We start from the raw sequence: 67,336 nt of genomic DNA, 5'->3' as shown, positions 1-67,336 counted from the left end.
TAACTTCAGTAGGGAGAGAGCCCCTAACCCCCGAAAGAGCTGAAAATGAGATGTGTGAAAGTGGCAAAGTGGAGTGACATCAACAGTGGTGAGAGAGGACCACGTCTGGGCCCCTCCCCTCACCATGGAGAGTCAGGAAGTAGAAAAGACAAGGTAATGAGGCTTCCACAGATGTAAGGTGTAAAGGTCACCGTTGATGGCCACAGCAGGACAACTTTAATGGCTACCAAGGAGAACACATCAGCCCTTCAGGTCCCTGTTAGAGGAAAAGGGGGTCTTTGGGGCTGGGGGCTGGTGCTGATTCTGCTGTGAGGGGGCGTGGAGCCCAGACTAGCTGTGGCTTCCACTGCTCCTCTTGCCCACTTTGGCCACTGGGCTCTGTAGGCATGACCTGGGGAGGAAGAGGCCACCTACCAGTGAAGAACTGGGTCTGAATGCACTGTGGGCAGTAGAGAGTTAGCTCAGGGGGCTTGGGGTGCTCAAGCCTGCACATTGCAAAGAAAGGACTAGGCCTTCACCTGCTTCTGGGAAATAACCTCTGAGCCCTTGGAATATCCTGCTTCATAAAGATGCTGAGAACTTGAGCCACACTAGACAGTTTGTGCTAACACTGTCATTCATGGCGAGTACCTGTCTGTTCACCTGCGGCCCTGGGCGATGTTCTATCAGTTTGACCTCTGGAGGGGCTGAAGAATGAGTAGCTAAGGTCAGTCAGGTGGGTGCTCCAAGCATAGTGTCTGATCCCCAGTAAAAACCCCAGACACCAAGGCTCGAGGGAGCTTCCCTTGCTGGCAGTACTTCATCCGTGTCATCACACATCAACACTGGGAGAATGAAGTGCTGGCCGTGTGACTCCACTGGGAGAAGACAGCTGGGTGGGGCCTGGCCCTGACATGGGCTCTGGAGCAGATGGGGTTGGGGGGTTGAGGATGGAGAAGCGGGGAGTAAAGAGATTTTATACTCAACAATTGTACTGTTTCCAAACTTTATCTCTTTTAATTCTCATAAAAATTGTATGAGGTAGGTGCTAACAGTTTTAACTCTACTTTGTAGGTGAGAAAAGGAATCCCATGAAGGATGTGACTTGTCGAAGTAAATGGTAAAAGGGAAGACCTGGCCCTTGTTCTTGGGGAGATTGTGAGCTCCTGGAAGGCGTGGGGGATCGACACACTCAGAAACCATGGCGAGAGCAACTATACAGCAGCAGATGAACAAGTGTGTACCAGTCAAGACAAGCAAGACTAAGCTGCAGTAACAAATAATCCCCTAATCTCAGTTGCTTAACGTCACACAAGTTTACTTCTTGTTCATACAAAGTCTACTGTGGACCTGGATGACCCTCCAGGCAACTGTCTGGGGGACTCTCCAGGGGGGCTGGTCGCCTGGGGTTAGACCTTGAAGGTTCTGAAGTGATAATGGAGAAGAAATGTTAGAAGAGAGGGAACCCGCAAGCAGTGGGAGTGTAGCATCTCCTTGGGGGTAGGGCTCAAGGCCATGTTCTCCTTGGCTATGGCTTGGTGTGGTGGAAAAAGCAGAGGGTCCCAGCCAGTGGTGCCAGCAGATCTGCTTTTAGTCTAGGCTTTTCCCACGTATAACCAGGAGGCCTGGCAACTTGCTTCTCTTCTCTGCCCAGTCTGCTCATCTGTAACAGGGCAGGGACAGACTAAACCGTGCCTAGGGGTTGCTTGTGCAGGCTTCTGTAGTTCCGGGAGATTTCTCACATCTCCCTTCCAGGAGAGAGGTGGCTGACCCAGGCTGGGATCTGGCCTTGTCCACAGGCTGCTTTCCCATGTGGCTCTAAGCAGCTTCCCTGGTACGCAGTGGGTGGGTTAGGGCAGGAAATGAAATGCCATTGATGTTTGGCTGGCTCCTTCTGTGGCCAGATGGCTTATTTTGCCACTGCCTGTAAGGGGCACTAGGATCTGGTGGCAGGTCTCTCTGGCTGTTCTGCAGCAGGAGGGAAGCTCCTAAAGCGTGGTGGAGCAGCCAGGCATGAGCCCAGCCTGGAGTCCACATGAAGCCCCACGGTCATGGTGCTGAGGACAGGGGCACTCACTGTGCACAAGGCTGTGGGAGGAGCGAGGAGGCCCTGATGCCTTTAGGGAAACAGGCTGAGTGAACCGCAGATTCCAGGAAAAGCTGCACCCTAAGACGTCTCTGGGTCAGAAAGCTTGATTCTGCCTCCACGGCTTTTGCATCATTCTCGTTAACTTGTTTACAATGAATAAAATAGCCAGAATAATAATTTTTTCCCGTGTTTATTATTTTGAGTTTTAACCAATGGAAAAGGAAATTCCTTATTAGGGAGGGTGGGGTGAGGATAAGTGGCCTGGGGAGGGGCAAACAGGCCAAGTTTCTAGATCCGAGATGCTCTCTGGCTCTCTAGCCAGTAGCAATCTCCCTCCCACCCTCTTGTCCTGGGCTCTGGATGCTCAGAAGAGAATCTAGGGAAGTTGGAACACTGAAGAGGGAGACAGATTGAGAGACTCCTGTGAATGTTGGGGTGTTTGGTTAATCGTATTATAAGCTAGGCTGGCAGAGACCCTGTCACATAAAAATTAAGTCAACACTGGAGCCTGAGCATTTGCTAGACATGTAACAGGGGATGGCTGGAAATTTATTTCTGAAGGAAAGGAATATTAGGGCTTCCATTAGGTCTCAGCTCTTGGAAGCCAGAAGTCAGCAAGGCTGATCCATGATGCCCTTGAATGGCCTTTTCTGTGGCCTTTATCCAACTGGTAAGATTCCCATCTCCATCTGCTAGGAGCTAAGGCTTTCCCTTCCCTCTGGTCCATCAGAAAGTGGTCTCGAGAGAGGCTCCACTGTCAGTCATTTACACTTGAGTGTGAATATGTTATTGTACTGTCTCTCCCAAGACTACATTCCAAGGTGTCTGCATTCCAAGCCTGAACTTTCCCTTGAAAGTTGTTATTGCTGTAAAAGGCATTTGAGCCCTCAAGGAGCAAGAAAGGAGTTGATTTGGGGTAAAGGGACAGTGTTAGCCCCAATCTTTTCAGTGGCAAGGTAACCTAGGTATCTCAGCCCATAGGCAAAGGGGAAAATTACCGGCTCACACTGGTGGGAAGAAAGCTGAGGAGGCTCCCAGACTTGGAGGAAGAACTGCAGACACCAGGCCTCAGCGAGTAGGGCTGGGCTCAGGCAGGCAGCAAGGCCTGCTTCTGCTTCCCTTTGCACACTGGCCTCCTTATCCCCTCCTGTAGGCAGACTCCCCACCTGGCAGAGGAGGGGGGATGGCTGCTGACTGACACCTCCTGCAGGGAGGATGTGGCAGACAGGCACTCAGCATCTGCTCCACTCTCCTTCCACAGGGCTGTCCTGTACTGCAGAGGCTAGAAGGTTGAAAACTACATTTCCCAGACTCCCTTGCAGCTACTAATCTGGATGCGATTTAGGTTCTGCATGTCAGACGCACTTGCACAAGACTTGACAGGCAGGTCAGAGGTGGAGCCCAAGCTTCTGCTGTTTTCTGCTGGCCAGTGGGGGTGTCCGGTTTTCCCAGAGTGACTTCTTTATCATGGTGGCCTGCTGAAAAGGGCCGCTTCCTGATCACAGGAGAGATGGCAGCCCCCTTTGTCACCTGGTGCTGTGGATGTGTCTCTCCTGAGAGTTAGTCCTGAGAGACGAAGGTAGAGTCTTTTCAGCTTTCCCAGGGATGTATAGGCCATTTAACAGCCCAGGTTAAATAAATAAAATAAAGCCTGGCAAAGACCAAAAATAGAGTGTTGAGTGGAAAAGTGTTACGGCCCAGCAGGAAACCTGATCCAGGACAGTGTCTAGGGAGGCTGTTTGGGATGAAGTTTGGGGAGGAGAAATGGGGCGGGTTTTTTAAAATCAAAAGATTTGCAAATTCTCTCTCTGTCTCACAGTGGGAAAGCAAAATCTGAGTGATGCTGACTAGATTTGTCGGTTGTAGGAGCATTGGCTGGCTGGTGGTGACTGTGTCAGGATTATGGTGTCCAGGTGTCTCTCCTAAGCACATAAGACCTGGCCTGGGGACTATGGCATCCAGTGCTTTGTGACAAGCCTGAGTTGCATCACCTCACCCAATTAGGTTGTCAGTGTCAGTGGACTAGGTGGCTGGGTCACAATTTATCACCTGTAATAAATCTTTTCTGCTTAAACCAGCTGCGCTGGATTCTATTGCCTTAACTCTACCCTGAGTGGGGCACCAGGCCTAACTTGTAATCCGAGAGAAGAAAGGGCCACTCCATGGCCTCCCATCCTTGCAAAGCCAGGGAACTGCTCCTGGCCCGGGGCATGTGCCCTCCCTTAGACCAATGGCCGTCTTTGAAGATGTGGAGCCATGACGGATCCAGCCTAGAAGGAGGGGTGGCAGATGCTGTAGATGGTCTCACTCCACACCATCTCAGTCCTCTCACCCTTGCTGTCCTCTTGTACAGAGGACTGAAAGCAAAATGCTTCATCTCCCAGCCTTTCTTATAGGCAGTGGTGACCATGTGGCACTTTTCTAGTCAATGAGATGCCAGCAGAAAGTCCCCAGGGAGGCCTGGGAAAAGGCTTACCAGGAAGACTTCCTTCCTACTTTTTGCTGCTGGTAACATGAACGTGAGACTCGGAGGCGTGGCGACTTCTGGCACCTGAAGTGATGAGAGTGAGGACCAAAGCCAACATGCAGAGGATGGCAGAGCATGAAGAGAAGAGGAGGTGGCCTTACTGCAGGCATCACCCAGTCTCAGCACCAGCCCCGCACCCCCTACCTCCAGGCTTCTGGTTATGTTAATCAAATAAACCCCTGTTTCTGTTTCTTTAAGCTCCCCTCAGTTGGGTTTTCTGTTAGTTGCAACTGAACTCTTTCCTAACTAACACAGGAGGGACCCTGTGATTGACAGGCCCACTAGACCACATAGAGATGGGGTGGAGTATTCCAAAAGGACAGGAAGACAGGGGTATTGTTCCCAGAAGAAGGAGACTAGAGAGCCTCCTGGGCAGACAGAAGCAAAGTTTCCACAATCTACTTTGATGGGCCTTCTCAACACCCCTAAACTCTTACCTGCAGGCAGCTATGATGCCAACTATGGCTATGACCAACCCTTGTGGTTTGTGCTTACTGAGTGAACTTCAGCAGTATTGTGACCTGGCTGAGAGAAGGACTTTAAGAACCTGATCCGGAGCAATTTTAGGTGGAGGAGCAGAGAGGATGGGATGTGGGTGAGAGAGGTCTATAAGCTCTGGTGTTAACTGGCTGCTGAGATTTTAATAAACAAAGAATGTATTCTATTCTTTGCAGGTAGAAGATAGATTAGCACTGGGGAGCCAAAGGGATAGAGCTGGGGTGAAGTATAGAGACACTCAGTGCTCGCCATGTGGCTCAAGCCCTGAAGTAACCTTTCCAGGACCTCTCTGAACCCTGGATGTACCTGCTTCTATGGTCACCTGCTGCCAAGTCCCAGCTCCTAGACACAGAGGTCTAATTCACTTTTTGTAGTATTGAGTGCAACTTCCATGGGGCCTAGCACAGAGCGTGCACACAGTAAGTGCTCACATGTGTTTGTTGAATGAATGAATACAAGACCAAACAAATGGACTAGATAGAGCTGTGGGCCAGCAGGAAGGATGTCTGGCTTCTGCTAGAGGTTGGCTAGTGAATTGCCACGTGACCTTCTCCTTGCCGGTTCTCATTTACCTCCATCTGCAGAGTCAAGCAAATGCTCCTTCCTTTTGTCTCCCCACTGCCAGGGCATTCCATATGAATATCTGAGTCAAAGGGGCAGCTCCATGAAGTTTTGCTTCATGTCTTACTTGCAGCAATTGCTAGAACAAGGCTTTTAATATAAACGTGTGCCTGTGCATATTAAATATAAGTTCCTTTTTCTCATCTTCTTGTTAGGAAAATAGATATACTTACAGAAAGGTAACTGATTGTAGAAGGGAGAGGGTTGGCAGTCCATCCAGGAATGGCTGGCTAGGGGCCGGGCCTAATGGCCAGGCTGGCCCCTTTCAATTACCTCTTATCTCCAGGGCAACCTGAAGGAAAAGGATGACCTGGGCAGGGGGCTGTGGAGGGGAGAGGAAGCATCAGTGGAGTTTGCATTATTAGGATGGTGATTAAGGTAGTGCCAAAAAGGAGAGGTTTGCAGAGGCATCATGGGCAGAAGCAAACATCTGGACGCAGCCTTCTTCCCCAGCTGGTCCAGTAGAAAGGGGCCCCTGCAGAAGCAATAGGGGCCACATGGTCCCTTGTCATGAAATGGCTCTTATAATGGTGACACTTTGCATTTGTGGAGCACTTTATGCTTTTCAGAGTTCCCAGCCTCTCAGTTACTTTTCATACAGATCCTGGGAGATAGAGGGAATAATAGCATTATCCCATTTTAGAGATGGGGAAACAGAGGATCTGAGCAAGCAGAGTGACTGCCAGATCCAGAACTAGAACTCAGACCTCCTAGTTTCTAAATGGGTGCTCTTTCCATACAGCAAGGTGAGTGCTCTGGGGTGAGTGTGGGTTCAAGAACCTGGCTGCTCATTAGAATCACCTGGGGCAAAAAAAAAAATTCCAATGCCCACCTGAGCTCCTTGGACCACTGCAATCAGAATCTGGGGAATCTTGTGGGGTGGAGTGGGCTTCGGCATCAGTATCTGTTAAAGCTCCCTTGGGAGATTCTAGTGTGCAGCCAGAGTTGGGAACCACGGTCACAGTTAGGACTGTCTCCTAACTCCCCCAGCACTGGTTTCCTCTGCACCCCAGCCTTCCTTCTGCCCTGGCTGTCAGAAAGCGGCCTTGACCCAGTCTGGTCAACCTGCCTACAAGGTCCATTGGTGTCCCGGGATCAGAAGGATGTCACTGTTTTGCAGAGTACCTCCCCAGCGGACCTGCCACCTGGACCCAATCCTGGAAGCTGAAGTCTCCTGGGGCCCCCTGACAGGAGGTGTGAGCAGAGAGCTGGGGAGGCAGGTGGCTCTGACGGACAGAAAGCAAACAGCTCAAAGGGGTGGCAGGCTGCATTTTATTCATCGTTTATTTAAACACCCTTCAAGCCCTCTCTTGAAGTGCTACTCAGAAAAATAAATATATTGTTTACGAAACCCTGCAGGCTTGCCCCGCATGCTCAAAACCCGCTCCTGAGAGAACATGTAGCATAGAAAATGATTTGTAAAGCAAGGGGGAGCTTCCCTAGGGAGGAGGAGGAGAGGGAAGAGGCAGAAAGAAAAGGGGAGAGGGTCTTGGGCTCGGTTAGTGCAGAAATCCCATCGCTCCTCAGCACAAAATGAGCCTGGCTGGGCACGGGGCCTGAGGTGCCAGAGCTGCTCCAGGGGCGAGAGTCCAGGCCCCGAGTCCATGTTATGAGCCGTCCCGGGGTCGGGGTGGTTTCAGCGTCCCTTCCCCACTTGCCTCCTCACAGAGTGTGGAGCCTGCAGCACCACATGCTGGAACAAAGAAGCCAGCCCCCGCGCCCCTTCTGCACTCAGAAGTGCCCTAAGCAGTTTGCCTGGACGTGCTCTCCAGACAGGACGCAGGAGAAATTGTGCTTTTTGTTTGTTAAGAATGTAAAAAGTTACAGTAGGATGGAACCACCTGGCCCACAGCTCCTGTGGTCTGTGCCTCTGTGGCTGCCGTCTGCCTCAGCTCCCCAGAAGCTTCTCCTTTGGCCATGAGGGCTCAGTCCCCGCTTCCCTCAGAGCACTCAGGAAGAAGGCATCTGCCAGGAGGCCTGCCTGAGGGACGGAGCAGCTGGGTAAATTTAGCAGCTATTTCCCAGGGATTGGCTTGGGTTTGGACGCTGGCTTCTGTGTAAAACACAAATTCATGCAAAGTGTACACGAAACTCCCCCAAGGCAGAGAGGAATTTTCCAGGCCCTAGTAGATCTCCAGGGAGTTAAAAATGGGAAGTCTTTCTTCTTAAAGTGGCCCCGACTGGGATTTTTCCTTGGAGAAAGGGGCTGGTAGCTCTTTGTAAGGCTGATGTGTGTGTGTGTGTGTGTGTGTGTGTGTGTGCATATGTGTGTATGATGCGGATATGTGGTGCTCCTAGGCAAATACCCAGGACTGTCTGGCATTGTCCACAAGCTGAGGGCATGAGACTGCCTGAGCCTTCTGACTCCTTCTCCAGGCTTGGAGGCTCTGGCCTCTGTCAGAGGTCATAGATGCCTGACCACTGGGCCTTATTAGCAAACAAGGACACCGAGCATGGCTTCTTTACCTGCTTGCTCAGCTCTGAGAAGGCTTGGCTGCTGCCAAGACCTTGGCTTCTGTGTGGCCACAGCTGAGTGGCAAGGGCTTCTTAGAGCCTGTGCCGTCTTTATGGGAGCCCCACGGCCCCAGCATGGGCGGGATGAGTGGCGGCCTAAGGTTAGGAAGCAACTCCAGGAGCCTGGGGGAGCTGGAGCCTGCAGTCAGCTATGAGCTGTGGGTCAAACTGGAGACCTCCACATGATGGGAGAGGCCACAACATTTAAGAGAGTGGAGCCCTTTCTTAGCCTGAGGTTCAGAAGAACCTGCACCAAAGAAAGGGGTCGCTATCAATGTCATTGTTCCAGAAGTGATGAGAGGACCCCACCCCTGCTCGCCAAGCTGTCCTATTCTCAGTGCTCACCTGCAAGCAGGATGTCAAACAAGTCCTGTAGGCCTGGGTCCAGGCTCCACCAATCCCCCTGACCTCAGGAGCCCGGCTTTTCCTGGGAAGCAGCCCCTGGCCTCTGGGGCACTGAGTCCTTTGGCCTGAGGTGAAGGATGATAATGTGCTGAGATTTGGGGTGGGAGAGGGACCTGGGGAACACGGGCAAAAATACACGTGTGCCACTGGATCCTACACTACCATTGTACATTGGAGGACTGGTGTTTCTCTGGGAGGTTGGGGAGAGGGAAGGGTCCCTTCCCTGCCCCCTCAAAACATGCTTATGATTCCTTCAGAGGCTCCTTCAAGCTGCCTGCAGTTGCTTCCTTCCAAAGGCAAAGAATAGGAAAAGAAGTGAAAACAGCTAAGGCTGTAGCATGAGCAACTCAGGATAGACTTTAGGAAGCACTGCTGACAGAGAAGACTGCCAAGGAAGGTTTGAGCTTTTCTTCTCTGGAGGCAGGTCCCGTTCCCTCCTGCAGGGCTGGGATTCTGCGCAGTCCTGTGCACTGGTCAGTGGGATCGCCTGGACACCTCTTTGGCCTGTCTAGCTCAGGGAGCCTCCATGGCTGGGCCTTAAGCCTCCCGTGCTGTTCCTGGGGCTCGCTTCCTCTGGGCTGGCTGCTCGTTTGCCTGCTGTTGAGTCCTCACAGTCCAGATGCCTCTATCATGGGGATCTCTACTTCCCCCTCTGTATGGCTCAGATCCCTAAGTTATTTCCCGTTGCCTAGGTGACACCTCTAATTGGATGCCTTTTAATCTTTCCTTCTTTTAAAGGGAGAAAACTGACACTTTTTCTCTAGATCCTGTGAGAGGACCCTGCCCCAGGGAACATGTGCCTCTCAAAGTGTGCGGTCCCTTCCATGTGACTCCCTCCGTGACTGCAGCCATCGCCCAGACGGGAGCCCAGGTGATCCCGGAGCTGGCCTCACTGAGTCCCAGTGGATCCTGGAAGTGTGGCTCTCTGGAAGTCTGCCCTTCAGGATCCAGCAAGACTGACCTCTCTCCTGGCCAGTTCTGCCTCACTGGCTTTACCCCCAGATTAGGGCCTGTTTTTAAAATCCAATCCCAACCCAAATTAGAAATTACCCCCCACCGGCCAAAAAAGAAATGATCCAAATTAGCTGGAGAGTCACCCCGATCCCAACTTAGTTTTTCCTTCCTGCCATGAACTGGAAGGGGAAAGAGGAGGCTGACATTCAAGCCAGACTCTTAATGCTCTGTGTGTGTGTGTCTGTTCATTCCAGGCACAGTGTCCTTCCCTGCAAGGGAGGGGAATTTCATGGCTCTCTATGCGTCTGGGGCAGACGGTGTGAGGTGTCTGGTGCTTTTCTAGACTTCCTGTCAGAGGCTGTATATATCGGTGGGTCACATAGTGTATGACTAGACTCTGGCATTTGTCCTTGGGATTGTCATCTTTTCAGAAGAGAAAAAGGGGCCCAAAGGGTGTTCCTTTACAGTCCGAGAGCCACATCCTTTGAATAAAGGCGGCATCTGGCCTTCCTCCAGGTCAGTGACCCCTACGCCCTCAGAGGGCGACTCTGGGATAACCTGTCCCCTCAGCCTGAGGACCATCCAGAGCAAAGCTTTAATCCTAAAATTGCTTCCATCCACCGCTTCCCCCAGCTCCCTCCCTCCGGCCTTCCTCCACCTGCAATACAGACTGCGAGTAGCAGAAACAAATTCACTAGACCCTCAGCGGGGGCCAAACTGGGTTTAGAATGGGATGTGTCCCAAACACATCACGGGCCCTGCAGCCAAATTCTCTGACATTTGCAGGAAGGTTGCTTTGGGTTCCTATCGACCCAGGGCGCTGACACAGAGGAGGAGGAGGAGGAGGCGGAGCGGCAGTGGGGGAGGGGGCTCTGCGCTCAGGTGCTCTAAACCGGGAAAAAGTTGAACTGATCAAAGGAAGTTAAGAAAAAAAGTCCTCACCACCACAAGCAAAAACTCTTGTCTGAGAAGATTCGGACGTTCCTAATAATGAAAAGCCTTCCCGTGGATGACGCTGGTGAAAGAAAGGAGGTTTGGGGGACTCAGAGATGTGCCCCAGCCTCAGAGATCAGCCGGCTGAAGCAGCGCAGGGCTCCGGAGCCGAGCGCTCCCCGGCCTGCAGGTCACCCTGGGCTTTCCCTCATTAAAAGTAGCTGCCCTGTGTGCTGTGCTCAGTGGACTGACTCCAGGCTGAGAACGGCCAGCTAAGCCCCTTACCATTGCAATTTCCAAGTCTCGGGGAAATGCCACAGTGCGCAAGTTGGTGCTGTTTCATCTCATTGCATAATACTACACCATTCTCAGTGTGTAGCGGCTGTTCTATATATACGCATCGGGAGGCAACATATGGCTCTCCCCACCCCCACCTGTCAAAACTGTGACTATATCACTTCTGACGACCAGAAGGAAGCTGCTAGGCTGGGCCAGGATTCTAAATGCTGCGGAGGTAATTCAGAGCCATGAAAAGTTGCACCATATGCTTTGGGGTCGCCGGCTGCTTATGTGCATGGAGACAGGGTTTAGTGCCAGTCTGCAAAACCCAGGGGTGGCACTCTCCTCGCTGCGGTATGCACCGGGTGAGGGTCTGGGGTGCCACTTTTTCTCTCCCTGGAGGAGAATCTGCTGGGGCCACGGTTCTCCTAGAGGGGACCCACAAGGAAAACAGGCTCCCCCAAAACCTGCCCTTGATAACATCAGGCCTGGCCAAATAGTGTTTCTTTAAAAAAATTTTTTTTTGGTTTCATTTTATTGGATAGAGATTAAGAAAGCGCCAGGGTCTGAGAGATGGAAAGCAAACCACGCCCAGCGGCACGCCAGCCTGGTGAGGGTCCTTGGCGCTGCCGGGCGGGTGGGCGCGCGGTCTACCTGGAGGCGCTGGTCTCGGCCAGACGGTTGTTCATGATGCCCAGCGCGCCCACGCCGCCGGAGAAGCCGTTCTGGCGCGTGTTGACGCACACGCTGCGCGGGTAGCCGTTGGCCGTCTCCGACAGCTGCTTCTGCAGCAGCGCCAGCGACACCTTGTTGGAGGCCGTGAGGTCGCGCATGGAGATAAGCTCGCCCGACAGGCGGCGGCCCTCGGCGTCGCTGTCGCGGGCCCCGGGTTCGGCGCCGAGCGCGGCCAGGCGGCGGCGCAGCCGGGAGCCCGGGGTGATGGCGTTGCGCCGGGCCAGGGGCGCGCCGGGCGCCGGGCAGCAGCGCGCGCAGCAGCGGCAGCTCAGCTTGCGCAGCATCCAGTTGAGCACCTGCTTGATGAGGATGGAGATGACGTTGAAGAGCGAGTAGATGCAGCACACGCCGAGCAGGATGAAGAGGAAGTTGCCCAGGCGGTAGAGCCCCTGGTTCCGGTAGGCGGCGTGCTGGCTGCTCACCAGGTCCCCGAAGCCGATAGTGCTGAAGGTGACGAAGCAGAAGTAGAGCGAGTCCATGTAGTCCCAGCCCTCCACGCTGGTGTACATGGCCGAGGCGCAGCACGACAGCAGCACGGCGAACAGGCCCAGAATCAGCAGCACGTGGTACACCGAGGGCTTCCAGCCCGCCAGGCAGTCGGCCTCCGAGAGCGCCGAGCCGCGGCGGAAAGTGGCGGGCAGCAGGCCGCTGCGGCGCAGCTGGCGCTCCCGGCAGGCGCGCATGACGAAGGCCAGTAGCGAGATGATGCGCTCCAGGAAGAGGTTGAAGAACAGGATGGTCCCGGCACAGCCGAACAGCCCATAGGCGATGAGGAAGGCCTTCCCGCCCACCGTCGCGGGGGTGGTCATGCCAAAACCTGCGGAGACAGGGCAAGGGTCAGCGAGGTCCTGGCAGGGCAGGTGGTCCCTGCCGGGCCCGGGGGTGGGGAGGGCAGGCGAATGCCAATGCTGACATGGCTCATATCCCGAGCGGCATCACTCAGTGAAATGGTAGACATGTCTCTCCCTTGGTGTACTAGACACAGTTCCTGATCTTGGCAACTCCTAACTGACAGAGTTTAGGAGTTGGGGACAGGTCCCTGTCTTGGGGATCTAGAAATCACCCTTGCTCAGACAGTGGCCTAGGGAAAGGTTTGGGCCCACCTGGGTCCTGTGCTGCCGTGTGTCTGGGTTGCTTTTATCCTGGGAGGTCTGCTCTGTGCCTGGGCAGCAGATTATTGCTTTGAACTCATAATTAAGTCTTAACTTACCACTTGCTCAAAGCACAGTCTTTTTTTTTTTTTTAAAGATTTTATTTTTTCCTTTTTCTCCCCAAAGCCCCCCAGTACATAGTTGTATATTCTTCGTTGTGGGTCCTTCTAGTTGTGGCATGTGGGACGCTGCCTCAGCGTGGTTTGATGAGCAGTGCCATGTCCGCGCCCAGGATTCGAACCAAGGAAACACTGGGCCACTTGCAGCGGAGCGCGCGAACTTAACCACTCGACCACGGGGCCAGCCCCTCAAAGCACAGTCTTTAAGGGAGATTCTTTATCAACTGATTTCTGCAGAAGGCTTGGCTTCCTGCCAGCATGCTCGACCCATGCCATCCAGGGCAGCGCAGCTCCGGCCCTCCAACCTGAGCTCTCAGCCTGTTGCTGGCTGTGGTGTCTTTGTGGGACCACGGTTGCCTGACTCTGGTTATGGGAGGGGATTTCACATCTTGGAGAAAGATTCTCTGCCGCTTGGAGTCTGAGCTGAAAATGGGTCACGTGTCTGAGCAGCACCACGGCACCTTTCAACCCGTCTGCAGCAAAAGTTCAGGGCATCTCTGTTTAATTCATGCCCAGTATCAGGAGGGTCACCTGTGTGCTGCCAGCGGGGTGGGTCCAGCCCTGGGAAAGGAGTGGCTATTTCCCTAAAAACTCCAGAGGAAATACTCTTTCAGAGTAATTCCTTAAATTTGCATGCGAATCATTTTCTGGATCCCCTGGAGGGAATGCCCAATTGCCTGACATGGTCTTCATCTTATGCTTAATGACTCAAGTTAGGAGAAAATCTTATGATGATGATGCGGGGTCACTGAGCCCAGGAGTCAAAAGAAAGATTTCTTGGACTCTCAAGATCTGGCAGTAGTGCTCTTTTATTTAGAGAATAGTGTGGAATAGCATGGGGACAGGACCCATGGGCAGGCAGAGCTGCTGCTGCTGCCCCGAGTTGAGGGTTAGGGCTAATTTTATAAGGCATGGGTATGTGAGTCATCTCTTTACAAGACAAAGGAAAGAACATGGAAAAAAAGTTAAAATGGTATCAGTCCAGGTGGGGTCTGGTCATTGGGTGATCCCATGACTTTTAGACAAGAATCAAATCGGATTAAGTAAAGGTCAGATGCCACCACCCTAAATCAGTTACATAAGATTGCCAGACAGCAACCAACTTAAGTTCTTGCCTTCCCCATTAAGAGTTTCTAGGGACAAGGTCATCTCTCTTCTTCCTGGTACAGAGAGGGAGGCACCTTTTACAGATAGAGATTTACCTTACAAATGTAAATGTGTCCCAACAGAGGCAAGTTCCATTCCCCAGAGCCTCCCTCCCTGTCCCAGTTTATCAAAAGCAATCAGCCCCAAACAATCGCAATGCCAAAGAGGCATATCCTGGGGTGGCCAATTTCAGGTCCCTACAAGGTCATCCCCCCTTCCTTCACAAGTGCAAATATCTCTCGAAGAGCAAGCAAATTCCAGTCCTCGGAGCCTGCTGCTCATCTGCAGTTTTAAAAGTAACCAGCCTAAAATCCTCATCAATGATGTTGAGGAAGATGGATTATGCCCCTAGATTCAGAATTTGGCCACAAAAGTGTGAAAAAACCAAACAGTGTAACCAGGAATGGAATAAAGGGATTTTGCTATACTTTAAAGCCAAACTCAAGTTCTTGAATTCATAAAGAAATCAGCTCTGAATCTACGTGGCTACCTGTGGAGTGTGTGTGTGTGTATTTATAGAAAGTCCTGGACTGATAACCCAAGTGTCCAGCAACTTAAGTCATGGTCTTTTCATACAAAAAATACTATACAACAAGGAAAGCACGAACCACTGCCACTTGCAACAACAGGGATGAAGCTCACAAAAAGAATGTTAAACAAAGGAAGCTGGACACAAAAGAATATACTCTGGGGGCCAGCCCCGTGGCTGAGTGGTTAAGTTCGAGTGCTCTGCTGCGGCAGCCCAGGGTTTCACTGGTTCGAATCCTGGGTGTGGACATGGCACCACTCATCAGGCCATGCTGAGGCGGCATCCCACATGCCACAACTAGAAGGACCCACAACTAAGAATATACAACTATGTACCAGGTGGCTCTGGGGAGAAAAAGGGAAAAAATAAAAATAAAAAATAAAATCTTAAAAAGAAAGAGAAGTTGATATTAGAATTATAAAAAAAATAGAATATACTCTGTACGATTGCATTTATATAAAACTCAAAACCAGGTAAAACCAAACTATGGTAATTTTTTTAGGGATGCATACTTGGTAAAATTATAAGGAAAAGCGAGGAAGCGATTTCAATAAAAGTCAGTTGGGATCTCCTCGGGGAGTGGCAGGAGGTAGTGACTGGGAAGGGACACTGGGGTGCTGGAAATGTTCTGTTGACCTGGGTGGTGGTTTCATGGGTGTTAGTTGTATAATAATTTGTCAAACTGTGTTTTATGAGGTTTTCTTTGTACTCTCACGATAAGGCAAATTTTAGATAATTCCTACACTGTTAGGACTGTAAGGACTTTAATTCTGACCGACCCCTCACTGTGAAGGTGAGGGAGCAGGGGCATGACCTCCAGCTTGTTGGGGACAGACACAATACATGTGTCCTGGCTTCTAGCCGGTGCTTAGACCGTTATACACAACACTGCTTCTCCTCACATAGGGAAACAAAACTGCTAGTAGGGGGATCATTTTGCTAAATTCCTGAAGAAATGGAAAATCCTGAGCCTGGAAAATTAATACTTCGCCTAAGACAGTATTGAATGGGATTTCCCTATTCTTTAGGATTCTCAGCTAAAGTGTCAAAACTAAGAGTGACATGTGGTACGTTAGCCCCCATTCTAGAGAGAAGTTCTAGATACATCTATGCTGGATTACCAAAACAGCAAAACAGGTCTGGCACCTAGCAATCCCCACTATCCACTTCCAGGGGGTTCTGAAAGGCTAGAAATTGTCCAGGGATAACGGAGGATGGTCCTGAAGTCGGAGAGCTGTTGTAGTAGAGGGCGCTGTGCATCCTCCACCCGCCCCCAGGCCACGTGGTGGGGGAGGCGGTCAAGAGAACCTCGGGCTGCAGCAAGAGGAGAGGTGGCGGCTCACTTCTCGGCTGGATGCTGGCTGAGCTGCAGACACTGGCAGGCCCAGCCAGGGCCACTGGCGTAGAATATGTTGCGAGTTCCCGGAGAGCCAGCGGTGTCTCCTGGAGTCTGAAGCTGAGTGGGAGAGTTGTCTGAGTGGGAGGCCGACTGGGGCAGCCCACACAGGCAGGATAGGGAAGAGGACAGCAATGGGAGCAGCCTGTACTTCCAGGGCTTGCTGTGTCAAGGGTGTGTGAAAGTGACATGGGTCAAGTGGACACTGCAGAAGGCAGCCAGATCTGAAGGGACTCTGCCCAAGAGGGCTGCCTGCTGGATCAAGGGTGCCCTCACAATAAGAGGCTGAGGAGCAGATGGCTGGGGACAGAATGCGAGGTGGTCACAGGGGGTACCGTGGAGAGGACACCACCCACTCAGGGAATGGTGCAGGACAGTGGTCCCTGAGGAGGGGTCTCCAAAGACCCATAAATGGGCCCCACAAAAAGGCATGTCTGTCCTAACAGTGGGCATTGCAGCCCCACCAGCAAAACCTAAGAAAAGATTATAGTGGGGCCAGTGATGTAAGACCAAGAGCGAACAAACAGACTCCCCCTCCGGCACCGCAGGTCCCCGAGCTGTGGGCCAGGCTCCAGCTGGAGGGAGAGGCTGAGCTTTGATTAGAAGTGAATTTGATTAGATTTTGATTTAGATTGGATTGGACATTTGAGAATGAGTCTCAAGTTTAAAACTGCTGGTACTTTCTTTTTGTTAGAAAAAAAAAACCTATTTGGAAAACTACAAAAGATGTCGTTAAGGGATCCAAAGGGGAGTTCTTTAAGAAAATAGAAGACAAGACTATTTCCTGTGTTGGTGCATTTAATAAACTGGTTGCACCTGGATTTACTCTCCACAGTGGCGAAGGCCCACACCTGAGCGTGCCAGCCCCCATGTGCCATCTCACTTCATCTCCACAGCAACCTGAGAGGGGAGGCACACCCCCATTCAGCAGATGAGGAAACTCCGGGCCAAGGGGTTAAGTAGTTGTCAAGGCCCCACCAGCCTAGAAATGGTGGAGCTGAGGCTGAAACCCAGGTCTGCTAGTGTCTAACATCCATGTTCTGTCCACCACCCCAGACTGTCTTCTGAAAGCATCACAGGGCCTCCATTGCTCTTAGAAAACCAAATTGCAGTCCTCCAGGGTGGGCAGGCAGGAGAGCACGTACATGTGGGGAGGGTGGCTGACCCTTAGTCACCACCCCTGTCCCCGAGAGTCCTCTGCCCACTTGCGGCTCTCTTTCCGCTGACCATTGCTGGGAGAGGGGCCACCGCTCCTCCCTGAATGTTCTCACCAAGGTGGACTCATGCCCCTCCCACAGCACAGCTAAGACAAGCAGGGCTATTAAACCAGACTTGAGCCAGAGCTTGGGGACAGCAGGAGGAATGAGACACAGGGGGAACCACTGCTTCTGGCTAACAGTCTGGCTGGCTGCCCACAGGCAGGGTACTCATTTGCCCCTTGGGGTCCCCACAGAACTGCCCCTGCCTGGCCTACCCCCCTGAGGCAATGGCCACGTCTTCCACTCTCTGAGAGCATCCTCCGATTCCTCCAAACTCCTCTGTCCGAACTCCTGGCTTCTGCCCGAGGCTCCCCTTTGGAGTCTGGGTTTCTTGTTGAGGATCTGCCTCTTCCCTTGCTGATGGAACCCAGAATGAGACCTGTGTCCCACCCACCGTTCTCCTTCCCCACAGGGGCACGGCCTCATCCCACGGCCTCTATAAGGCAGCACCACCAGGTCTGCAGCCAGAAACCCAACGTCCACCCATTCATTCCCTCAGCAAACATTCACCGAGGACCTCATTTGGCATGCCTCGTGCTAGGCTCAGGGATACGGTGGGAAACCAGACAGTCACAGTCCCTGTCCTCAGAGAGTATCGGGGCTGCCTTCTTAGAGGTTTTGTATGGACCCCACCTCTCTGCCGCCCACAGGCCAGGGCACAGCTTTTCCCTGCTGCCCCCACATGGAGGCTGGGCCAGAACTTGTCCTGGGGCCTCTTAATGGCTGTGACTGCAGGCCCCAAATGACACCGAATGCTTGACTGGCTGTGGCACTATCTGTGCAGAACAAAGGGGACAGGCAGATCAGCAGGTTCTCTGACAGCACAGTGGGCACTCAATGCAAGGGTCCCTCTCACTGCCCCAGTGCCTGAGGTCTGGCTCCTGTGCCTGCTTCACGTCCCTGTGCTTTCCTAGGATCGCACTGTCAGCTCAGCTCGGGAGGCGACACGGTCTACCCTCCTTCTCCACCAACACCAACAGGCTCAGGGCTCTGGGGGTTGCGAGGCCCTAGGCTCAGGCTTCTTGCTGAGGGCAGTGGGGGCCGAGCCTGGTGCCGCTGCCTAGCCAGATGCTTCCCAGAGTGGAGGAGCAGTCCCCCAAGCTCCGGCAATCTGTGGGGAGCCAGGCTGGCTCTGGAGAGGGGCCTTGAAGCTTCAGCCAGAGAAAAGGCAAACCCAGCCACCCTGAGAACCCTCTCCTCCCCCAGTTGCACCCTGCAGAGGCGTAATCTGTCCTCGGGTTCGCACCCAGCCTGTTATTTTGTTTATGCCACAATTGATCTGCCATCCCAGTTTGCAAAGAGCAGACACTGGGGCTTTATTGTGCTTCTCTGACAAAAGCTGTGAAGCTTGTTCCCACAGCCTGTCTGGTGCCGCCTTCGCAATCGGGGCTCTGGTGACAGGCCCTCTGGAGTTCAGCTCAAAGAGCCTGGAAGTGAGATGGGGCAGCCAGCACTGATCTGTATCAGGTACCTCTGGGTGCAGCCTCTGTGCCAGACACTGGACTCGTCCAATCCCCCACCACCCTGGGACAGAGGCACATCAACCCCAACAATGCAGGCAAGGGCACGGGCAAGGGAGAGGAAGGTACCGGGCTGAGTGACAGTTTGTAAGTGGCCGAGCTGACCCTGAAGCCCTTTCTACTGTGCCAGACAGTTGGAAAGTCTTGGCTCATCACCTCTGGGAGCTTTTCCTGCCGGCTCTGCAGTGTCAACTTGGAGGAGGGGAATATAATTTATAGTACATATATCAGGATATATTTATCAGTATATCAGGGATACTTTTGAGAGTAAAAGGGGCAAGTCTAATAATCACCCCAGGACAGCATGTATAAACCAGGGTTGAACCAAGCCACTGGGATGTATGATTAAAATGCAGATTCTAAGACAGGTGCCGCTCCAGAGTTTATTTAGTGGGTCAGGAGAGGGGTCCAGGAGTCTGCGTTTTAACTAATGTCCCTGATGATTCTGACACAAATAGGCTAAAACCCTTCCTTTAAGAGACAATGTTATGGGGCTGACCCCGTGGCTGAGTGGTTAAGTTCGCGCGCTCTGCTTTGGCGGCCCAGGGTTTCACTGGTTCGGATCCTGGGCACGGACATGACACCACTCATCAGGCCATGCTGAGGTGGTGTCCCACATGGCACAACCAGAAGGACCCACAACTAGAATATACAGCTATGTACTGGGGATTTTGGGGAGAAGAAGAAGAAGAAGAAAAAGAAAACAAGACTGGCAACAGATGATAGCTCAAGTGCCAATATTTAAAAAAAAAAAAAAGAAACAATGTTATAAGGTATCCCTGATGACTCTACTGGTTGGAATCTGCCCAGTTTCAAATATTTTGACTTAAGTATCAAGAAACCTAAAACCCTGGTGGTAGACTTTGTACCTGTCCCCTGTCTCCTTAACCACCCCTGCCACCCTCTAAGTGTAGCAGCCAGGCCACTTGAAGAGCTGACCCAACTCCAGGGGTGGGGTCCATTAGTCCAGGCCAGTCAGGATAATCCAGTCCCTTACCATGATTGGCTCAAGGATGGGTAAGCCTAAACCAATCAGTGCAAGACATTTCCATGGCTACAGAGATTGGCTCAGGGATGGGCATGTGACGCCATTCAGGCCAATCAGAAGAGAGAAGAGTTTCTGGCATAGTTTTTGGGTTAAACGGTTCTCACTCTTTTAAGAGAGCTGCCCTGGATGTGGAGGGAGCAGGAGGTGGTGTCACAGGTGGCTGGCAGCCTTCTGCGGCTGTGAGGAAGCTGACACTACAGAAGGCTGAGTGGAGGTGGCCTGAAAGCAATGAGGCGGTGATGGCCCTAATGAGCTGTCACATCGGACTGGCGCTGCTACCCGACCTACTGCTGGACTTCCAGGCGCGTAAGCCCATAAATCCCTTTCCCTGCTATGCCTTGAGCGACATGCAACCGAACACACTCCAGCCAGTGCCGAGGGTGAAGGGCCTGGTTAAGCACCCCAGTGTCCAGGAAACTGTACCAGACTTGAACTCAAAGGTTTGACTTCTGCTGTGGCCTCCATCAGCCAAGGGAGTGGAGCAAGTCACGAACTTCTCTGAGCCTTGGTTTCTTCATCTGTAAACTGTAAACCTCCCCATGTGAGCGCTCTTTGTAAACTCTAACCCCCGTGCTAGAATGTGCTCCTCAAGATGAGAAAATAGACTCAGTGGGGGGTGAGGGGGAGAGAATTTCCAAGATTAAAAAAAAAAAAGATGGATTAAAGTGAACCAAGTTGATTTACTGTGAGACTTTTGAGAGCGCTTACTGTGTTAATGTGATTTATGAATCCAAGGGGGCAATGTCAACACTGTCCAGTGTTCCCCAAACTAACTTGACCACAGACTGTATTTAATGACCTCGGGTGACTTGAGTGTTTCAAATAATCATCTTTGGGAAACGCTGCACTCTACCCTCATGAAGAATTACGGATGAGACACTTTAAAAGATTGGCACCTGAGCTAACATCTGTTGCTGATCTTTTTTTTTGTTTTTTTGCTTTTTCTTCCCAAATCCCCCCAGTACATAGTTGCATATTTTAGTTGTGGGTCCTTCTGGTTGTGACATGTGGGACACTGCCTCAGCATGGCCTGATGAGTGGTGCCATGTCTGCACCCAGGATCTGAACCGGGGAAACCCTGGGCCGCCGAAGCAGAGTGCACGAACTTAACCACTCGACCACGGGGCCGGCCCAGGATGAGACACTTCGAGAAATGCTTGAGGATGTCCCACATCTTTCAGTCGGCACCCTGATGCCGCAATGCCTAGAACACTGCCTGCTGTGAAGAACGTGCTTGGGCAAGCTTGCTGAGTGAATGAGGAGACTCTCACTCTACTTGTTTGGAGAGGAGATTCTCAAATGAGATTGCCTAGGACCCCCCTGGGGATCTTGTTAGATTCTGGGGTGGGCCTTCCAATTCTACATATCTAACCTGCTCCCAGGTGATGCCACTGCAGCTGGTCAGTGAACCTTAATTTGAATAGCAAGCACAGATGACTTCCAGTATGAATTACCTTTCAGGGCTGGTCTCTACAATGAGATCAGGAATCCCTTGCAAGTAGAAACCACATCATATTGGCTATTTGGAACTAGGCTGCTCAGGTTTGAATCTTAGGTCTACCACTCACTAGCTGTGTGTCTTTGAGCAAATGTTTTAACCTCTCTGTGCCTCAATTTCCTCATCTGTAAAATGGAAATATTTTCCACCTCAATAATTTTTTGTACTAAATTGAGTTAATATATGCAAAATACTTAGAACAGTACTTAGCACATTAATAAGCCCTTAATAAAGGTTTATTATTATTAATCTTTCTATTCTCTACAGGTAACAAGGAAATCTTGTATAAAGTAGGCACTAATCGTTATTTGTTGACTGAATGACTGAAAGTAAAAATGTCAAGAACTTCTCAAGGGCGAGAGTTAAATATCAGAGAGAGTGGGAGCACTGCGGTGCGGGGCCAGCAGGCAGGGACTGGGAAAGGAGTCAGGACTCCTCAGGGAAATACAGGATGCCCAGTAAACATGAATTTCAGATAAAACACAAGTCATTTTTCAGTATGAGTACATCCCAAACATTGCACGGAACATCCCTACACTAAAAAATGATGCCTCATTTATCTGACTTCCAAATTTAACTGGGCGGCCTGTATTTTTATTTGCTACATCTGGCCACCCTGCCCTGGGCCTCACCTGTCTGCTCGGCATGCTCCTCTGGGAAGCCTTTCCCAACGTCCCCATCTCATCTGATCCTTCCTGACTGGCGGGAGGAGGGAATGACAGCCTTGCTTTAATAATCAAGGAGCTTGAAGCTCACACGAGGCTGGGCCTTGCCCAAGGCCAGGCCAGCAAGGCCTTCCAGTGCCCCTCCATCTCCAAACAGGGAACAGTGGGAGATGTGGAGTGTGCTGCGGAGTGGAGGGTGGGGCTGCCATGAGGCTGCTGTGTGGCTGGAGCTGAGACACTGACTCTTGGGGAGAAGGACGGAGGCTCCTGACCACACTCTATGAAGGAGGGCTGGCCACGTGAGAGAGCATCTGGCCAGAGAGACTTCCCTGGGACGTGAGCCTAACCCTGAAACCTCACCATGTCATCCTTCTCCAAATCACTCCCCTGGGGAGAACATCCAACCAGCCTGGATAAACCCCAAACCTTTTGGGAGAGCTCGGGCTGAAAGGATGGCTGGGAAAAGTCATTAAAGCATTCGGTGACAAGTGAAAACGTGGAGGGGGATAATAATAGCTGACATGGACTGAGCCCTCACTGCTCCAGGCTCTGCACCAAGGCTCCATGTGCATCGATGCATTTCAGCCTCACGACAACTCTATGAGGCACTGGGTCTCATTCATTCTAAGTCACAGCTTCTTTCATTGAATTTTAACATCCCTGAAATCAGGATGCATCTTACAATCAATGGCCTGACATAATTTATTTGGCAGCATTTAAAATTCTTAATGGTATACAATAGTGGTGCATTTATAATTGATGGTGTCTTGGATTTGATGAATTACAGTGGGAATGATCATCCTCATTTGTGAGATTAATAAAGGTAGTCACATTTAATAGATAAAGACACTGAGGTTAAATAACTTGCCCAGATCACAGACAAGCAAGGGGCAGAGCTCAGATGTGAAGACAGAGGAAGCTGCTTGCAACGTAATAAAGGAGACAATCATTTGCACACGGGTTCAGAAGAAGGGGAGGTTGGTTGCTTTCAGCTGGAGCAGCAGTTCTTCACTCTGGCTGCGCAACAGAATCACCTGGGAAACTTAAAACCATCCCCCAGGCCCAGGCACACCCAGACCAGCTTAGGGCAGAATCAGGACCGAGGTCCTCCCGGTGGAGTGACTGGGGAAGACTTATGAAGGAAGAGGTGTTTGTGTTCAGTCTTGAAGGGTGGGTGGGTGGGATTTCGAGAGGGAGGCAGTAGAGGCCTGGGTTTGAGAAAGGCCTGCCCCACTGGGAGAGTGCTGTGCACAGGGCCGCGTGTGTGAGGGCTCAGTCTGGCTGGGTCCCACACGCAGCTCCGTGCCTGGGCCAAGACACAGTGTTCAGTAACTCTTGCCTATGGAGGGGGTGAACCTGTGGAAGAAGGAAAGGACAAGGCTGGGAGAATTTCCCATCCACCTTGTACTTGGGCTGAACTTACAGGAGCTTTGTGAGAGGGAGAGTATCACTGGCACCTCTAGAAGCTTCTGCAGCAGCCGGCTGCATGCCCTGCCTTGTAGAAACTTACACACTCTGGAAACCTCAAGCTGCAGCAGATAGACTCAGTGAGTCTCCATTCCTGCAGGCCTGGGAAGGGCCAACATCACTTTCCTCTCCAAGGAGAGAGCAGAGGCTGGGAGCAGGGGCTGTAGCGTCAGGCTCTGGGGCCTCCACTTGCTAACAGGCAACTGGGCAACGCAGACCGGTTACTTCTCCCTCTAAGTTGGCCTGATGAGTGCCTACCTCGGAAGCGTGCTGTGAGGAGTAAATGAGGAGGTGGTTCCTACATGCCTCCCACAGTGCCTGGGGCATGTAAGTGCTCAAAGAGGAACGAGCTGGAAAACACCATGGCGAGGCCTGGTCCTCGCAGCACAGCTGAAACGCGTTGTCAGGTGACCAAGCCAGGAATGGGCACGCCATGACTAAGAATTTTGGCGGCAAGGAACAGCTGCCATGCACACAGCCAAGACCGACTCTACCCTTGACTTGCTGCCCTTTCACCTCACTGAGCCTCAGTTTCCACAGCGGGTCCAGGGGAGGGGCAGCCTCCCCTCTGGGCTCACTTCGGGCTCTGTTCCCTGAGCGGGGTGGGAGGCAACACCTTCTCCAGTCCCCAAATGCAGTGTGGCCGCCAGGGGGACACTGGGAGATGGCGCTGTGGTGGAAAAGCTGAGACCGTGGTTGCGGTATTTGTGGCGCTCGTGGATTTGTCTAAATCACTGTGGGGACCGTTCTCTGGGGCGGCAGCTCTTGGTTTCCTCCTCTCCACAGCCGGGCGGGGCTGGGCTCACGCTCTGTCCTCGATGACCCGGGTCAAAGAGGCGCTGGCCAGCAGGACGCGTGGAGAAAGCGGGCCCCTGCCCTGCTCCGGTTGGCCTTTGGCTGGTTCTGTGGGGCCTTTGGGATGGTCTTCTTTGTTTGATGAGGGCAGGAGGGCAGGTGGGGGTGGCTGAGAGCACAGAGGGGCTAGAAAAAGTAGACTGAACCTCACCAGCTGCAGGCTGGCGATTTTTAACATTGGAAAAGTCTGGATAGACTCTGAGCAAGTGGCCCCGAGAACGGGCTCTGAACCTCCACGCTGCTCCCCTTGCAGCGGGGCTGGTTGATCCTCCCCCCGACTCTGCGCTTCATCTGTGGGATGAAGGTTTTCTCTCCTCAACAGAAATCATTCAGCAAAATGAGTTATTAAAAGCCGGTTAACTACTCCTGCCTCCGGGTAGCTCCCGCTTAACAACCTCTCCTGGGGAGCAGCTGTCAAGCTCAGGCCCCGCGAGCTGGAGGGAAGATGACTCATTTACATAGAGCCCGTCCTCGTCCTGCCCCCCCAGATCTGTCCCGGTCTCTCTGATGACTAATCCTTTTCAGGGATGAGATCACCGCCCCTTCTGCCCCCCACAGAAGAGCCGAGCCCTAGCCTCAGCCCTGCATTGTGGGAGAAGACTCAATCCAAGGCCAGGGAAGGCAGGAGCAGTCCCTCATGGGACAAAGGCCTGGCCAAGAAGAGCTGGGGTCGGGGCAGTGAGATGAGGAAAGCCCCTTGCCTGCCCTGGCCCTGTTCTTTGCTGTCCCCACCTCAGGGTCCCCACACAGGGCTGTGGTGAGGCACATGCCACCTCTCAGAAGGGCAAGCAGACCTTGAAAGTGTCAATAAATGTCAACTGAATCAATTTTACCTTAAATCCTATATCATAGAGAAGCAGGGTTTTGTTTTTTTTGTTTTTTGCTTTTTTTTGGTGAGGAAGATTGGCCCTGAGCTAACATCTGTGCCAATCTTCCTCTATTCTGTATGTGGGACACTGCCACAGTGTGTGGCTTGATGAGCAATGTGTAGGTCCACGCCTGAGATCTGGACCTGTGAATCCAGGGCCACCGAAGCAGAGTGCACACACTTAACCACTATGCCACCGGGCCAGCGCAGGAGCAGAGTTTTTAAAGGAAATCTATGGTGGTTCTTATAAAGCAACGACTCCTCCTGCTCTCTCCTGGACAGTTCCAACTCCTCTCCCTCGATTCAGTTTTTACACACCTGGAGAAGCACGCCCTCATCCTGGCCCACATAGCTACAAGCCACATTTAAAGGAGGGCCTCTGAGCCCAGGCAGGGAGAAGACAGAGAGGGAAAGGGGCTGAGGCTCTGAGAAGCTAGATTCCGAGCCCTCAGGGGCAACTCACTGATGCACAGAGGCCATTCCTCAAGGATCTAGGTGTATCCAAGGAGCTGTCCCCATGTCCCCAGCACTTGGCCTCCTCCCCCCACCTCTTCTCACAGAAGGCAGCCTGGTTGGCTGCTCCAGAGGAGTGATGAGATGAGAAGCCATGATGAAAACAAACCCACTGTGTAAACTGCACCCAGGGAAGTACTCTAAAGGGTCCCCACAGAACCCACAGGGTGGGCCCTGCTGGCCCACTGACATGCCCCCTGCCCTATAAGCTGGTAAACGAGCACAAGGGTCTCTGTCAAGGCCTGTCTGGGTCAGGAGAGACTGGACTTGTGGCCCCTGGACTGAGACTAAGGGGTCAGGAGGGGACCCCTCCTCCAAACGGGGCGGGGGCTGGTTCCTACTGCCATGGAGCTCTCAGCTGCATGCAGGGAAGGGAGGCTGATCACCAGCCACAGGAAGTGAGGGATGGAGGGGCTGGACTTGTGGAGCCCCCACCCCCTGCCTGGCACTCTGCTGGTGCTTTCACAGATGTAGCTCCAGGGCAATTTCTGGAGGAGGTGCTTCTGGTCCTCATTCAGGTGAGGAAGCCCAGGCTCAGAGAGGTAAGAGAAAGAGTGAAAGACCACCACCAGCACACAGGTCCAATCCCCACACCCACGGCTCCTTCCATCCCACTCTTCAGGCCTGACTCAGCCTTCAGTTCAGAGAATGTAACTGTGATTTCGCTTGGAAACATGCAAACGATGGTACCATGCCCGGGGACTTGCTGTGGCCAAAATGCCTGCCCCAGGTCTGTGGTGTGAGTCTGCACCAGACCCCAAGTGACAAGGGGATGAAAGCTGGGACTCAGCGGTGTTAAGGACCTTGTCCAGCATCACAGAAAATGGCACAACCAGGATTCGAACTCGGGTCTGCTCGACTGCAAATCCCTCATTCTTCCACCTCACAGCCTTGCCTTTGGCCCCCTCACCCCACTCAAGAGAGGCCCCGATGACTTGGGACCCTCCTTCTGGTCTGTTCTGCCCATTGTCCCAGATCAACTGTATCAGCTCTGCCAAGATCACCCTCCTGCTCAAGCCACACCAAGCTTCCAATTGACAGGAGGTTCGGGCATTTCTTAGACTGGTGTTCAAGGCCCTGACCCACTTTTCTAGGGGCATCTCCCCTCCTGGAACCTTCATCTTCAGGTCCTCAGGTCCCTGACTTTTCACACACACATGTTCATTCGCCAAGTGTTTACTGAAAGCCTGCTCTGTGTCAGGCGTGGTGGGGAGATGGCGAGAGCAGATGGACACAGTCCCAGCCTGACAGAACCTGGTGTCCAGCAGACGCACCACGAACATTCTCTCTTCCATGCCTCTGCACCCGCCGCTCCCCCGCCTTCCAAGGTCTGCGACAATCACCTCCTTTTCTCTTCACCCAGCTGAATCCCGTCAGCACCTGGCAGCACTTCTAGCTCATCAGGCATTTAGTTATGAGCTGGTTTTGATGCTACTGTCCCAGAGCATCACTTACCCCTTTGTGTCCTTCAGTGTTGCCTGGTCAGTGGGGACACAGCCATGCCTTAGCTTTCCTCGTCCCCTCTATAAAGCAGGTGCGCAGAGAACAGCTGCTAAATTCCTGATGGAAATGGCAGTTTGCTTGGTGATCCCAGCAGGGACCATTCCAGAAACACGGTTTCCATGGTAGTTTTAGTTAATTCATCTAACATGTTTCTGAGACCTGCTGTGTGCCAGGCCTGGGGCAGGGGAGGCAACACTGTGATGTATAATATTGTCCATGCGCCCCCCCCCCCCCCCCCAGCCCAACAGCCAACAGGAACATATCTGCAGCCAAACAAAATTGAGTTTATTGACTCGTTGTGACAAGGGAGACTACACGCCATGGGGCGCTGTGGGCATCTCAGCCAGCGGGGACCACAGAAGACTCACCGAGGACTCGGGCTTGAGTTAGGTGGCTGGGAGGCGGCGCTCCAGGAAGCAGAGCCTGGCTCTGGATTGGATGCTGCCAGGGAGCAGGGATGATTCCAGGATTGCGGATTGTAATAACTCTTGCTAGAAGGTGGGATAATGAAGCAGGGCCAAAGCTGGGATTGGTAAAGCAGCAGCAGTGGCTCACGTGAACCAGATGGGGGAATCGGGTCATTTTTGTGGTCTGGACGATGCTCTTATTTGGTCTGTGCTAAGACATGACTACAGGTGAGGGGTCCTACTTGTCTCTCACTCCATCGTGGTCATAAACTGGCCTCGTTGGATGCAGGTGTCCTGCGGAACTGCTTCTGTTCAACATCAGGACACCCTAGTCTAGCTGTGAGGGCAGGGCCAGCTCCCGGCTCTCAGGGGCTGCTTCTGTCTTTCTCAAAATGGTTGTGGACTCGCTGGTCCATGCCAGCATTTTATTGGATGCCATTCATCTTTTTTTTTTTTTTTTAAAAGAAATTCCCTCCAAGTCTTCCCATTTATTTGGCTATATATATCTCCGTGTGTGTGTTTGTACACACATATATTCAATTCTATAAGTAAACCGTACCTCTAAGTTGTGGAAATATGGGTGATTTTTATTTTATTTTTCTTCTGTATCCTTTTATAAATATTTCACATTTCCTATGTTATAAATCTGGTAGTTACTACTCTTGAAACCATAACTTTTCTCCCAAAAAGCATTGTTTTAAAATTTATAAATAAATGAATAAGATACAGCCCCTATACTCAAGAGAATGACTATAAAACCCTATGAAAGTGACAGCATGGGTGATGTCATAGGAAGCCAGGAAATGAGAGAAGAGGCCTGGGAGGGCTTCCCAGAGGAGGTGCCACTGGCTGAGAAGTAAAGATGCATTAGCCAAACAGGCAGAGGTGGTGGGGGGAGTCAGGGAGGGCTGGGCAGGGACACGGGTTCAGCGGCCCTGTGGATAAGACTCCTCAGGGAGCATGTACAGTACAGGAGCGAGGGCCCCTGGGGAAACCCAGCATTTAAAGGGCAGAGAATAGGAGCCTGTGAAGGAGACTTTCATTCACTCAACAAACATTTACTGAGGGCCTACGACGTGCCAGGCATTGTGCTAGGCCCTTGGGAGTCATCAATGATACAAACAGACAAAGTTCCCAGCTCTCACAAGGAGACAGACAATAAACTACAAACATCATACACAAGTCAACTATCTGGGATGTTAGAAAGTGATGAGGGCTATGGAAAGAAAAAGAGAAAAAGAGCTGGCTAACGGGGTGGGGAGTGCCATGGGGTGGGAGGAGGCAGGTTGCAGTACTGAGTGGGGTGGGTCAGGGCGGGCCTCGTTAAGGAAGTAACGTTTGATGAAGGACTGCAAAGAGGTCTTGTGTGGGGTAAGAGTGTTGCAGGCCAGTCACCGCCAGAGCAAAGGCCCTGAGGCAGGGGAGCTGGAGGTGGAGGAGAAGAGAAGAGGGAAAATGAAAGAAAACATGGAACAAAGAGATTAGACAGCAAATCTCTCCTGGGCACTCTCAGGGAAGAGTTCAAGTTACACAGATGGCCCATCATTTGATTTTATCGCTCCCATCTGATATTAGCATGAGAGATAAACAGATAAGCCAGTGGTTTTATAAAAAGAGGAAGAAATATAATAAATATTCAAGTAGATTCAAGGGACAATGGAGACACTGAATATAACTGATAACTGTCTTTTTCCCTGTCAGCAGAATCTTACGTCATTTTAGAAGGAATTAGGATTACAAGAACAACCATCAACATTTTAAATAGTTCTGGACAGTGTGTAGAAAAAATTTTTTATGTCTTATCATATTTAGTCTTCATTGTAAAACAAGAAAGAGAATGTCATCATTGTCCCCATCTTATTGGCAAGGAAATTGAATCCACGGGGGATAACGTGACATATGTGGCATCTGACTTCCTGAATTCTCAGCCAGAATGTGTACTCCTCTAGCTCAATCTCCTCTCTCAAGCCTACAATCTTTTAATTATAACAAGGGAAATATTTGAGGGCATACCAGTTTGTATTTTGCGCTTAGTGTTTACATGCGCTCGATCAATGTTTACATGACAGTAACAACAAAAAAAGTGTCTGTCTGGCTGCTGTGTTGAGGACAGGCGGAAGGGGCAGGATCAGGGAGTCAGGCTGTGGCATCAAACAGGTTGGGGGTGCCCAGAGCAGGGAGGTAGCGGAAGGGAACTAAGAAAGGGAGGCCAAAGGAGGGTGCAAAGGCAGGAGAGAATGAAGTCACTGAAGCCAGAGGAGGCAAGTGGTCTGAGAAGCAGGAATGAGGTGGCAACAGGTCAGAAACTTCAAGAAGGGTCTAGTAAGATGGAAACCTAACAGTTCCCCTGGGATTTGGCAACTGGGAGGAAGATGGCTCTAGGCATCAAAGGAGGGGACACAGCCTCTGGGATGCCCGACTGCAGCGGGCTGTAGAGGGTGCTGAAAGGGGAAGGAATGGACACAAGTTGAGGAGACTGCCTTTGAAGCAGTGTGAGTGGGGAAGGCGAGGACCCCCACACCTGTCAAGGCTCAGGGCCAGGAGAGGTGCTTCACTTATGCTACCTCAGGGGGTGCTATGGACTGAACGTTTGTGTTCCCCCAAAATTCGTATGTTGAAATCCTCACCCCCAAGGCGACGGCATTAGGAGGTGGGGCCTTTGGGAGGTGATTAGGTCAGGAGGGTGGGGCCCTCATGAATGGGATTAGTGCCCTTATGAAAGGGACCTCAGAGAGCTCTCTTGCTCTCTCTCTGCCGTGTGAGGACACACTGAGAAGGCAGCTGTCTGGAGACCAGGAAGAGGGCTCTGACCAGACACCGAATCTGCTGGCACCTTGATCCTGGACTTCCCAGCCTCCAGAACCGTGAGAAATAAATGCTATTTAAGTCACTCAGTCTGTGGTACATTTGCTACAGCAGCCCTAATGGGCGGGGGCAGGGAAGTCAAGTAACTTGTCCAAGAATCAGAGTGTAGAGTTAAAATCCCAGGCCCTGGGGTCAGAGATTGGGGCTGTATCCAGCCCCGCACTCACCCAGAGCTCCCTGCCATGCCTGTGGGTCCTCATCTGTCAAACGGAGACACTGCCTCACAGGGTGGCTGCGAGGATTAGATGGGATGGCCCCTGTACTCAACGGAGCGCTTGGCAGTGTGAACACTCAATAAATATGCTCGTGATTAAGGTTACACACCCTGCAAAGGGCAGAGAAGGGAGAAGGTCTAGCTGGGCAGACCTCTATCTAGGACAAAATACAAATGAGGGTCCTAAATTTTTTTTTTTTTTGAGGAAGATTAGTCCTGAGCTAACTGCTGCCAATCCTCCTCTTTTTGCTGAGGAAGGCTGGCCCTGAGCTAACATCCAAGCCCATCTTCCTCTACTTTATATGTGGGACGCCTACCACAGCATGGTTTTTGCCAAGCGGTGCCATGTCTGCACCCGGGATCTGAACCAGTGAACCCCGGGCCGCTGAGAAGTGGAACATGTGAACTTTGCTGCGCCACCGGCCCGGCCGTGACTGTCCTAAAATTTCATAGCAGCATGTCAAGTGTCAGATCTTGCTTTTAGGGCATCCACACACAGTCTTAGTCTGCTCAGGCTGCCATAACACAATATCATAGACTGGATGGTTTAGAAACAACAAATTGATTCCTCGCAGTCCTGGAGACTGGGAAGTCCAGGATCAAGTTGCAGGCAGATTTGGTGTTTGTTGAGAGCTCCCTTCCTGGTTCAGAGATGGTGCGTTTTTGCTGTGTCCTCGCATGGTGGAAGAGACAAGGGAGCTCTCTGAGGCTTCGATAAAAAGGGCACCAAGCCCATTCACGAGGGCTCTGCCCTCATGACTTAATCACCTCCCAAAGGCCCTACTTCTAAATACCATCACCTTGGTGGTCAGGTCTCAGCATATGAATTTTGGGGGGACACACACATTCAGATCACAGCACTCCTTCACTCACAGGTGTGCTCACTTCGTCAGTCACTTTTACAACATCATGAAGTGCCCACTGTGTGCCAGCCATGAGGTGTGTCTGCTGTGCCAAACGGCTTAGAGTCTGGAAGTGGGAGGGCACAGGCTCACCCCATTAGGGGTTTGAACGAGAACCTGGAGACCCTAAATGGAGAGTCCCCTCTTGTGGGAGCTCCAAATGCCATCTCTATTTAAAGTCAGGTCATCAGAAAATAGCAACTGTGGACCATATTATCCTCGCTCCCCACAGAAATGTCTTCACTGTGGTTTAATGTTTTACCTCTTGCCTTAAGGAAAGGATGGTGGAAACACCCATTTGAAAATCACGTCTTAGTCTTCTGCAAAGCCAAAGAGAAAATATCATTGCCCACTTCCCTTACTTAGAGATCTGTGAGATTGTTTCTCCTTGAATGCAGGATCTGAAGGACTGGTTTCCTAGGCGGACTTATTCCCTTTTCTTGAACGCTGAGTGCCCAGCTTGCCCACTCAATGAGAGCTCAGAGCCAATGCAGTCATCAACTGCTGTAGCACTTGGTACATTGCTCTCCTCTTTCAACTATGTTTTGTTTTGGTTTTCTTTTTTGGTGAGGGAGATTGGCCCTAAGCTAACGTCTGTGCCAGTCTTTCCTCTATTTTGCATGTGGGGCACCGCCACAGCATGGCTTGATGAGTGGTGTAGGTCTGCGTCCAGGATCCAAACCCATGAACCTGGGCCACCAAAGTGGAGCACACTGAACTTAACCACTAAGTCACCAGGCTGGCCCCATCTTTCATCTATTTTTTAGCTTCCTTCATCCCTCTCTTCCTTGTCTTCCTCCTCCTGTCCATGAGGTCTGCTGAGTACCAGCTATGAGCAAGCGCCGAGTTAGGACACAGCCCTGCCCTCTTAGAGCTTAGGTTTAACTTATTCTAGTTTTATCACTTCAAGTTGTTCAAATCCTTTGTGGAAGCGAGCTGACTTTTAGTCATATATAATAAACAACAGCCATTTCCAGAAATCTTCAAGTCACAGCAGTCCCACCAAATACATGGAATCTCTTTCTCTCACGTGGTCTCTAAAAAGCAGGTGGCTCTCCTTCACCTAGGAGGGTCCTGCCGTGTTTCAGTCTGAAGGCAGGCAGGGGGATGGCCTCAATGACCTCCTGTCCCCCTCAAGTTCATATGCTGAAGTCCTAACCCTCCAGTCCCTCAGAGTATGACTGTATTTGTTGATGGGGCCTTTACAGAGGTAATTAAGATAAAATGAGGTCCTATAAGTAGGTCCTAAATATGACTGGTGTCCTAGTCAGAAGAGGGGACTAGGACACAGACACTCACTGAGGGAAGACCACGTGAAGACACAGAGAAGACAGCCACCTCATGTCAAGGAGAGAGGCCTCAAAAGAAACCAACTCTGCTGACACCTTCATCATGGACTTCCAGCCTCCAGAATTGTGAGAAAATGAGCCGCCCAGTCTGTGGGACGCTGTTACGGCAGCCCCAGCAAGCTCCGAGAGGCCCCGCCCGGGCTGCAGCAGCCCTGCAGCGCTGCATCTATCCTCATTCGGCTTCTGCAGCAGCAGCAGCAGGGAGCTCAGACGCAAAGCTGGTTTCTGAGCGCTGATCAGGAGGCTGTGTTTATATTTATCCTGCTAACTGCAGGGGACTGTTTATACCAGAGCAATAACCTCCCAGGCGGGATGCGGGCCTCAGGGGACCAGCTGCTTCCGTCAGACCTGCTGGGTTCCTCCAGCCAGGCCCGCACTCCAGCCCCATGCTTCTCATGGGCCACAGCTGTCAGGCTCTCTCTGAGGGGCTCTCCCCACCCCTGCTCCGGCCTGGCCTCCAGGGGTGGAGTGTAGCTTTTCTGGAGCACCTGCAGATTATGAGGAGGCTCAGCCCCCTCCCGAGCTCTCCAGAACGTGCACAGCCCAAGGACTGGTGCCTCTGCAAACGAGTCACCATTCTAGTCCCACTCAGATGTGACACAATACCAGGTATTCAGTAGGTGCTCAATAAACAGACTAAGAAGGGGTTTTTGGTTTTAAAAAATTAGTCTAACCTCATACCTTCATAAACTGTAAAGTGCCTCCGCCACCCATCATCCCTTCTCGCTCCCCTTCCTGCGAGCTCTGAGGGGAGGGTCTCCTGGGAGTGGGTCCCAGCCACCCTGGGCTTGTTCTGGGGTCTTGCAGCCTTGCTGTGCTTTCAGGAGCCTCTGAGAGTTTTCAGCAGGACCCTGGCCACATTGCAAAGATTCTTGTTTTATCAAAGAAATCGCTGCTGCACTGTGACCCTTGAGGTGCTTAGCAGCGAAAGCATGTGACATGGGAGTATGAAAGCCAGGTGCAGGTGCCCAGGCTTCCGCTGCCTACAAAGAACCCGTGGGTGGGCAGCCGGCACATGCCACAGAGACAAGCAAGAAACACACAGAGAAGCTGACAGGTTTGCAGCGCTGGCTAGTGGAAACACTTTTTTCTCCCAGGGGATGGAAACACGGGTTGGTCTACACACTGATATGTGATGTGTTCTCTGCCAGGAATTATTTGAGGTGGGAACTTTAATTTACTTGAGCAGGTGTGTCATGTTACCGTGAAAAAAAGAGCTGCCAGGGCGTTATATCGCAGACCCTGTCACAACCTCTACAACAACGAGCAATGATCCCCGCCACAATGAGCACAGACGACAACGACATTGTTTAGCTCTGATCACCACACTGTGTCACTTTCCTTACGAGGCTTCTGCAGGGTTTTATGGTTTTAGGTATCATTTTCACACACAGTTTATTTACCTTTCCTCCCAACCATCTATGAGGTGGGTTGTGTTATCCTCCCTTCTCGGATGTACAAGCTGAGGCTCAGAAAGGCACGGTCAAAGGCAAGAAAGTGGCGGAGGTGGTGTCAGAATTCAGGTCAGTGACCCCATGGTGGCTGACCCCACTCTGACAACACTGTCCTGGGTTTTCAGAGCAGAAACCCGTCAGAAGCTCAGCTGTCCTACTAGGTGCTCCTGCTCCACGGCTGGACAGACACCCTAGAAGGCAATGGGGTGTATTCCCCCCGGCACGTCCTTTGGGAGAAAGGACAGAGGGGGGATCAGCATGGTCATGAGGCCCTGGACACTGCCCATGGACTGGTCTTCTGGGAGCTGGGCCAGCAAGCCAGGGGCGGGGAGGGGCATTCCCTTCTTCTCTCCCTGCCTCTGTGATTCTGGAGATCTGTAAAAGAATGTGTAACATCTTTACAGCCTCTATTTTCCATCCCTCTGGCAATGAGTGAGGCCTCGTCCACCCAGCTTCAATTCCCATACTACGTCTGCCACTGATGGGAGGAGGCAGGGGTTCTCTCCACCAAGGAGCCAGGAGGATGCCCCATCGCTGCTCCTGAGAGCAGGGGCCCCCCAGGTGTGGCACGGAGTCCCCAGGGCCTGCCTTCCCTCAGCTTTTGGTGGAACAAAAGGCCAAGCAACATTCTAGAAACAGCAACACCAATTTCACCTCTCTTTCTCTTGGACTGACTCCACTGTCTCAGAAGAGAGCAAAGACAGACCTTCACCCTGACGACAGACACACAGACATGCCAGGACTGCCCCTTCACTGTCCCGTCTCCCTGCCTCCTCCTCAACACACACACACACACACGGCGTCTCAGGGATAAAGTCAGGCGGAGGAATTCCCATTGTATCAATTCTTAGTGTAGTCTCAGCCTGTCCTTCAGCAAGGCCTCATAGCTGGGGGCAGCCCTGGCCTCTGCGCGGGGCCTACACCATGTCAGCTCTGAATGACAGGGATTGCTTACTGAGAATGGCTCCTGGCAGAGCCTTTCTCTTCAAGCCCTACCTTCCAAGGCCCTAGAGATGGCTGGCACCACTGTTCCTAGTGATCTCACTAAAATACATCAGTCTTGTATATTTTCTTATCTGAGCAACTGATAGATTGCAAAAGCTATAATTTCATGGGATTTGTTTTAAATGCCCTTTGTCGGCAGACGGGGGCTCAGCATGAGTGCTCTGTAATTTTCCAGCCTCCTAAATGGCCCCCCTGTAGCTAACAGTACCATGCACCAAACATAACCCACCCTCTATCCACCCCCCCAGACAACCCAATTACTCACTCACAGTCTTCAGCAGGGCCCTCCTGGGGGGGTCCCTGGGCTAGGTCGTGTGGGGGATGCAATCACGCTTCTGACAAACTATGGAACATCCTCTCCAAGGAATGCTATGCGTCCAACAACAGGGGTGCTTAAAAAAACTTTAATATCAAAGTAAGACCTCAAATTTTTGTCCAGAAAAAAATCTCTGTAGTAGTTCTATTTTAGTGGCAGAAATATGGGGATTGTTTTTTCTTTTGCTTCTTTGTCCTTCTCTCTTTTTCAAATGTCCTATAACGAGGATACGTTATTTTAATGAATTAAAGATGGTTCATATTTTCATATTTTCTAAAGGCAGGGTCTAACAGTCTGGTGGGGAGGGAAGTCATACATGTGTGGTCAGATAATCACTGGCAGAAGCAAAAGGAAGAAAGAGGGTCGGTGAAGCCCGAATTATCAGGGTGGGATCTGCAGAGGAAGTGGCCTGTGGATTTCGGATCAGTGAAAGAGGGAGGGCAGGAGAGGGCATTCTGGACAGAGGTAATGCTGTAATAAAGACCCAGAGGTGCCCGGTACCGGGTCTTGTCTGACTAGAGCCGAGGGTGCAGCGAGGGGAGTGTCAGTCGCGCTCAGGCTTGGCGAGGCTGGGCGGGTTTGGAGAGGGCTGGAGGACACCAGGGAGGCTGCTGCCAGAGGATGGACCCTTTGGGAGGCCTGGATACAGCGTGATGTCTTCCCCCAATTCAGTCTTTTATTAAGTACCTTTTATGTCTCCAAATTCCTCATCATTCAAGCGGCACCAACTTTGCCAAGGCGGCTGGGGGTGGAATGGCAGAGAGGCGGGGACTCCTGGGGTAGAGTCTCGGTTCTGTCACTCGTAGCTCTTTGATCTGAGAAAGCCCTTTAACTTCTCTTTGCCTCAGTTTCCTCATCGATAAAGTGAGGATGTGAATTGTGCCTCGTTCCACAGGACGGTGATGAGCATTAAACGCGATCAAGTATGTAAAGCGCTGAACATAGGGCTTGGAAACGGTGACAGTTTGTGCTGTTAGAGAATAAGGAACAGAATTTCTAAAGACAGGGGATAGGGAAGAAGGGAGAAGAGGAAGGTGGTAGAATAAAAACCCCAGACTGAATTTCACTAAGCTTCTTTTGTTTTCTTTGGGTAAATAATTTGCTCAGGACGCCAGCTGGCATTGCCTATGTGCTCGCTTGGGGAGGAACCCACCACACACTAATCTCCCAAAGAGAGAACAATGGATGGGGAAAAGCTGTAAATGAAGCAGGCATCAAAAAAGAGTCCTTCCCCCACTCAAAAACTTCCAGTGGCTTCCCAGGGCCTAGAGCTGTGGGTCCCAGTTATCGTACTTGGACTCCTATGACTGCAATTATTGCAAAGCTGTCTGAATCTATTTGTTCACTGCACGTTGTTCTCAGCCATCACTCTCTCCTATGTGCTTGTGCTATTAGTTCCCAAATACATGTAAATATAAAACCACTAATGCATTTAAAAGTGGTATTGAATTAATTCAGAGGACTTTGTGTGTCAATATATGTTTTCCCTATTAGTGGATCCTGAAAGTATATGTAACTTCTATCATATGGGTTCTGTAAAAACATTTTCAGCATTTAAAGTGATCCTCAGGGGCCGCCCCAGGGCCGAGTGGCTAAGTTCGTGTGCTCTGCTTTGGTGGCCCAGGGTTTCACCGGTTTGGATCCCGGGTGTGGACACGGCACCGCTCATCAGGCCACGCTGAGGCAGTGTCCCACATAGCACAACCAGAGGCACTCACAACTAGAAAATTCAACTATGTTCTGGAGGGCTTTGGGGAGAAGAAGAAGAAGGAAAAAAAAAGAAAAAAATAAATAAAGTGATCCTCATATTTAAAAAGTTGGGAGACTTCAGTTCAAGATCATCATCTAATCACCTGAATTTATCTGCTCTTCCTCTAAAATCCTATTAAAATGATGATAAAGGGATATAAAGGCGAAAGCCAGCAACGACAGTGAGAATGGAGACAGAGGTTTCCAGCAGATGAGGAATTTCACTATACTTCTGGAAGGTGGATAGCAGGTGAAAGAGGGGTGACGGATGAAGGTGGGTGCAGCTCAGAGAGGGCTACAGCCAAGGAGAGGAAGGAGATGAGGTTCCCCAACACCCTGGGGAGACCTGGGTCAGAAAAACACCGCATAGATAACAGCTGGCTGCTTACCCTCTGACCACAGAGAAACTTGAGTCCATAAACCCCATCTATGCACACTGAGCTTCCAGTCAGATTTGCTATTCTTAATCCTTAAACATGAATAGACAGGCACAGCCCAGACTTTTGAGGGAAGCCTGTGACCTCTCTCTCTCGGTTCTCCTCCTAGCTCAGCCACTCTTTCATCTTTCAGACCACTGAGGCTCAGTCTTCAGATCTCTTCTCTTCTGGGTCCCACGGTCATTCCCTGGGCTCAGCGGTTCCAACTGTGGCTGTCTATTGGGGTTACCTGAGGAGTTTAACAAAACACTAATTCCTAAGCCCCACCCCCAGAGAGCATGATGCACTTGGATGGGTGGGGGGCAATCTGGGCATTAAGACTTTTAAAGATTTTATTTATTTCCTTTTTCTCCCCAAAGCACCCCTGTACATAGTTGTATATTCTTAGTTGTGGGTCCTTCTAGTTGTGGCATGTGGGACACTGCCTCAGCGTGGCCTGACGAGCGGTACCATGTCCATGCTCAGGATCTGAGCCGGCAAAACCCTGGGCCACGATAGCGGACAGCATGAACTTAACCACTCAGCCATGGGGCCGGCCACTGGGCATTAAGGCTTTTAAAAAGTAATTTTTTTTTTTGTGAGGAAGAGTGACCCTGAGCTAACATCTGTTACCAATCTTCCCCTTTTTGCTTGAGGAAGATTGTCGCTGAGCTAACATCTGTGCCAATCTTCCTCTGTTTTATGTGGGATGCCACCACAGTGTGGCCTGACAAGTGGTGCTGAGTCAGCGCTGAGAATCTGAACCTGTACACCCTGGGCTGCAAAGTGGAGTGCACGAACTTAACTGCTATGCCACCAGGCAGGCCCTGCTCCCCAGGTAATTTTAATATGAGCCAGGGTTGAGAACCACTGGCCTGGCTGATGTTTGGTAGAGCATTAAATAACACTTATAAGAGTAGTTCTCACTCCCATCTGCATATTAAAATCATCTGGAGAACTTTAAAATATATCAATTCCCAGGTCTGATCCCCAGACGTTCTGATTGAATTGGCTTAGAGTCAAGTCTGAACATTGATTTTTTTTTTTTTTTTAAGTTCCTTAAGTGATTTTAACACCACTGCACTCAAGGTTATGAACCTGTGGTCTATAGGCTCACAAATTCCAAACTCGCGTCTCAGCCCTGACCTCTCCCTTGCATATCCAACTTCCTAACATCCAACTTGAAGTCTAAGAGATATCTCAAAATTAATAGTATTAAAACTGAGCTCTTCATTCTCATCTCCTTCCCAACCACCCCCTCCTTGATTCTACCATTGCCATGCTTATCTCAGTAAATGGGAAATTCATCCTTCTAGTTGCTAAAGTGAAAAGTCTTAGAGTCCTTTCTGATTTTTTTTTTCTCACACCCTATATCTGATCCCTTAGCAAATCCTGTCACTCTACCTTCAAAACATATCCAGAATCTAACCACTGACTTCTGCTTCAGGCCAAGAGGAAACAGCTGGATCCAGACTTCCCTCTCCCCATAAACAACTAGGAGACTGGACAAAATCTATGAAACAATTATTTGCAGACACTGAAAAACAGGTAGGACAGCATTATGATCCTGAGAGAAGGGAAACAAATAAGGTAAGACCTTTAGTTGCCCCAGTTTTCTGCCTGGAGGAAATTTTTATACAGCAATAGAGGGAGTGGGATCCAAACAGAGCCCAGCAGTCTCACTGAATTGAGGAGACAGAGATCTGACTTCAAGGAAGACAAGGCAGTTGCAACAAAGGCAGGACTTGCAGGTTAGCACACTGGAGGGGAAGGAACTACCAAGAGCAAGAACCCCAGAAATCTGCATAAAGGGTCCCTTGAATCTTTGGCTGAATAACAATCTGTGCAGGTATATGGTGAAACTCCTTAAGACCAAGAAAAAAGCCCCCAACTTCCAGGAAAGAATAATTGCCAGAGAGCTGTAAGTCTAACAATTCCCAGAGCTCTCACAGAGCCAGGAATCACCTGAGTTTCCACCAGCCAGAGTACAAAGGTTTCACTGAATACACACGGCATCAGTAGAGACCCCAGAAAGGCTATGCCATAATAGTGTGGCTAAACTAGTCCCAGAGAAAAGGCTGCTTTAGATCAGCCTTTCCAAAGTTTTAAAACAAGCCTGGAAGAGATCACACTTATCTATAAGTAACTTAACTGTCTGCCAGAACAAAGTCCAACCCTTTTTAAAGAAGTACAACACAAGCAAGCATCAAAAAATATAAAATTCCCAATGTCTCTAATAAAAAATGATCACACATGCAAAGATGCAGGAAGATATAATCCACAAACAAGAGAAAAATCAGTCAACAGAAACAGACCCAGAAATGCTAGAGATTTGGGAAGTAAAGACATTTAAACAGCTGTTATAAATATGTTAAATATGCTTAAGGATTTAGAGGAAAAGATGAACACAATGAGAAGAGAAATGGAAAAAATAAAAAAGAACTAAGTTGAACTTCTAGAGATTAAAAAATATAATATCTGAAATGAAAATTTCACTGGAGAGGAGTAGAGTAGATTAGACACTGCAGAAAAAAAAGACTGAACTTTAAGACACAGCAATAGAAACTATCCACAATAAAGCAGAATAAGGAAAAAAAGACTAAAGAACAAAAAAGAAAGCAAAGATAAGAGCTTCAGTTACCTGTGAGACAAAATCAGGTGGTCTAACATATGTGTAATTGGATTCCAAAAAGAGATGGTGGGGGTAACAAAAAGAATATTTGAATAAATAAGTCAAAAATCTTTCAGAGTTGATCAAATTTATAAACACACAGATCCAAGAAGTTCAGTAAGCACCAAAGAGGATAAACACAAGGAAAAAACCACACCAAGGCACATCAAAATCAAACTGCTGAAAATGAGGGATGAAGAAAATCTTAGAAGCAGTCAGAGATGGGGTGGGCCCGTGGCGCAGTGGTTAAGTTCGCACGTTCCACTTCTCGGTGGCTTGGGGTTCACTGATTTGGATCCTGGGTGCGGACATGGCACCGCTTGGCAAAAGCCATGCTGTGGTAGGCATCCCATGTATAAAGTAGAGGAAGATGGGCATGGATGTTAGCTCAGGGCCAGTCTTCCTCAGCAAAAAGAGGAGGATTGGCAGTAGTTAGCTCAGGGCTAATCTTCTTCTTCTTCAAAAAAAGTAGTCAGAGAAAAAAGGGCACCTTACTTCATATAAACAAAGATAAAAATCACAGACTTCTTATCAGAAACTATGCAAGGGAGGAAACAATCTTTAAAATGCTGAAAGAAAAAACCAACAAACCTCGAACTAAGATTTCTACACCCAGTGAATGTATCAGTGAATGTGTCTTTTCTGAAAGATCTAATCCCTTCTCCTGGGCTCTGCCAATTACATCCTGACCCAGGTCTCCATCATCTCTCACCTGGAGTATTTCAAAGGCCTCCTAACTGGTTTCCAAGCTTCTACACCTGCTCCCCTACAGGCTTTTCTTGAACAGTAGCCAGATCTTAAAATATATCAGATCATCTCACTCCTCTTCTCAAAACCCTCCAAAGACTCCTTATTTCACTCAGAGTAAAATCCAGAGGCCTTGCCATGGCCCATAGACCCTACACGATTCAGTCCTTGACTACTGTTCTGGCTTCACATTCTGACACTCTCCCACCTGACCCTCCTCCAAACACTATTCCACCCATGCTCGCCTCCTTCTGCTCCTCCAGCAAACCACGCAAGCTCCTGCTTAAGGACCTTGGCACTTGCTGGAATAATCTTCCTCCAAATAGCCCCATGGCTCCCTCTCTTGCTTCACTCCACGTCTTTGCTCATGGGTCATGTCATCAGAGACCCTTTTAGATCACCCTATCAAAAATAGCACCCCCACTTCCATCACTCTCCATTCTCCTACCTTGCTTTTTTTCTTTTTGTAGCATTTATTAACATCTGACACTTGTTTGTTTGTTTACTGCCTATCTCCCCTAACTAGAATCTCAGCTCCGTAGGGTGGGGACTTTGCCTACTTGTTCACTGCTGTATGTAGAATGTGAAATCAGTCACACACACACACACACACACACACACACACACACACACACACTGCATCCATATCTCAAGTTTTTCTGGAGCTCTCCAGTTCTGGACTCCTTGATGCATAAAAACATTTTGGTGCCCTGTGCATAACTCAAAGGGGCTGGGAGGAGCTCTAAATGACACGTGTTTTACTACAGTGGCACAACTCTGGGGTTGGAAACATTACAAGGGGGAAGAGCGGGGCCTTTTGGATGCTGGCTCATTTGATCACATTACATAGAGAACTTGGGCCTTCCCTGCAGGATCTGCATCACCTCCTTCCTCCCTCCTCAGCCTTGGAAAAGAGGGCAGGGTCAGGAACTGGGATAGAATTAATCAGAGCACTCAGCTCCAAGTCGGCAGCTAGGGTGTCCTTCAGCTATAAACAGCTATAAAAGAATTTTTATGGAAAAACATTAAAAAGAAATAAAGCAGGGATTCAGTTGGAGGTGAAGGTGACTCTAGGGGCAAAGATGCCATGAATTAAGGTCACTGCTGCACAGCAACCTCTGTTGCATTTTTGTCACTCTCCCCCAGTGCCTTTCTCACCTGCAGAGCATGGAGGCTATCCTCAGCAATCTTGGAGCAGGAGGGGAGGGCTGCCCACAGAGCCCAGCTTTGGAGGAGGGGCTTTCTCCTCCAGCCTCAGCCTGACTTCACTCCCCACCTCCTGTGTGGCTGCAGCAGCCTCAACTGCCTTCCTCCCAATATTAGACATACACACAAATCTCTGGATGCATCAGAGAGATGCCCAGGCCCACAGTCAGCCCCTTTCCCTGAATCTTCCTGTGTGACCTTGAAGTCAAGAAATGAGGGAGGAACAGAGAGCAAGAAGACCCAAGATTAGTGGAGGATGTGTCCAGTCACATTGAGAGCCAATCACCAGATCCTGCCATCGGCTCCTGAAAACATCTCTTGCAACTTCTCTTCTGCTCCTTTCCAAAGGCCACAGGATCCCCGGCCTCTATCTCTAGCCCCTCAATCCAATTCACTCTGCATACAAACATTCAGCATCCTGAGTTGCCACATAAACAAATGAACGAACATTTATTGACCCTCGGCCTATTATGTGATGGTCCTTCCCACAACCCTGTGAGGCAGACATCCTTGTGAAAAAGATCTGTATATAGCTGCTAAGTCTAACACGCCAAATTCTGCTAACTCTCATTCAAAGTGTGTACCCAGTAGATATAAAATAAAATTATAGCTATCATAGATCATGAGCCACTTAGAGCTCGTGAAGAAACAATACTCATTGGCAATCCTTTTGAATGAGTTTGGAATCACATTGCAGTTCAGAGCTGAATATACAAACTAAGCACATACTCCTCAAGGATTTACCACCCATGGAGACACATAAGCTCCCCATAAAGTGAAAGGGACAGCTGATAGTGGGCTGATTTAAATGTTCAAAGTGATCAGCCAAAACAAGGGACTTCACAATTATCTGGTTGTTTCCAGGCAGTCTAGAGACCAACAATTTAGACTAACTAGATTGCCTGATTTAATGGCATAACTATATAGCGACTAATGAGCCAGAATGCTCTTCTAAAACACTCATCATCACATTACACTCCCGCCCAAGAACACATAATGGCTCCTATTGCTCCCCGTGCCAAGTCTGAACGTTTCTGCCTGGCTTTCCAGGCCCTCCGCCATGACCTAAACTTACCAAAGCAGTTTTACCCGTCACTGTCCCTTAACGCGCCGAAGGCAGGCTGGTCCTGACCTCACTCACACTGTGCCCCTAGGCCTACCTACCCCGCAACCCTAGAGGTGGCATCAGATACAGTGGAACGAGCAAAGGATTGGGGGTCAGAGACCTCGGCTCAGGGTCCAGCTTTGTCACTCACTGTCTGTGTGACCTCAGCCAAATTATTATCATCATTATTATTATTTTTGGTGAGGAAGATTGGCCCTGAGCTAACATCTGTGCCACTCTTCCTCTATTTTCTACATGATGCTGCCACAGCATGGCTTCATGAGTGGTATGTAGGTCCACGCCTGGTATCCAAACCTGTGACCCCAGGCCACTGAAAAGGAGTGCGTGAACTTAACCACTATGCCATTGGGCTGGCCCTGCCAAATTATTTATTAATAAAAAGACTAGCTCACTTTAGAGTGCTTATTAAACGCCAGGGCCAGACTAAGAACCTACACTCAGGGTCTGATGTAATTCTCCCACACCCTTGTGAGATAGGCACTATTATTACTCCCATTTTATAGATGTTAAAACTGAAGCTTTGGAAGTTCACCCATTTGTTCAACGAACACCAGGTGCTGTGCTAGGCAGTAGGAATATAACAGTGGATGAGAGAGACAAGAACCCTGCGCACATGGAGCAGGGAGTGGCCGGAGGTCAGGCAACAGACAAGTAAACAAATACATGAGCCAGATGATTTATGAAAGCGCTACATGCTATAATAAGACAGGGGAGTGCGATGGACAGTGGCTGGGAGTGAGTGGCAGACACTACTGTGATCAGGGTGGTCATGGAATGTTCCTCAAGGGGTGACATTTTAGCTTTAGACATTGAGGCTTGAATGTGGTTAGGAAGTCAACCATGCTAAGACTCAGGGAGCAACGCTCCAAGGAGCAGGAACAGCAAGGGCAAATGCCCTGAGGTCTAATAAGTCCAGTTTGGCTACAGTGAGTTGAGCAAAGGGGAGAGCAGCATGAGTGAGGCCAAGCGGGAGCAGGGGCAGATCGTGCTGGGCCTTGCAGGTCTGGTGGGGAGTCAGATTTCCTGCAATGGGAGGTCACTGAAGCGTTTCAAGCAAGGGAAAGACTTGATCTGATTTATACCTTTAAAGATCTCCTTGGCAACTGTGTGGAGAAGAGGTTGTCAAGAAGCAGAGAGGAAGCTGGGGGTAGGTTAGGAGACTGACTTGGTTATCCCAGCATCAGATGATGGTGGTGGTAGGAGGAGACCAGTAGTGATGGGCATGGAGATGAATGGATGGAATCAGGCTGTATTTTGCAGATTGAACTGACAGGATTTGATGATGGGCTGGATACGGAAGTTCAGGGAGAAGGAGGAATCAGGACACCTCCTCATGTTGGTGCCATTTATTGAGATGAGGAAGACTGGGATAGGGCAGGAATCAAGAGTTCCATTTTGTTCTTTTTAAGTTTTGATACATATTAGACATCCACATGGAGATGTCAGGTAGGCATTTGGACCTGTGGTCTTGAAGCTTAGCCTGGAAGATTGGGGTTATTCATCTGGAAGTCACTGGCAGATAGATGGGGTTTAAAGCCATGGGGTGTGAATGGATCAGAGCATGCCAACCTAAAACGTGCAGTCTTGGCATAAGGGTTGTTTTGAGCCACAGGCAATGGAGAAACACAAGTTGCAGGAAAATCTCTCTATCCTTCCCCTATCTTTCTAAATGTAGGGCATAAATTTCCTTTTGTGAAGGTATCCCCCCTCCCCTCACTGCACCAGAAAGAGAAGAACAACTCTTAATCACTAAAGGTACTCTTATCACCCTGAGACTGCATGGGATCAGTCTGCGTGATAAGCCTTACAAAAACAACTCCTATCTTGTATTAGTTTCCGCATGTATTTACCTTCCCACAATTTACCACTCCTAAAACCAAAACCCCTTTCTTTTGTCTTATAACTTCTCCACATTTTATAGCTCTTTGTTAAGATGGTCTACAAGCCCCTGGCCTAACTGCTTCTTTGGGTATTCAGTTCTTTTCTCTAAAGGCCTTCATATGCAAACATAATAAGCCCTTTCTCCTGTTAATCTGTCTTTTGTCAATTTAATTTGCAGGACCCCATAAACTTAACATAAGAGGGTAGAGGAGAAAAGTTTGTCCTCCCCAGAGGTGAAATGAGATTGTCTGAAGAGAGAGTCCCAAGAAAAGGGTCTGAGGAATGAGCCTGGAGCCCTCCAACAACAAGAGGTCACACAGGGGAGGGTATCCAGCAAAGGAAACTGAGCACAGCAGCCAGTGAGGATTAAGGAGAGTGTGGTGTTCCAGAAGCCAAGAGAAAACGAGATTTCAAGAATAAGGACTGGTCAGCTACGTCAAATGTTGCTGAGATGCTGAGTAAGATGAGGACGGGGATGTCATCACCAGATTTGCTGGAAGGAGGCCACTGGGGATCTTACAAGAGCAGACTCAGTGGGAAGGTGGGGTAGACTCTTGATTGATGTAGATCCAGGAGAGAAAGGAGGGGAGGAAGAAAGATGTTAATTACTCTTCTGAGAAGTCTTCTGGCAAAGGGGAACAGAGAAATGGTGAGGCAGCTGGAGGGCAATGCAGGGATCAGGGGCGGGGTCAATGAAAAAGGAAGAAAATACAGCATGTTTGCATACTGATGGAGGACCAATTGACAAAGCCTGGGGGTGGGTAATGGCGGGAACAGAGGCCTTGAGGAAGTCAGAGGGGATGGGACCCAGTGAAGCAGGCCTTTGAGAGGGGACAATTCATCTGCTGTTGAAAGAGATAAAGCAGCTCCACACGATGTGTGCATTTGGGGGTGTGAAGGTAAGAGTCTCTGTCTGATTACTTTTATCTTCTCAGTGAAGTGTGAGCAGAGAGTGAGGGGCATGGGGGACTGGAGGTGGGAAGACAGGGCATAAGAGGTGAACAGACTCTGTAGGAAGGTAGTAGGAGGGCCTGCCAGTCGGAGTGTCCAGCTGGTACCCAGGGCCACTGATTTAAAGTTGGATCAATCAGCATCTTTGCATGGTTTTCTCCAGACACATTCAGCTGCTTGGGTGCAGCTGAGGAATAGGTGGAAAGTTGGCATTTTGATGGTGGCAGAGTGGGGAAGGGGTACAGCAAGGGAGAGCGGGGCAAGGAAGTTAAGAGTCCCTGCAGAGGGAGTAAATCTAAGCTGGATTAGAAAAGAAGGAGAGCCCAAAGATGATGGAAACACAAGAGTAGGAGACTGTGGGGCTTGAAGTCCGAGAGTTATTATTTGGGGGCAATAGAGGAAGACAGCTGGGAGGATGGGAGATGGTGGTCAGAAGGAGAGAGGTTTGGAGTCAAAAACTTTGAAGGTAGTGCAGTTACTGGTCATAGCAAGGAAGAGGTAGAATGGCAGAGGTGGGATGGAGAAAAATATCGTCGTAGACGATATGGTCAAGGAACGTGAGCCCCGGGGTCTTGGATGGGCCATGCATGGGAGACTGAAGGGGGTGGAGAGGAAGGCAGTGAGTCAGACTTCTTCAGTGAATGAGCAAGAGACGTGCCCTGGCAACTCTGCTAGAGAATGACGGAGCTGAGATTGAAACCCAGCACCAGGGCCTCAGCACCTCTCCCTAACCACAACACCGCATGGCCAACCGTCTCCTGGTGATGCAGATTTCTTATTCTTCAAATGGAGACGTGAACCACATCCACCTGCCCGGCTGAACAGGGCATATCAAGGAGCTTTGTAAGGCACTTTCTGTACATTAGGCGTACATCCGGTCTGCTGGACTGCTCCCGCAGCCTGAACAATGCCAGTCAGTACAGGCACACTTCCCGCTTCAGCTCCTGTCATATATGCTTCAGAAGCATACTGACTTGCCCACTGGGTCGTGTGTATTGTTCACTAATTTGACCACAATCCCTTGACATCAGGGGCCGTGGCTTGTGTGGGTGCGGCAATGGCAGTAAAGGGGACTTGATGCAGCTGCTGGGTTCCTGACACACTGGTTGCGTGTTGCCTCTCACTTTAAATGCACTGGGGTGCCTGGCAACTTCCAGAAGCCCTGGAGTGAATCCCTTTGCAAACTGAAGATTTCTTTTCCAAGGTGAATCATCATCTGATTTGTGATTGGGAATTTTCATATTTTACCTTTTCTTAAATTGGTGCCTAGGTAGAGCTGAAAATCTTGGAAACAGCCACTCATTCCACAAATAATCCTGGAGCCCCTCCCATGTGCCAAGCCCTGTGCCAGGCACTGGGCCATGCATACAGCATAGAAGAGGCAGGCTCCTGGGTGCTAGAAGGGCCAGGCCCTGAAGCTCCACTCGGGCGCTGACAAAGGCAGGGTCCTTTTCCCTGCCTGCCGCCTGGGACCGCCAGACCTCACTCAGAACTGGCTCAGTGCCCCCTCAGTTTTCCTTCCTCGCCCTCCATCTGAAAATAGAATCCAACAATGGAAGCCTGCATGGTCTCCCAGATGCGCCCTACCCCCACAGGAGATGCCAACAAATGCAACACGGCAGAGTTTTGCATTTCCTTTCCCTCTCGGCTGTCCCTGCAGCATTTCTGGCGGGTCCCGGCATTAGCAGCTCACCATGAGGCGCTCAGAATTCAGAACACCTGGCAGCAGGGAATGAGGCGCTCAGAATTCAGAACACCTGGCAGCAGGGAATGAGATCACGGCCACTTGGAAAGGATTAGGAAGAAGTCACGCCGAGTATGATCGGGGTTTGTGTTTATCTCAACTGTAACTTTCCAGAAAGCTGGGACACCCAATTCCAATAAAAGCCCCCTCAAGTATTTTTGGAGACATTGTGATGGTGCTGGACTGTGTGGGTAGGGGTGGTTTTTCCTGGTTTGTGGAATTGCATTTAATTACTGATTAAACCTCTGTCCAATTTGTGAACCAACATCTGGTTTCTAAAGGGCGTGCCATGGGCAGGTGAGGGCGCAGCTGGAACCACTGGGCTAAGTGGCAGAATTCAGCAGGGCCTCCCTGCGGCCTGGGCTGTGGCCAAGGCCAGGGCCAAATGGGGAATCTGAGTCGACGGGAGAGCTGGGACCAGAAGCCTGGCCTCCTCTACAGGACTGAAATTTTCCCTCCACTCCTGGGGCGATAGGGGCTGCGGCTGAGAATCATCTAGGGGTGGCTTCATTCCAAGGATTCCGCCCGGCTCCAGGCAGGGTAGGACAAGGACCAAGCTGACTCAGAGAGCCACGGAGACAGCACCGTCAGCCAGGGGAGCCCCAGCCAGAATGAGCTGGCTGCCTGCTGCACACCTGAGAGGTCATTAAACCAATGGCCCAGCGCACGGCCAGCCCCTCAGGCTCCAGGGGCGGGGAGGGAGAGGAAGGCTCTGGGAGATTCCTGGAGCCCAGCCTGGGCCCAGCTTTTTCCATTCCTTTTATATTACTTCCAGCGGTCCAGGGTTTTCAGTTACTCACACTCATTTATTCATTCCATCCACTCAACATACATTGATTAATCACGTACTTTGTGCCAAGTATTATGCTCCATGATTTATAGAAACTACCTCTTTGCTTTAATTATCTCCACCTCCAGACACAGTGCCACTTCAGAGTAGTCATTCAACGCATGGCTGCTGCCATTATGGCTATTATTGTTATTAATTGTAGCAGTGACAAACAGTGCTAAAACAGCTCTGACCTGGAGGAAGATGAAAGGAAAGTAATTTCTGACACCTACTGTGTGCTGGGTCCTGTGCCAGCTTTCCATAGACCTTATCCCACTGAACAGAGCTTGCCTTAGTGCCAGGGAAACTGGCATAGACACAAATAATTATCACACGTCTGGGGGCAGTAAGAGGGACTTCTTAAAGGGTCTTGCTCTAGTGGCCCCATTTGAGCTGGGCTTTGACGATCAAGCTCAGTCGGTAGAAAATGGAGAGAAAGAGAGGGGCCTTCCAGCTGGAGAGAAGATGAGCCAATGGCCCCAGAGGCTTGAAGTGCCTGGAGTTCAGCGGTGGGGCTGGGGAGGAAGTGGGGAGGGGTTAGGGGAGAGGAAGGGGGTCGGGGAGGGGAGGGGGAGGGGCTGGGAGGAAGGGGGATGGCCAGAAGTTAAGAGTGGCCAGAGAGCGGGGTACACAGGCAGGTGCTTCGTTTCACACATTCCCCTAACATCTGGGCAGGTTTGCCTCCAGGACATGACCTTGGGCAGAGTCTCTTGGAAACCAGCTGGCCCTTGGGAGGCCCTGTCCTGAGTTGGCCGTGTCCCCAGACTTTCCTGGCTGGCGTCCTCAAGTGCAGACCTTCTGGTTATTTGGTTTTCTGTTCCTGCCTCTCTGTGTCCACTGCTCTTTCCAAAGTGCGAGGCTGAGGGCTCTCAGGTCATGGGTCCCCTCTCTGGGCAGGAGCTGGGTGCACCGGGTCTCCACAGCTCCAGTCAACACAAGCTTCCCAAGTTGGAGTGAGCTCTGCACACAGCTCCATGCTCGTCTACCCTCTCTCGTCTGCATGGCAGCCTCCCTCACAGAGAGGCGCAGGGCTGTGAAGGGTGGAAAGCAGGCAGCCCTTGGTTCGCTGTAGCCACTGGGGCTGCCAGGAGCACAGCACAGCCAAATGTGAGTGCTAAGCTGTGCTTGAGCCCTTGCTCAAGACCTCCTCCTATTCTCTTCCTCCGCCCCCACCACTCAGCAGACCCCAGACTGGGCTGTGATGCTTCCCCTCTGTAGTACTGCACAGCTCAGAGGCAGCAGGGAAGAAGCTGGGCGTTCAGGAGCCCTTGAATCCTCCATTCTGCCATACACTCACCTGCTGTGTGACCCCAGGCAAGTCGCTTAGCCTCTCTAAGCCTCTCTCTTCTTCTATGAAAAGGGATAATAGCATTCTCTTTGCCATCCTAGGGTTTGAGGGAGGTTCCTGAGTAAACGTGGGTGAAAACACAGTAAACTGGCAAGCATGACACGTGTATGTGTGACAGGGGGAGACAGTCAATGAGACCAGTGATGTTTCATTTATCCCTCTTGCTCCCCAGAACAAGGGACCTGGCTGCTGGCTTGGTAGAGTCTGGAGATGCTAGTGGGCCCTGCACCTCCCCTGTCCTGCCCTAGGAGACCTCTGACCGGAAATGCTTCTTCCACCCATCATGGGAGCTGCAGTAGCCCTGGGGTGAAGGGTATAGAGTGAAGTTTGGGCCTGGGCCCTGGAACAGCACCCTGGCTCCCACCCACAACAGGGCTGTCTGCCACAGTGCATCCTCCAGCGGCCTCCAGCGCAGCCCCACACGGACCCACCTCAGAGAAGTGTGGTGGACCTGGCCTCAGCCACCTCTGGCCTCTCTGCTGGTCTCAGTTCCATGACCTCCCACTAAGCCCACGCACTTCCAAGAGGCCCCAACCCCCCAGGAAAGCAGGAGGGTGGGCGGGGGGCATCCCAGGGCTCTGTTTTGCAAGGGGGGGGACAGAGAATCACCAGGGGATACTGGTCTATGCCACCATTCAATCACTTGTTCAGTAAGTCACCAAATATGTTCTTTACAAAGATTAAAGAGCACACGTACGTGAGGAATTATTAAGACATTCTAGTTGAGGAACCAGTGAAAATACGTTTAAAAGCACCCTCTCAGGCCAGTTATGTAACAGCTTAGGACAGCAACGCACCCCAGAGACAAAGGCTAATGAGAGTGCGGCAGAGGCACATGGCAGGTGTGGCTGACACCCGGAGAGCTGTGCACAGAGGGGTGTGGCCGGGGGAGCTGCAGGGGGTGAGCAGTGCCTCAGTTTCCCTCCTGCGTGGTCAGGCAGTGCAGGGCTTGCCAGCGGGGCTAGCCCAGCTCCGGACAGCTGATGCTTACCCAGGGCTTGCCAGGCACGGCATCCCCGGATCAGCCCGTTCAATCCAGAAAGTAACCCCACGGGGCAGGAACCTTCGTTACCCTCACCTCCGAGGGGAGGAACATCCACTCACCAGCAGCACACGGCTTGCATGTGGCAGAACTGGGACTGGAACCTAAGCGGGCAGGCTGCAGAGCCAGTATGTCTAGTCTCCACTAAATTGCACTGGGAGAATGTGAGCCAATAGCCCTCCAAGGCATGAGAGCATCAGAGCTGGAAGGGACCCCAGGGACTCCGGGCACTCTCCTTTAGGAATGGAGAAACTAAGGCACGGGGGGGGTGACGTGTCTTGCCCAAAGCCACGCAGCCAGAGAGTGGCAGAGCTGGGTCTAGGCTGCCAGTCCCCGACCTGCCACTGCTTCTCTATACCTTGTCTAGTCCAAGTGTGGACGGGGAACCAACGACATGGGCATCACTGGGAGCTTGTGAGGAATGCATTTTCAGGTCGCACTCAGACCTCTGAACAGAAACCTGCATTTTGACGAGAGCCCGGCGATTCACAGAGACTTTACAGTTTGGGAAGCACTGCTCTGTGCTACCCTGCCTTCCTAGTCTGTACCGTCTGTTACTGTGAGGACAACGACACTGTATCCATACACTGTAAAACTTGAAATTACAGCATTCTGGAAGCTCCATCCCAGGGTCACCTGGGATGAATCATCTGGGATCTGGGGGAAGCAGAGGGAGCAGGTCCCTCAGAGCTTGATCCTTCAAGGCCCAGGCACACGAGTCACCACTAACCTGCTAATAAGATGGGAGCTTAGCCCTGAGCTCGGGTTGCCCAAGCCCAGTGGGGATGACACACTCACAGACAGGGTCCAGAGCATCCTCCATCATAGCCACAGGTGGCTGGAAGAGAAGGCCTAGATCCCTGAGGAAGAACCAGGAGGTTGGCTGGGAAGCGCAGGGTTTCGGATAGCACTTCCTGGGGACAGAGCCTGACAGCAGTGGTGGTAGCCAAGAGCTGGCTTGGGGTGAGGGCCAAGGGGCTCCAGTTCTCTCTCCACTCTCTCCCAGCACCTCCCCTGTAGTGTGAAAAGGCTTTTCTCCATCCGTGGAAAGTGCTATGTCCTCAGAGCCTTAAGACCCTCCGCCTCTCCAGCCTTCCCTGCATAGAAATCCTGCCACCGCCCCCGGTGAGGTCAGAGGCTGAGACTGCCCAGCGTGCCCACCTCAGCCCCACACACATTCTGGCTTGCTGGCTGGTAGCCCCTGTCCCAGCCCTGGATCCTGGGAAAGACAGTGGAGCTGGGCAGGAGCAAGGGCAGGGCCAGAAGACTGGGGGAAGACCCAGGGCTGGGGTGACCACAGGACCATAAGGGCCTCTTGCTCTGTCTCCAGCTCCTCTGAATCTGAGGCAGCCACACAATGGCAAGGGGAGTCCCACTGTAGCTGACGGGGGTGGGGGCCGGAACTCCACCTTCGAACACAGACCTAAGGCTCCACCAGGACCGTCAGACTGAGCAGGAGCTTTTCCCTGGAGGACACCTCCCAGGCACTCGACTGACTTTGCTGCCCTTCAGACGCCCTACCCTCCTCTCTACAAGCTCTTCCCCTTTCTCCTTCATGTACAGCTTAACACTCACCCTTCTGGGAAGCCTGGGACCTGCTCTGAAGGACCATGGCTGGTTCTGGTTCTGTACTTGTCCCATCATTTGGGCTCTGTGTGTGTGCGGGTGAGAGAGAGAGAGATCCACCTTCCACAGTATTCAGGAACCTCTTCCAGGCAGGGTGAGAGCTCAAGCCTGAGGTCAAGGACCTCAGAAGCCAAGGGAGGTTCTGAGTGAGCTCTAGCTCTCGGCAAATGCCCCTCTGACTTGCTGTGTAACCTTGGGCAACCTCTCTCCCTCTCTGAACCTTATGTAAAATGAGGAACAAGGCCAAGTTAGCTCTCTTCAGGTTGGTCTTGGAGGAGCTCTAGGGCTCCTCAGAGAAGCCTTTGGAGAGTGCATGGCCTCCAAGGCAGGCCCAATGGGCAGGGCTCCAGCCCCTCCTCCCAATTAGGGCAGCTCTGCTACTGTCTGTTTTTTATAATGGGCTGTTTGTTGCCTTTTGTTGACAAAATGGCCTAAATGCTTAGGGAAAGTTCTGGAGGATTCTTACAGTGCTATCTAGCTGGAACACTCTAGGGGTAGATCTTTGCTCCACGTGGCACAATTCTGGGCAGTTCCAGGCTGGGGCCCTTGGGCACAGTCAGCACCAAGGGGAAGAACGCTCTCCTTCAGCTGGCTTGGTCCAGGAGTGGCGGCAGACCACGCCTGGGAGTGCAGGGCACAGGAGGGAAGACGGTCCAGGTATCCTTGTCTCAGTTTCTCGTGGCCTGGAAGCTGCTCCATCTGTTTCTCCTTCCTGCCCTTCTCCACTCACTCAAAACCTCCCAAAGGAAGCGGCTCTCATCAGAGCAAGGGAGGCTGAAGATGCTGAAGCCACAGCCTTGTTCAGGGGGTGGCTCGGTCCGCGGGACTGAGTGCAACCCTGGAGAAAACCAAGTGGATCTGTGGCCTGTTTCCATGGAACAATTAGCTGGAAAACGGTCCAATCTCTGTGTGGCTTTGTAGAGGTGTAGGCTCAGCTCAGCAGAGACCAGACAGTCTCTCATTCCCAAGGGTCCAGCCACAAGAGCCATGAAGACAGCAGTATCCATTGACTCAGCAATTTCACCCCTGGGAATTCAACCCAAGGAGACATGACAGAAAGAAAAGGCCATCTGCATAATGATGGTTTCTGTGGCATTAGTCAAAATAGCCCCAAACAGGGAGCCACCCAGCCACCCAGCAACAGGGCTAGTAAATTACAGAACATCAACTAGATGGAATATTATGCACCCACTAAAATCAGTGTGTGAAGGCTGTGTGGAAACATTGATGATAAAAAGTTAACAAAAGATAAAAAAAGAAGCAGCTCAGCACAGATCAGTTAGTTCCCTTTCTTTTCTCTACAAAAGTCACGACAAAGAACTGCAGGGCAACTTGCAAAAATGAAGAATTGTGTTAGGGCAGTCGTATTACAGGCGACTTGCTGCATTCATTGAATAGAAAATTATTGAGCGGTTACTATGTGCTGGGTCCTGTGCTGGGTGCCGAGGCTGCAGCAGCGAGTGGGAATGCATTTCCTGCTCTCCATCCAGAGCTTCAAATCTAATGCTGTATGTTTTTCCTAAACGTCCTTCAAAGTTGTCCTAGGATCATCTTTCAATAAAAAATAGTTGATGAGGGCAACAAGTGAGGAAAGGTGCTCCTCTCCTTCTGGGCAACGTATTTCTCTCCTGGTATCAGAACCACCTCCAGCCGGATTACATACACGTTAGAAGAAAACTGAATGTCAATGTGGTAGTGACATTTCAGTCTTATAATGTCTTAGTTTCTTTTGAAGCAAAAACATTTAAAAAAATCCATGTTAAAAAAGAGGAAAAAAGTTAGGACTTGTTACTAATCTTGCGGTGGAATAATTAAGTGTGCCTAATTCTGAAAGTAGCAGGCTAAATTATGCAGTGCCAAAAGTGACAACTCTCATACCTACACCATCCCGTCTATAGCGGCATGGTTCTAGCTTTATAGCTAAAATACGCTGCCAGAAAACCTAATAAAAGGAAGCAAAAATATTTCTGTTTCTATCAAGCTGCCATTTGAGAAAGACTTTTAAATATGTTCTTCCCTATGTGTAAATCTGACAGTAGTTGCATAATTAAAACCCCAGTGGAGATTTTCCTTTTAATCTTTTCAAAGAAAACCAATAAAACATCCTTCAGGATGTGAAATGATGGATTAATACCCTTTGGATTGTTTGATTTCTTTGAGCTAGAGCACTGCCTCCAAGAATAGTATTAATACGAAAAGAGCCACTGTCTTTGTCTTTAGGAGTTCATGTAACCCAGGAGATGCAGCTAACGACACGCCAAAGGCCACACACGCATCTATGATGAGTTACGCTTGTGTCAGATTTTGTTAAATGGAGGAATGAATAAATGGATGCATTCACATTAAAGCAAACTTGATTTCAACCCCTTGGGACTATGTCACAGAGCATAAATGAGAGAAATAATAATTACCCAGGATTTCAGTTCAGTGTAAGCAATCAATATGAATAATTTACACCACAAAGTGGATTTTTATTTTGCCTGAGCCATTCAGATTGACTTGCTATATGGCCTCAACTACTGCTGAACCATCACTGGCAAATTTTTCTGCTGGGTCTGTGTCATGTGGACTCACATATGTCTATGCAATTGCAAAGTGCCTAGTTCTGGATACGGGGCCCTGTTCAAGCCAAATGTCAGGACAAACATTCCATCTCATCACGGTATTCCATCTAACCCTGAGCACACACAGCCACACTTGAATTTTTCTTCTATGTCTCCCTCTAGCTGAAGGCCCATTCCTACCCCTTCCCCCCCTCCTGCACACATGCACACACAAAACACACAAACACTGGTGCAAAAGAAAGTAGAGAGAAAATGGCTTCTGTCTCTGGACCAGAGTTTACCAGAAGTCTCCTACTTGTTAGTGTTCCTGTCTCTGACCATCTTGGTACCAGCTCTTGCCTTCCCAGCTGTCCAAGACCTGCCAGACACTTCTAGTCTGTCTGACCTTTAAGATATGTCTGGTCCTTCAAGCTTTCTCTGGACTTAATCAGTTCTTGGCCTGACCAACAGACCAATCCTCCTGCCCAGCCCTGCCCTGGTGTCAGACACAACACACACACACTCATACAGACACACACCCATTATTAAATATCTCAATCTCAAACAAGAATGTGGTGGACACATTCTATGCATAAAATTAGTAGAACAAACACTGCATAACTTGGATTCTGGAACTGGCTGAACACATCATTAACTGCAACCTAAGACAAGTCCCTTAATACTCTGTGCCACGTGGAATTGGACCAAAGGTCCCCTTCTTATTCGAATCATCTTTAGTGAGGACAGCCAAGATATGGTGCCCCTAAACGCTGCAATCCAACCGCCCATGCTGGAATATGGTTTAACCTTTCAAAATATAGTGCTGGGCCTGACATACACAACACATCATATTTATGGAATGAACGGAGGAAGAGTTTTCTATGCTAAAGTCTAGATGAATCATTTAGCTTGGTCTACACAACACAAAAAAGAAATGTCTACACTGCTGCATGGACCATACATACTGTGATATTCACTGATCAAAAAAAACCTGAGTGCATGCTAATTTTCCTCTGCACCAAGTGAAGTGGCAGACAGAGAATCGTGACAGCCCACTTTGGACTGAGCTTTGGCTTCCAGAGCTGCTGAATCCATAAAAACACCAATAATAATAATAATAGTCTGAAGACTCAGGGCATTTGAGGGAAAGGAACTATGTAAGCAGAAGAGAAGCTGACATACGTATGTCTTTACTTAAATCTCATCCAAGTACATTTTGAAAGAGAAGGCTGAAATGACAATCATGCTACTTGGGGATTCGGCAGAACTTATCTGACTGACAGAAGTGACCAATTTGAATCACTGCCCCAGACCACGACAACAGGTGGATAACTGACAGAGACGCCAGTACTCATGTGGCCATCCTGGCACCCCTGCAAAGGGCTAGTTCAATGCTGAGCTGTCCATAGGCTAGTTCTGGTCCCTGAGTGCAGCTTCCCTCAGAGATGAAGGTCTCCCTGCAGCAGATTTTGGAAACAGTGTGCTGGGTCCTTTGTAACACGGCCACACGCTTCAGTGTAGCCCTCCTACACTGCTTGCCTAACATCTGAAAACACAAATCAAGAAAAAGAACATAGTTCTTTTCCGCTTGACTAAAGAACAACCAATCCTGCCAGTAGATTAAAGGCTGGGGCTTGGAACAATTTGCCAACACACTGACTTGATTTTGTGCAAAGAGCCTGAGAGAAGCTTTAGATGATGATGGGAGCTCATCAGAGAGGCACAGAGAACATAGGTCACTGGAATGGGGCCCCATCTGGATGGACTCTTGGCCTGTAGGGGAAGAGGACACTGTTAACACCTTCCCTTTCAGCCTGTGGGTTCCATGAGGAAGCTAAAGCCAGAGCATGTCACCAGAAGAGAGATGCTGTGGCCACCCAATATGTGCACAGGTGTGCCTCTAGGTGGAAGAGGGCAAAAAGGTGTGTTTAGAAGAGGAAGAGGACAAATCAATAATGAGCAATGAATGCATGATATCATCCTCCAGGACTAAGCATCCTTAGTACTTTTAAAGCACTTAAAAAAATTCAAGTTGCTATAGTAACTTGATGCAGCTCTTAAAAGGGGATTTTTTTGAGGGGGTCATTTTATATCTTCAATCACCATAACAACATGATATAGCTTTTAAAGGGTATTTTTATCCAATTTGTGTGTACTTTGGACTTGGGCCATATTTGCCTTTTCTATTTAAAATAATCAGATCAAGCATGACACATGAAAAATCACTGAAGGCAAGGAAGCCCTTTCGTAGACTATACATATACACTCAGAGAGACATCTCTAGCTGTTCACATCCTGCACAGGGATGCAGTCTTTCTCTCTGCCTCCCAGCAGCCATCTGCAATGGCTTACACTGATCAGTTAGTCCATGCCCCTGTCTCTAAGCTGGCATACCAAACCAGTCCAGAACCCACTCACGGAAGGTGTGAAATCCCTCACTTCTCCACCCAGTGAATCCAACCCCCTCCTCCAAAACAGCCATCAAGGCACAGTGCCTTGGGGTGACTAGAGGTAAGACTGGCCAAGTGCCTTCTCCCACCCTGGGTCTTGAAGCAGGAGTGGATCGGACACACACAGTCTTGCCAAAGTGAAAATCTTGTATTTATTCTGTACTCTGTACAGTAACTGGGGAGGAGGTTGCTTTCACATGACACCCAGAGCCCAGGGAAAGGGTGAGATGGGGAAAGTGGGTGAGAGGAGAAGAAAGAGAGGGAAGGGGTGGAGTGGGCAGCAGTGGTGGCTGCAGAATCTCTACAGGAGAGGCTCAGAAGAGGGGTGAAAGTGGGAGAAGTGGGGGGCTTTAAGGATTATTTACACAGCATTTTTGGTAAGGGAGCAAAACCATGAACATTTTATACCAAAAATAGGGAGAAGAGATGATGGAAAGTATAGAGAAACTTCCCCCTCTCTCCCAGCTACCCCTTGGTGCCACTATTGGTTGGAAAAGACGGCACAGTAACAAAGAAGAAAGGTCAAGAAATTGGAGGGGAAGTTGGGAGGGGAGGTGGGGGAGAAGGGGAAGAAAACCAAGGGGGGCCCAGAACAAGAGCGCCTGAAGTCCTGACCTCCAAGTCTGACGGGCTTTTCTTTGGGGAGGAGATGGTGTAGACTGTGAAAGAAGAGGGTGGGAAGGAGATCTGGGAAAGAGAGTCTGGGGAAAGTGGTCGCCCTCCCCAGGTAACAGGGCTAGAGGACGCTGAGGGGGAGCGCGTGGTAAAAGAAGAAAGAAGAAGAGAGAAGATCTAGAGAAAAACGCCGTGAGTGGAGGGGTAAAGGGCTTTCCAAATTACCTGGGTGAGGAAACTGAGGCCCAGGGAGCGTAGGGAACAGGAAGGAAGCCAAATGCCCTTGACACATATTCTCAGACGTCCTTTTATAGAGGAGGTGACTGAGGCGCACAGAGGTTAGCTCCTGGAGCTGGTAAGTACTGGAGAGCGGGAGGCCCCGGGGCTGCCCAGCGCCTGGTTAGGGTTCTCCCCATTCGGCCTCACTGCCAGGCGAGTCACCAGTGGAGCGCCAGAGATGGGCCTCTCAGGTCACCTCCCACGACGACAGCCAGTTAAGAGAGAAAAGGGGCAGGAGGAGGGGGACGGGAGGAGAGGAGAGAGCGGGACGAAAGTAGGCAATGGGGCATTAGACGGAAAGGGGGAAGCCGACGGACGCGGACCGAGCCGCCCGGCGGTGGAAAGGGCGGCAGGTGGAAGGCGCAGAGAGGAAAGACGCGCGCAGGGCGCGCCGCTCACCTATGGTCGATACCACGGTGCCCACGAAGTAGAAGGCGCCAGGGAAGTCCCAGCGCGGGCGCAGCGCGTCGGCTCGGACACCAGCGGCCAGCGCGGCCTCGTAGTGCCGGAGGAAGGCGCGCAGCTCCGGCTCGGCCACGCCGTGCGCCGCGCTGAAGTTGCGCAGCGTGGCGCCCCAGCGCGCCCGCGCCTCCGCCTCGCCCGGGCTTTCGAGCGCCGAGAAGACTGTGGCGCCCGCCACCAGGTAGAGGCCGATGAGCGCCGCCAGCAGCACGAAGCGACCCGTGTCCTCGTTGAGGTGCGAACGGCGGCAGCAGCAGCAGCAGCAGGAGGGGCGCGGCAGGCGGCGGCGGCAGCGGCGGGGCGGGGGCCGGGGGCTGCGGGAGGACATGGTCCGGAGCTCAGCCCCGGGGCCGGGGCGGCGCTCGGAGCCCGGGCCGCGACATCCCCCCCGCGGGAGCAGAAGCGTGAGGATGGTGGCCAGGGGTCAGGGGCCGCAGCGGAGCCCCTCGCCGTCTCCTCCAGAACCCGGACGGCGGGGCGCCTCCGCCTCCTCGTCGGCGCTCAGGCCGCACACGGGTCCCGCGGCCCTTCGGGAGCCCGGGCTGGGGCGCTCCTCTCCGCGCCCCGACGCCTCGCTGGCTCCCGCGGCTCCTCACCCGCCGCCCTCGGGCACAGGGGTCTGAAGCTAGGCCCCTGCCGCCCTGTGGCCGGCGTCCGCGGGGCCCCGGGCCTCATACTCCTCTCCAGGCAGGCCGCGGGCTGCGGGCAGGGAGGACTGTGAAGCCCGGGCGCCTAGGACTGGGACGCGGCAGCAGGACGTGAAGAGAGCCCCCGGGGGCGTCCCATGAGGCGTTCCCGGCTCGGCGGCTCCCAGGCGCAGGCTGCGCGGGCAGTCCAGCTCCCGCCCCCGGGCCTGAGCTAGCGGCGTCGGCTTCAGAGCTTCAGAACCGAGCCGAGTCCAGGGAAGCGCTCCCTTTCCAGCTCCAGCCGGAGAGCCTCCCGGCACGGAGAGGCGGAGTCACCGGCGCCCGGGGCGGGCTGTTGGCGGGGTGGGGTGGGGGGGGAGTAAGGAAGGGAGGGAAGGGGTGGGGAGTTGGACTGCTGCGACGCCTCCCGGGCGTTCTGGCGGCACTAATGCGGGGCGCCGAAGCAGGTGTCCGGACTGCGGTGCTGGCTACCACCCCTCTGGGGAACCCGGTCCGGCCCCTTCCTGCGCCTGGGCTCTGGAATCCCTCCCTAAGCTTCAAGCTGCTTCCAAACTTTGCTCAACTTGATGGTGCCCTGCGGTCTCAGGGCCTGGGGGCCGCAGGACCCGAGTCCCTCGACACCGGGTTCTCGGGCTCCAGTTTGAAGTTTTAAGTTCCCTCTCGCTCCCTTCTTCTTTCTGGATCCGGGTCTCGCAGCGCCAGGTCTCGGAGGGTTCCTCTGGGGAAACGATCCTGCTTGGGAAGGAGTGGGGGTGGGGTCACACAGCTCGGGGAGACCGCGGAAGGAGGGCGTCTCCTCCCCCTCCCGACTGAGCGAGCGGCCGGCGTCAGCACCGCGGACAGCGCATCGGTGCCGCAGCCCCCGGGCTGGAGGCGCTATGACTGCGGGGGTCCACCGCGCGGGGCGAGGCCGGTCACCTTGCTGCTCTGTGCTCCCCAAACCCTCTCTGTTTCCCTTTCTACCGCTTGTGTGTACCCCCCGCCCCCAACCGGAGGCAGGTGCGGTCGCTGAAGCAGAGTGCTGCCTGGGCGGGGATGCTGCGGAATAGAGACAGGGGAGGAGTCAAGCGCTAGTAGGGGATCGAGGCGCCACGGGAGAAGGAAGCGTCCAGGCCCACCCGGCTGCTAGGTCCCCTCTCGCCACCCCAGCTCCCTGACCCCTCTAGCCCCGGGTTGGGGAGCTTGGATAAGAACCTGGCTGCGGCAGGGCGGATAGAGGAGGTGTGGGAGGAGTTCTCTAGCTGGCTCCCCGGAGGCCCGTGGGGGGAAGGGTGCTCTTGAGCGCCCGGGGGAAATTGTCGCCCCCTCCACCCTGCCACGACCGGGAAACACCGTGGGTGCTCCGCCCTACCGCGGGGGCTTCTCCACTGGCCGCAGGCCGGCTTGACCTGGCACACAAAGTTCTGTGTCGAGGAACGCCCTTGGTACAGATGGAAAACCGTCCTCAGCCGGCTGCCAGCCCCTTCTCTGTCCGTCCCCCTTTCACAGGAGAGGCGGCCCCTGACGATGATGAGAGACACAGATGACAGAAAGTAAAGATAATCATGGTGACTATGCTTAGATACCCTAGGTGGCTGAACTGTGGCAAAAGGCAAAACTGGCCCCTCACCCCAAATCCCGCTGTGTTTGGTTTTCACAGTAGAACACACTCAAGCTAAGGTCGACCCAAAGTGGTGACAGTAACCTCCGTCCCCTATGGGTCATGGTGCTCAAAGTGGTCCCTGAATGAAGGGACTCACTCACTGAGCATTTCATCGCCTGGGAACTAGGGCACCTCTGACCCCATGCCCCGACATGGACACGGGAGTGGGGAACAGGAGAGTTGTTGGAAAGCTGAAAGGCGTCTGACTTGGGACATCGATTTTCCCAAACAAGGGCATGTTGGAGTCTTGGATCTTCCTAGAAATGCTGCTCCAGTTTGTAGATGGAGCCAACTGCACTCCCCTCTGTGTTAGGGAGGGGACAGGTGGGGAGAGACTACCACCACCATAGTCAGAACCAAGCTTCCTGGAACTGGGTGGCTGTGGCTAGTTTTGCAGCGATCTTCTTAGAAAGGGGCAGGGGAACCCTTGTGTGAAGGGGAGAACATCTCAACTGCTGAGAAGGCAGAGTCCCCTCCTCCTTTTTCTAGAGCACAGTGGGAGGTTTATACAAACATAAATTATTACCATGTCAGACTATTGTTATTATTGGCAAAATGTACTTCAAGCACTCTCTCCAAGCCTTTGCCTCCCCTGAGTTCTTCACTGGTGTCACCCCAACCTGTTCCCCTAACCCTATCTCTACAAGCTCCTGCTGGCAGGGAGGACAGCCCAGCCATGGACCTCCAGGGCTGGATTCCACTTGACTGGTCACCTTTGACAGAATCCCTGAGAAGTGTCATTCTAGGAGTTGGCTCTGGAGTCTCTAGATGAAGCTGAGGGCGGTGCCAGAGCTCTCAGTGGCTTTCTTCACCCAGACTCCCAGGGCAGGGACAGAGTGCTTCGCTGCAGTGTTCTCTGCCTCTGGATCAGCTCCTTGTCCAGTTGGCAGAGGACCTGCCTTGTCCTCCAGCTTGTTATTCTAGCTTGATTAGCAGCAAACCCCTGGCATCAATCTCAACTCTGAATGACCTAATCAATTTATATAATAGGAAAATGATGAGTTCCCTGCATTTAGCCATGGGTCCTTTGGGGAACCAGCCCCATGATGAATGCCACTTTTGCCCGCTAAATCACTATATGAGTCACTGACTTTTAGCTGGCTATCCTCAAAGCCTTTATCTCAGCTATGAATTGCTACAACAGCCTCCTAAGGATGGGGGCTTGCTGTCTCACCTGTCTCCCTGCTTAGGTCCATCCTCCCTGCACCTGCCAGTCATTGCTGTGATCATGCCTATTTGATCTGATCATATGACTGATGTCCGTAGATCATAGTCTCCCGTGGCTCTGCCCAAGCTATAGTCTTTAAACCCTTGAGGCCGTGATGCCCAATAGGTCATTCCAGCTTCACCTCTACTACCTCTCACTTGTACCCCAAGTGCTCCACACTCAGCCTGATCTCCAGCCCTTTGCTTGCACTATGGCCCCTGCTGGAGTGCCATCTTCTATCTCCTCCTCTCTAGCTCTTCAAATATGCAGCTTAACTCAGGTTAGACCTTTTTTCCAGTAAACTTTTTCTTTGTAGGGTATTTTGACCCAATCGCTTTGATGCCCCCTCATTTCAACCCTAAGATCATTTGATTCTGCCATGTCCTTGAGAACTTCAGACAGGACACTTGAGCAGGTACAGCCTCTTTCTGTCTCTCTCTGTGAGTCTTTCTGTCTTTTATAAAAGAAAACACAATGGCAGGAGTGTTAACCAGGGAAATTAGGTAAGGTCAAACACAATCAATGGGCAATTCCACTCCTAGATATATACCTAAGATAAATGAAAACATACGTCCACTCAAAAACTTGTACATGGATGTTCATAGCAGTATTATTTATAATAGCCCAAAAGTGGAAACAACCCAAATGCCCCTCAACTGATGAGTGGATAAGTTCAATGTGGTATATACATACAATGAAATATTTGGCAATAAAAAGGAATGAAGTGCTGACACATGCTACAACATGAATGAATCTTGAAAGCATTATACTAAGTGAAAGAAGCCACAAAAGATAACATACTGTATGGTTTCATTTGAATGAAATATCCAGAATGACAAGATCCATAAAGACGGAAGTAACTTAGTGGTTGCTTAAGGCTGAGGAGGAATGGGGGTGACTGCCAAAGTTTTCTTTTGAGGGTGATAAAAACTTTCTAAAATTAAAAAAAAAAGTTCTAAAATTGATTGTGGTGTTGATTGCACAGCTCTGTGAATATGTTAAAAAGCATCAAATTGTACATGATAAATGGGTGAATTGTATGGTATGTGAATTATATCTCAATACAGTTGTTAACAAATACAAATGCAACTAATTGAGCAAATCCTCATTGGAAAAAAAAGGAAATAGGAAAGAATTTATCCCAAAGAAAATGATTTCTTTAAAATAAAAAAATAAGACAAATTGGAAACAGTTTAGCTGTGCTAAACAGAAAATTGATTAAGAAAATAAAGGAGTTTGCTCCAGAAAATACTTTCTCTTAAAAATTAATCTGTGTTGGTAAAAATTTGATGAAAAATCCTGCTCTCCAATTAGCAGATTCAAAATGTCCTTCCTGCTTCCAAATCTCTTTGATCTTCCCAACCTCAGAACTCTGCTAATGCTCATTGTCTGCATTACTCATTAGCAATTAGTTGCATAACAGGATACTTCAAAAATATATATAGAGAAATAATACATATAAATATATAAGTAGGTAAATATATATATAAAAATAACCTGGAGAAGCTGACGTCTATCCCGTGGAGGGTCACTTGAGTTGCTTTCTTAGCTGTACAAATGCAGAAAGCCTCCTTCCTCATTCTCCTGAAATTAGGGTTTCATAAGACCTTTTATGTTTTATGTGATTAGGCAAAAACTTCCTCACTCCGTGTTTTACAGAGCTGGTGGCTGAGAAGTAAACCAGTTTCACACTGGGTCTTCTAGGATGGAAGGGAAAGATGTCTGATTTGTCTTCCCTGAATTTGAGGTTAGAGAGCCCTGTTGAGGAAAGGTAAGGGGCCGTGCCTAACCACAGCCCAGAAGCTGGGAGAAAGGCCCCTTGAAATGAAATTTGTCTGAGGAAGAGGGGTCTGACTGGAGGCTAGGCTCAGGCAAGAGTCTGAATGTTTTGGTGGTGCAGGATGTAACTGATGCTGCATGCCCCATAGGTCCATCTCCCCGGCACTGTGTGGGATTTGAAGACAAGGGTTGAGCCTGGACTTGTGACCTAAAAGGAGGGTAGTCCTGGTGCCTAATGTGGCATTTCATGGTAAAGTACATCTGAACAGCAATAGATAAACAATGCCACAAACAGTGCAGAGGTCCTTACAGTAGCAGGGGTGACCTTGTTCCTTTTCTTTCCAATTGGCATTGAAAGGAGAGGGTTCTTTTTGGACTGGATAATTCTCTATTTCCTTACTGACCTTCTATTTAGATGTCTAATCCATTATTAACAGTGGGTATTGCGACTGGCCTGGTGGCATAGTGGTTGCATTTGTGCAGTCCTCTTTGGCAGCCTGGGGTTCACAGTTTTGGATCCCAGGTGCAGACCTAGCACCGACTCGTCAAGCCACTCTGTGGCAACATCCTACATAAAATACAGGAAGACTGGCATAGATGTCAACTCAGTGACAATCTTCTTCACACAAAAAAAGAAAAGTGGGTATCGAAGTCTCCAACTACTATTATAGAACTGTATATTTCTCCCTTTATTTTTATTTTATTTTATTTTTTTAAGGATTGGCACCTGAGCTAACAGCTGTTGTCAATCTTTTTTTTTCCCCTGCTTTTTCTCCCCAAATCCCCCCAGTATATAGTTGCATATTTTAGTTGTGGGTCCTTCTAGTTGTAACATGTGGGACACTGCCTCAGCATAGTCTGATGAGTGGTGCCATGGCCACGCCCAGGATCTGAATCCGCGAAACCCTGGGCCACCAAAGTTGAGCGTGCGAACTTAACCACTTGGCCATGGGGCCGGCCGCTATTTCTCCCTTTAAATCTCAGTGTTTGCTTCATATATTTTGTGGGCTCTGTTGTTTGGTGCATATATTTTTACAATTGTTGTAGCTTCTTGGTGGATTTATCCTTGTATCAATATGTAATGTCCTTTTTTTTCTCTTGTAACAATTTTTTATTTAAAGTCTATTTTGTCTGATAGTACTATAGCTACTCCAACTCTCTTTTGATTACTGTTTGCATGCAATATATTTTTCCTTTTTTTTCCTCTTTTTTTTTTATTGAGGTAACATTGGTTTATGGGATATCTTTTTCCTTCTTTTCACTTTCAATCTACTTGTGTCTTTGGATCTTAAGTGAGTCTCTTGTAGACGACATATAATTAGATCAGGAGACTCTGTGTCTTGCAACTGGATAATGAGAACAGATTAGTGGTTACCAGAGGGGAAGGGAGTGGGGAGAGGGTGAAAGGGGAAGGGGACACGTGTGTATGGTGACAGATAAAAACTAGACCAGTGGCAGTGAGCACGATGAAGTCTATACAGAAATTGATAAATAACGTACACCTGAAATTACACAACGTTATACACCAATATGACCTCAATAGAATAATTTTTAAAAATTCCTCTGGTTGCTCAGCTGCCTCTTGGTATATTTCCAAATAATCAATGATTAGATATTTATTGAGAACCTATGAGGTACAAAATGGTGTCCTATAAACTCTGTGTGTGTGTGTGTGTGTGTGTGTGTGTGTGTGTGTGTGTGTGATGAGCTCTGCTCTCCCTGCAAGAGCTCAAATCTTGGTTGGGGAGACAAGATGTGCATAGATGAAGCAGTAAGGACTATGAAATAGCCGATACAGTTTGGAGCTAACTGTGTGGTGCTGATCACAGGAGGTCAGAGAAAGGCGACTGTGGTGAGGGCTGCAGGAGTCAGGAGTAGCTTTGGTAGCAGGCAGGATGTGGGCCGGACCTGAAGGATGGTTAGAGTTCAGAGGGACTGGAAGAGAGAACCTCCCAGCCAGGAGAACTGACCTGGGTGAAAGTGTGGAAGCAAATTGTGTTCAAGAGACTGTGGCAAGCAGTGAGTGGATGTGGGTGAGAAGAGAGGGCAGAGTCTCTGTCTTATAATCCATAAGCTCATTGGATGGCCTCTCGGCCTCTCAATATGACCTTAGTGCATGCAATAACTGACCCCATGAAACCCAAACGTGAGTGTTTTCCTTCCCGAGTGAGTTAGATATCTAATATAGGTGGACTTAATGAAGCCAATTCTATGGCAAATTTTCAGTTTCCCCAGATACACCACCACACTGACGGGATCAGCTGTGTCTGCAGAGGAAAAGAGGGACGAATGAGGATAATGCTGGGTGTCGAGTCAGGGTCTCTGGTGTTAAAACCTCCCTGGACCCCATATCTGTCTGCAAAGAGTGCACTATGTTACCTTTATGTCACCATAATGCTTGAGGATTAATAAAGCCACTGATGCCTGCCTGTTTACAAGGAGCTTGGAAATGAAGCCCAGAATTCTTCAGTGAGGAGTCGCCATGAGACCACTGGGGACCACTCCCTGCCTCCTAATTCTCTTGCCCAGAAAGCTGTGAGTTCCAATGCCAAGTCACTCTTTCTTAAGAAGTGATTTTTAAATGTCTATTTCAACTCCTATTTTAAAATCTGACTCAGGTTTTTTATTTTATAGGTAAGGCCATACATGTATTAATTTTGTCCCAAATGGATTTTGATACAACTTTTTAAAGACTATATAAGTAACATATAATTAACTTAAAATAATTGGAAGATTCAAAAAAGTAAAAAAGAAGAAAACTTATCCTGAATTCCATCCCAATATCCAGAGAGA

At 50.5% G+C, this 67,336-nt stretch overlaps 1 protein-coding gene across 1 annotated transcript; it reads right to left on the bottom strand.

Annotated features, from left to right (window-relative positions):
- Positions 1 to 11,449: 11,449 nt before the first annotated feature.
- On the bottom strand, positions 11,450 to 59,596 carry KCNK12 (potassium two pore domain channel subfamily K member 12). Its single transcript, XM_046660454.1, has 2 exons — positions 59,206 to 59,596; positions 11,450 to 12,351 (listed from the first exon to the last, which is right to left on the bottom strand). The coding sequence occupies exons 1-2, from the start codon at positions 59,594 to 59,596 to the stop codon at positions 11,450 to 11,452; spliced, it is 1,293 nt and encodes a 430-aa protein (XP_046516410.1).
- Positions 59,597 to 67,336: the final 7,740 nt, after the last annotated feature.

Source organism: Equus quagga, chromosome 5, assembly GCF_021613505.1.
Source record: "Equus quagga isolate Etosha38 chromosome 5, UCLA_HA_Equagga_1.0, whole genome shotgun sequence".
In the NCBI taxonomy this organism is placed as follows: domain Eukaryota; kingdom Metazoa; phylum Chordata; class Mammalia; order Perissodactyla; family Equidae; genus Equus; species Equus quagga.
Note: the sequence above shows the minus strand (reverse complement) of the source record. Positions and strands in the feature narration are given on the sequence as shown.

Bases quoted from the DNA above. Each gene is read 5' to 3' on its own strand.
- KCNK12 (XM_046660454.1), bottom strand. From the start codon at position 59,596: ATGTCCTCCCGCAGCCCCCGGCCCCCGCCCCGCCGCTGCCGCCGCCGC. The intron at 12,352-59,205 runs GTGAGCGGCGCG...CTGTCTCCGCAG, and splicing joins CACCGTGGTATCGACCATAG to GTTTTGGCATGACCACCCCC.